This window comes from Salvelinus alpinus, chromosome 4 (assembly GCF_045679555.1).
Source record: "Salvelinus alpinus chromosome 4, SLU_Salpinus.1, whole genome shotgun sequence".
NCBI lineage: Eukaryota > Metazoa > Chordata > Actinopteri > Salmoniformes > Salmonidae > Salvelinus > Salvelinus alpinus.
The window spans coordinates 64939098-65010863 of NC_092089.1; the positions used below are offsets into that span (position 1 = coordinate 64939098).

Here is a 71766-nt window from a genome sequence, read left to right on the forward strand (position 1 = left end):
TGGTCTTCATAGTGCCTCTTGCTTAGGGGTGTTGCAGACTCTGGGGCCTTTCAGAACAGGTATATATATACTGAGATCATGTGACAGATCATGTGACACAGATTGCACACAGGTGGACTTTATTTAACTAATTATGCAACTTCTGGAGGTAATTGGTTGCACCAGATCTTATTTAGGGGATTCATAGCAAAGGGGGTGAATACATACGCAACCACCTCTTCTCAGTTTGACATTTTCTTGAATTTTTTGAGTCATTTTTAAAATTTCACTTCACCAATTTGGACTATTTTGTGTATGTCCATTACATGAAATTACAGGTTGTAATGCAACAAAGTAAGAAAAATGCCAAGGGAGTGAATACTTTTGCGAGGCACTGTAGTACTTTAGATGTCTTTACTATTATTCTACAATGTAGAAAATACAAAAAAAATTATGTAAAACCCTTGAACGAGTAGGTGTGTCCAAACTTTTGACCGGTACTATACATTATATGAGACTATATGGAGAGGCTGTTAGTGAGGTCATGTATTGGAATTATACAGAGACGCATAAAGCGTATGTGAGCGCAGTGCAGGGGGTTTGTGTGTGTATGTGCGAGGGGTAGGGGAAGAGGGAGGGGGAGAGAGAGAGAGGGAGAGAGAGAAAGCGAAAGCAAGTGTTAGATCTCAGTATGTGTGCGTTGCCCTGCATTGTTAGAAGCTGTCCACCGGTAGTGGTGCTGAAAGTGGAGTATGGAAGAAAGAGACAAGAAAGAGGACTAAACTAAAGCAGGATCATTTCTGGCACTCAGAGCACACTGGATTGTCTATACGGGTTTTCTTTTTGAAGTTTGCAGTCATTTGTAAGGTAACATATAACCAGATATATGATTTTCAAAAGTTGGATTCTGACATCAGACTTCTCTTACCAATCATGTCTGTTTCTTTCTGACTCTCATACTCTCTCCCTCTCTCTCATTCACTCTCTTTCTCTCAGAGACAGAGAATTGGAAAGATTCAGGGGGAAAGAGGAGGGGTGTGTGACGGAGGGAGGGACGGAGGGCGAGATCAGGAAACAGAGGGTGAGATCACTGTTTTTTTCAGCCCAGGAAGAGAGATTCAGAAGAGGTCCTCCTCTGAACTGCGTATCTTCTTGAATAAATATCTATAAACTCCTTCGACATCAAACATAGACTGTACCTCCTGCTGCAGACCACATTGGCACCCTTTGGCCATTCTTGGCCTGCTTTGGCCCAACTTGGAGTCAGAATGGCAGGCTGTGCTAAGCGCTGTAAACAGGGACTGGTGAAGTTTGTCCTGTCCCTGCACAAACTCATCACAGGGACTCTCAAAAAAGGTATGTCACTGGCCTGTGTGTGTGTGTGTGTGTGTGTGTGTGTGTGTGTGTGTGTGTGTGTGTGTGTGTGTGTGTGTGTGTGTGTGTGTGTGTGTGTGTGCAAGCATCCAAGGACAAGTTTGAGCATGGTCACATGAATATACTGTTTGTACAGTATGTGTGTGTATGGGAGTTTATAGGGTTTAAGTTGCTGTACCTGGTTTTGAGTGTCTGTTGTGGGGTTGTATGTACTGTATGTAAGTGCATGAGATTGTGCGGAAGTTTGTATACAGCTGAGTACAGTTTGTGTGTCAGTTTGTATAGAGTTTGTATGGCTTCTCTTGGATAGCTCCATCTATCCTATAGAGCAGGGATGGGCAACTCCAGTCCTAGGGGGCCTGACTGGTGTCACACTTTTGCCCAAGGGCCAGCTAACACACCTGACTCCAATAATCAGGATCTTCAGTTTAGAATGCAATTAGTCTAATCAGCTGAGATGGGGAAAAAGTCTGACACCACTCTGGCCCCCGAGGACTGAAGTTGCCCATAGAGCCATCGATATATCTCCCTTTCCCCGACTCAATTTATCCATTTCTCTTTATTCGTGTCACTATCTTACTCTATCACTCTCTCTTTCACCCTTTCCTTCTCTCCCTCGCTCCCTCTCTCCTCCCCCTATCTCTGTCAGAATGATGTTCATTCTTGTATAAACAAGCGGTGGAGGGAGTGCTAATGGAGGAGTGATAAACGTGATAGAGAGCAACGTGTGTGTGTGTGTGTGCGTGTGTGATGAATGTGTGTAATAACATGTCAGCGTGGCAACGCAAGAGCGGGGCAGGGGGAACACAGTGATGCTCTCACTATAGGATGAAAAGGAAGGGGTTTATTGTTGTGATTCACTGTATTATTGTGTGCGTGTTCATGTTATTGTGATTCATTATCTCATTCCACTGCCTCTATTGTTGAAGGAAAGCAGCGCAAGAGGAAGAACAAAGAGCTCAATCTCAAATACAGTACTGTACAGTACATTATGAGCCTGGAGGATATACAGCACAAGCATACCCACACACACACACACACACACACACACACACACACACACACACACACACACATGCACACCAACCTGGACTCAGAGGTATGATATTTTACAAATGCCAATTTGTTGTGGCTAACGTTAGCTAGGTGGCTAACGTTAGCTAGGTTAGGGGTTAAGGTTAGTGTTAGGGGATAGGTTAGCTAACATGCTAATTAGTTGTAAGTAGTATCAAAGTTGCTAATGAGCTGAAAGGCTAATGTTGTCCGTGATGAGTTTCAAGCAAAAAACCCTCAGGGTTGCTAGACGTTCGCCTTATACGCCTACCCAAACACCCTACATTCCAAATGTGACATATCATACTAATTTGAGTGTCCCTGATTTACATTTGCTATGTTACGTCCAGTCTATGAGACCAGGCTGTGCGCACACATGCACAGGCATGCTGCAATTTACTTTGTGCTTGGAGGGTGCAACAGACTTGACAGCACACACTGGTGGTAAAGCTGGCTCTGTACTCTGAGAGAGCGGGTAAAACTGGCCTCCAGGTCACACTGAGATGATGTCATTAGAGGGCTCTGCAGAGGTTATGTTGTGTAACAAATGGCTCCTTAAAAGCTGAAAGCACACACGCACACACATACAAACGCATGCACACAAAGACACACACACACACAAGCACGGCATGCACAAGCGCGCACACTCACACACAGTGATTAGGAAAAGAAAGAGACCAGGGTCTGCATAACGTCAAATACACACACTATCTCACTGGGCTGTCTCTGCACAATCTCAGTGCTCCACAGGGAACAAGAGCTATAGCTGTATCTATGAACATTGGATTACACAATGGTCATAAAGGCAATGGGTGAGACAAAACACCACCAACATTTTGTCTTTGGTAGGTATTTCGATTTTTCTTTTGTGCACATTGTTTATCAATTGCTTCTAATTTCAGTTCAAACGGAGGACAAAAAGCAGTTGCAAACCGTTGCAATTTGCAAATAAAACTAGAGTTTATATTGGACAAATTCATGTAGGTCCTTCCCCGTTCGTTCAGTTTGCGTCTGTTTAAGAAACGTTTTGAAAAAGATTCGGCTTAATGAATAAGGCCCCAGGTCTGTTTGGGCTTTGGCTCACTGAGCAGTCACTGACAGAGTAACACTGACCTCTGCTGGTAGCTGTGTAGCTCTGCTATGATATGTCAGTTCCTTTCATGACAACTAGAGGTCCTGCTTCTCTCATTGGTTTACTATTGTGATGAGGTGCAGACTGCACGCTCATCATTGCTTACAATCATTGTCTCAAAAGACAAGTTAACAATTAAAAGATATGTAGATCACATAAATGCACTCAGTCACACACTAATAGCCTACTGTAAGTCAATTTAAAATCCAAGATGGCGTAGCAGTCAGGCATCTTTGTCTTCGTCTTGTCGTGTCCTGTGTATATATCTAGATTTTTTCTTCGCATATATTTTTATATTTTTCTTAACCCCAACTTCAACATACTCTCCTGCATTCCGCCTCACCCAATGTGGTATGGATCTGCTATTTTCTTTACTTTAGAACCGGAACCCCCAACAGAAGCTAACCAGCTAGTAGTCAGCTAGCCACTGCTAGCGGTCATCAGCTAACCTTTAGCCCGGACAACTCCTGCCAGTCTGCACAGCGCGATTCAACCCAGAGCTTATCGGACTTCTTTTTCTCCATATCTCCGGATTCCTACCGCAAGCTCTGAACCACTTCACCTGGATCATCGCAGCTAGCTAGCTGCTATCTCCTGGCTAACGTCTCTGTCCTGAAGCAAGCACCAATTAGCCTGGCGCTAGCCTATGCTAGGCCCATCTCCCGGCTAGCTGAAGAGGTCCATCAGCCACTCCTTCGCCTACAATACCTATTTTGCCAATTAGCCTGGACCCCTTTTATTGCCGATACGGAGCCCCACCGATCCATCACGACTGGACTACCGACATAATCCGCCCGAGGGTTTTTTTCAACAGGCTCCTCCGACGCGACGTCCCCTGAATGCCCATCTGCTAGTCTGCTAGCTGTGGCCCGCTAGCTGTCTAGAGCATACCGGACTGTTAGCTGAAGAGGTACTTCAGCCAATTTCTTGGGCTACTGTAGCTATTTTGACAATTGGCCTGGACCTTGTTACTACACGGACCCCTGCTGATCCATCACGACTGGTCTGCCGACGTAACCACACGAGGGGGCTACAACAGACTTCTTCCGTTGCGACGTCCCTCTAAGGTCTTTCTGCTAGCCTGCTATCCCCGGCCCGCTAGCTGTCTGAATCGCCGTATCTCCAGCCCGCCCGGCTACTCACTGGACCCTATAATCACTCGGCTACGCATGCCTCTCCCTAATGTCAATATGCCTTGTCCATTGCTGTTTTGGTTAGTGATTATTGTCTTATTTCACTGTAGAGCCTCCAGCCCTGCTCAATATGCCTCAGCTAACCCTCTTGTCCCACCTTCCACACATGCGGTGACCTCACCTGGCTTAATTGATGTCTCTAGGGACAATACCTCTCTCATCGTCACTCAATGCCTAGGTTTACCTCCACTGTATTCACATCCTACCATACCTTTGTCTGTACATTGTGCATTGAATCTATTCCACCATGCCCAGAAACCTGCTCCTTTTACTCTCTGTTCCGAACGTACTAGACGACCAGTTCTCATAGCCTTTAGCCATACCCTTATCCTACTCCTCTGCTCCTCTGGTGATGTAGAGGTTAATCCAGGCCCTGCAGTGCCTAGCTCCGCTCCCATTCCCAGGCACTCATTTGTTGACTCCTGTAACCGTAAAGCCTTGGTTTCATGTATGTTAACATTAGAAGCCTCCTCCCTAAGTTTGTTTTATTCACTGCTTTAGCACACTCTGCCAATCCGGATGTACTAGCCGTGTCTGAATCCTTCGGAAGGCCACCAAAAACCCTGACATTTCCATCCCTAACTATAATATTTTCCGACAAGATAGAACTGCCAAAGGGGACGGAGTTGCAATCTACTGCAGAGATAGCCTGCAGAGTTCTGTCTTACTATCCAGGTCTGTGCCCAAACAATTTGAGCTTCTACTTTTAAAAATCCACCTGTCCAGAAACAAGTCTCTCACCGTTGCCGCTTGCTATAGACCATCTTCTGCCCCCAGCTGTGCCCTGGACACCATATGTGAATTGATTGCCCCCCATCTATCTTCAGAGCTCGTGCTGTTAGGTGACCTAAACTGGGACATGCTTAACACCCCGGCCATCCTGCAATCTTAGCTTGATGCCCTCATTCAATTTGTGTGATGCCCTCACACAAATAATCAATGAACCTACCAGGTACAACCCCAAATCCATAAACACAGGCACCCTCATAGATATCATCCTACCCAAACCTGCCCTCCAAAATACACCTCTTCTGTCTTCAACCAGGATCTCAGCGATCACTGCCTCATTGCTTGCGTCCGTAATGGGTCTGCGGTCAAACGACCACCCCTCATCACTTTTAAATGCTCCCTAAAACACTTCAGCGAGCAGGCCTTTCTAATCGACTTGGCCCGGGTATCCTGGAAGGATATTGACCTCATCCCGTCAGTAGAAGATGCCTGGTTATTCTTTAAAAGTGCTTTCCTCACAATCTTAAATAAGCATGCCCCATTCAAAAACATTTAGAACCAGGAACAGATATAGCCCGTGGTTCACTCCAGACCTGACTGCCCTTGACCAGCACAAAAACATCCTGTGGCGTTCTGCATTAGCATCGAGTAGCTCCCCACGATATGCAACTTTTCAGGGAAGTTAGGAACCAATATACACAGGCAGTTTGTAAAAGCTAGCCTTTGCTTTCCTAACAGAAATTTGCATCCTGCAGCACAAACTCCAAAAAGTCCATGGAGAATAAAAGCACCTCCTCCCAGCTGCCCACTGCACTGAGGCTAGGAAACCCTGTCACCACCGATAAATCCACAATAATTGAGAATTTCAATAAGCATTTTTCTACGGCTGGCCATGCTTTCCACATTGCCACCCCTACCCTGGTCAACAGCCCTGCACCCCACACAGCAACTTGCCCAAGCCTCCCACATTTCTCCTTCACCCAAATCCAGATAGCTGATGTTCTGAAAGAGCTGCAAAATCTGGACCCCGACAAACAATATCTTAACCTCCATCGATAAGAGACAATACTGTGCAGCTATATTCATAGACTTGGCCAAGGCTTTCGACTCTGTCAATCATCACATTCTTATCGGCAGACTCAACAGCCTTGGTTTCTCAAATGACTGCCTCGCCTGGTTCACCAACTACTTCTCAGACAGAGTTCAGTGTGTCAAATTGGAGGGCCTGTTGTCCGGACCTCTGGCAGTCTCTATGGGGGTGCCACAGGGTTCAATTCTCGGGCTGACTCTTTTCTCTGTATACATCAATGATGTCACTCTTGCTGCTGGTGATTCTCTGATCCACCTCTACGCAGACGATACCATTCTGTATTCCTCTGGCCCTTCTTTGGACACTGTGTTAACTAACCTCCAGACGAGCTTCAATGCCATACAAACTCGCCTTCCGTGGCCTCCAACTGCTCTTAATTGCAAGTAAAACTAAATGCATGCTCTTCAACCGATCGCTACCAGCACCTGCCCACCCGTCCAACATCACTACTCTGGACGATTCTGACTTAGAATATGTGGACATCTACAGATACCTAGGTGTCTGGTTAGACTGTAAACTCTCCCTCGAGACTAACATTAAGCATCTCCAATCCAAAATTAAATCTAGAATCGGCTTCCTATTTTGCAACAAAGCATCCTTCACTCATGCTGCCAAACATACCCTCGTAAAACTGACTATCCTACCGATCCTCGACTTCGGCGATGTCATTTACAAAATAGCCTCCAACATTCTACTCAGACTGCATCCAATTTGCTATCACAGTGCCATCCGTTTTGTCACCAAAGCCCCATATACTACCCACCATTGCGACCTGTATGCTCTCGTTGGCTGGCCCTTGCTTCATATTTGTCGCCAAACCCACTGGCTCCAGGTCATCTATAAGTCTTTGCTAGGTAAAGCCCCGCCTTATCTCAGCTCACTGGTCAGCATAGCAGAGCCCACCCATAGCAAGCGCTCCAGCAGGTATATTTCACTGGTCACCCCCAAAGCCAATTCCTCCTTTGGCCGCCTTTCCTTCCAGTTTTCTGCTGCCAATGACTGGAACGAATTGCAAAAATCACTGAAGCTGGAGACTCATATCTCCCTCACTAACTTTAAGAACCAGCTGTCAGAGCATGTCCCAGATCACTGCACCTGTAGATAGCCCATCCAACTACCTCATCCCCATACTGTTATTTATTTTTTGCTCCTTTGCACCCCAGCATCTATACTTGCACATTCATCTTCTGCACATCTATCACTCCAGTGTTTAATTGCTAAATTGTATTTATTTCGCCTTTATGGCCTATTTATTGCATTAGCCCCCTTATCTTACCTCATTTGCACACACTGTATATAGACTTTTTTTTCTATTGTGTTATTGACTGTACGTTTGTTTATTCCATGTGTAACTCTGTGTTGTTGTTTGTGTCGCACTGCTTTGCTTTATCTTGGCCAGGTCGCAGTTGTAAATGAGAACTTGTTCTCAACTGGCCTATCTGTTTAAAAAAAAGGTGAAATTGAAAAAAATGGATAAAAACATCTGCAAAGTGACATATTTCTTTATTAATAGTATAGAAGAAGAGACGTTACTTATTGGCCATTTCCTCTTTTTCATTTTGTAGGAGACATTTTGTTGGAAAAGAAAATGTGTTGAATTGTGTATGTAATATCATTTTGAAAATAAATATGTTGATGTTTATAGAAACCTCATTTTGTTTTGGTTATGATGACACCTGCTGGACATTTAGGGTTTCACCATTTAGAGCAGCATTTAATGGCACATGGCGCCAGTCAGAGGGTGGGAAGATGGCAGAAACGAATGTTCTGTTTGAAACGGATGGCGAGTCGGCTGAAGATGAGAGCACAGTGAGAATGAGTGGACTACAGCCACTAAAAAAAGGAAACAAAAGAAGTCAAGTTGTGTTTTTAGTCGGAGTGAGGGTTTAGATCAATGTTACCTGGGAGATCCAGATGAAGTCTCTCCCTTCTCATGTAAAGCTAGGCTTTATAAGATACCCTGTAAGTGCTTGGTGCACAAGCCCCTTCAGTTGTATAAATGCAAAAGATTTGGACATGTGTCACGTGTATGCAGGTGGGAAGAATATCGTAGGCCAGCTGAGGTTACAATGCCTTCGGAAAGTATTCAGAACCTTTGACTTTTTACATTTTTTAAAAACTTTACAGCCTTCTTCTATGAAATTAAATTTTTTAAAACTATTTCCTCAGCAATCTAATACCCCATAATGGCAAAGCGATAACAGCTTTTTAGAATTTCTTTCAAAAATAATAAAAACAAAAAACAGAACTACTTTAAGTATTCAGACAATTTGCTATGAAACTCGAAATTGAGCTCCGGTGCGTCCTGTTTCCATTGATAAATCCTTGAGATGTTTCCACAACTTGATGGGAGTCCACCTGTGGTAAATTCAATTGATTGGACATGATTTGGAAAGGCACACTCCTGTCTATCTATATAAGGTCCCACAGCTGACAGTGCATGTCAGAGCAAAAACCAAGCGTGAGGTCGAAGGAATTGTCCATTGAGCTCCGAGACAGGATTATGTCGAGGCACAGATCTGGCGAAGGGTGCCAAAAAATGTCTGCAGCATTGAAGGTCCCCAAGAACACAGTGGCCTTCATCATTCCTAAATGGAAGAAGTTTGGAACCACTAAGACTCTTCCTAGAGCTGGCCGCCCGACCAAGAAGCCGAAAGTCACTCTCACAGTGCTCCAGAGGTCCTCTGTGGAGATGGGAGAACCTTCCAGAAGGATAACCATCTCTGCAGTACTCCACCAATCAGGCCAGATGGAAGCCACTCCTCAGTAAAAGGCACATAACATCCCGCTTGGAGTTTGCCAAAAGGCAACTAAAGGACTCTCAGACTTTGAGAAACAAGATTCTCTGGTCTGATGAAACCAAGATTGAACTTTGGCCTGCCAAGCGTCACATCTGGAGGAAACCTGGCACCATTCCTACGGTGAAGCATGGTGGTGGCAGCATCATGCTGTGGGGATGTTTTTGAGCGGCAGGGACTGGGAGACCAGTCGGGATCGAGGGGAAAATGAGCGGAGCAAAGTAATGGTTGGGAGCTGTGCAGTTGAATGCTTTGCTAACATGTTTCATATGTAAAGGAATAAGGTGATAGAATACCCCCCCCCCCATACACACACACTCACACAAGGTGCTTGGCAGGTGGACCCCTGAGGTAGGGTAATGGTGTGTGTAAAATATTCATATGGCATATGGAAAAGAAAATATTTAATCCCAGTCTGTCTGCAAGGTGGCTCTCTGTCTATTTTGATTCCAGGACTAGGCTGTGACATTCAGTGGAACTATGTGACAGTACCTCCAAACTCAACAGAAGCGTGGAGAATTCTGTGTCTTTAACTCTGTTCATCAGTACCAGAGACACAGTATTCCATAGAGGAATACCAAAGAAGAGATTTTTTATGTGTTGGGTTGTTTACTCTGTCTATTTCAGGAAGTAACAAAGAGATCAACAAAACCAACACCAGCTGGCTAGCACTGCTTTATCTTTCCACTTCAGTATGTTACAAGCTCAGTGTTGTGGCTGGTGCTGCATGGCTGCCTGAATGTTGCTGCTCTGCCTGACTCGTTTGATCAGACACACTGTTTTATATTCCTTGCAACCCTCCTGTGCATTCCAGGGAGATGGAGAGAGAGAGAGAGAAGAGAGAGAGAGAAAGAGAGTGTGTGTGCTTCTCCTCTATGTGAGGGTGGATCTAAAGTGCTGTCATATCACTTTCACTGAGCGGGAGAGACAGGGGGCAGAGGGAATGGGAAGGAACGACAGGGGGTGGTGGATGACTCTTGCCTATCCCAAAAACGTCACATCATTACCTTCCTGTTTCTATCTTCACCTCCTTCCTCCCCTCCCAGCTCCTTTGCCTCTCTCTCTCTCTCTCTCTCTGTCTCTGTCTCTGTCTCTGTCTCTGTCTCTGTCTCTCTCTCTCTCTCTCTCTCTCTCTCTCTCTCTCTCTCTCTCTGTCTCTGTCTCTGTCTCTGTCTCTGTCTCTGTCTCTCTGTCTCTCTGTCTCTCTGTCTCTCTGTCTCTCTGTCTCTCTGTCTCTCTGTCTCTCTGTCTCTCTGTCTCTCTGTCTCTCTGTCTCTCTGTCTCTCTGTCTCTCTGTCTCTCTGTCTCTCTGTCTCTCTGTCTCTCTGTCTCTGTCTCTGTCTCTGTCTCTGTCTCTGTCTCTCTCTCTCTCTCATATTCATATATATATAATTTTAATAAATGCTTTAATTATTGGCTTGGAGCAATAATAGCATATATATCAACAGAAACAGTTATACATGGCAAATAATACACACAAGTAAACAATAGCAACAACGGAGAAATTCAATCTACAAGGGCTCGTGTGTATGACACGGTGGGAGATATTGTCTCTCTTATATTGTGACATGCCAGGACATCATCTGCAGCAAGATCTACTGTCTCAACGTTTTCTGCTAACCAAATGCAGATTTTCTCCTCAACAAGGCAGTTCAAGATATCCTACAATTCTTTGTTTCAATTTCACACACGCAACCACATTAGAACACTGGCCTGAAATGCCTCTGATTGAGTCGGTTTTTCAGCCATAGAGTAGGAAGTGCTGCTCATTCTCTAGTTCACCCGACCCACGGTGCTTACATAGTCTTTCTTCTCTGACCTTCCATGTTTCTCCCTCTCTTACTCTCGCTCTCCCTCAATGTCCTTTCATGCTCTGGTCCTTTGTCAACCTTGCTGTTCTTGTTTGTATCATCCTAGAGACTTCTACACATTTTACGATGAGGAAGAGGAGCAGCCGTTTAGAAATATTTTTGGAATGATTCCACTGTGTGGAAACACTGAATATGTAAGGCCCCACCACACTAACCTAGAGTGGCTTAGTGTTTCACTGTGCTAAACTGCTTCATACTGAATTGAATTGTACTTTATTTCTCCCCAAGTACGAATACAAACGCAGATACACCGCTTTCAACATTTTCATGTACACACTTAGAAAAATAAGTGCTATCTAGAACTTAAAAGGGTTCTTTGGCTGTGCTCATAGGAGAACCATTTGAAGAACCCTTTTTGGTTTCTGGTAAAAACTCTTTTGGGTTCCATGTAGAACCCTATCCACAGAGGGTTTTACCTGGAACCAAAAAGGGTTCTCATATGGGGACAGCCGAAGAACACTTTTGGAACCCTTTTTTCTAAGAGTTTACACCGAATAGCAGAGGAAGAAGATCGTTTTAATGTGTCTGGCTGTCTAGTCTGCCTATTTCAGGAAGTAACAAAGAGATAAAAAAAACCAACACAAGCTGGCTAGCACTGCTTTATCTTTCCACTTCAGTATGTTACAAGCTCAGTGTTGTGGCCCTGTTGTCGTGTGCTAGAGTAGCTGGTGCTGAATGGCCGCCTGAATGTTGCTGCCCTGCCTGACATGTCTGATCAGACACACTGTTTTGTATTCCTTGCAACCCTCTTGTGCATTCCAGGGAGAGGGAGAGGGAGAGAGAAGAGAGAGAGAAAGAGACACTCTCTTTGTGCTTCTCCTCTATGTGAGGGTGGATCTAAAATGCTGTCATATCACTTTCACAGAGCGGGAGAGACAGGGGGCAGAGGGAATGGGAAGGAACGACAGGGGGTGGTGGATGACTCTTGCATATCCTGAAAATGTCACTTATCATTACCTTCCTGTTTCTATCTCCACCTCCTTCCTCCCCTCCTCTCGCTCTCTCTCGCTCTCTCTCGCTCTCTCTTGCTCTCTCTCCTCTCCTGTTCTGATTGATTACCGTTGCTGAGGGAGCAGTGTGTTTAATGAGAGTGCTGCCCTAATGACTGTTATTGGCATTTATGCTTGGCCTTAGAGAAGTCCTCGCTGCTGTAAATAGTTTTCTTTAGTAAAGTCATGCCGGGAATTTCAATGAGCTCTAGTCGATACACAGGGCTCCATACCGTAGCAGTACAGGACAGGAAGTCTACTAGGGATCACAGAGGTGTGTATGCTATGATGCTAATGGTCCTTTGTGATTTCAGGTCATTTTGTGTGGTTTCACTTCCTGATTTCTGTCGCTCATTTGGTAGGGCATGGCGCTTGCAACGCCAGGATAGTGTGTTTGATTCCTGGGAACACCTGTACATAAATGTATACAGGTATCACTGAGTCGCTTTACATAAAAGACGGATGCTAAATGAAATATATTTGGATTATATTATTACAATGCCAAAGTAGTGGCATCGGTGTGTCTGTACTAGTGATCCCATGGGGTCTCCTGTAAATCAGAATGCACTCCTGGTCTAATATCCATTTCTGTGTGTGAGAGCACTCACTGGTGGTCCCATGTGGTTTGGTGTGTGTGTGATAACACAGGAGGTTTATTGTGGTCCCAGGCAGTCCTTTGTGTATCAGGTCAGTGGTGACAGAACGATGAGCACCACTCCAGACATGTATGGCTCCGTGTATCGGTACATGTATCAGCACTCTGCACACACACGATAGCACATACCCACTTGAAATACGAATACACAGACACTCTGCACATGTATGCGCACACTGCATACGCACAGACACAGGCAACACACACAAGCGCGCGCCAAGCCAGTCATGTGTGAGATAATCCCAAAACCACTCACAACAGGCAGACACCGTGTCTGTGGAATAGCAAAAGGGACTGAGAAGGGCCCCCCCCCCTCTTTCTCACTTCATATCTCTCTTTCTGTCTTTCTCTGTCTTCGTTTCTCACTCAGCTGCTTTCTGCATTGCCTAGAGTCAAATTCTCAAATGATCTTTTCATCAAACTGAATATTTATCTTTCTTTCCTCCATTCCTTCTGCACCCCTCTTCCCGGGCTTTCATCTTTCCCCTGTGAGGTGGAGGGAGACTGTGTCTGGCTTCGGGTTCCTCTGCAAGCAACAGTGTGTTCATCATCTCCCCACGAGACAGACAAAGAGGGGATGAGACGGAGAGGGAAAAAAGAGGGGGAGTAACAGGCGTATGTAAAGAAAAAATGGGGAGAGTGTGAAAGGAATTGATAGAATGACAGGAAGCCAGTGACAGAGAGAGTAAGAGAGAGATCGAGGGGGATAGTGTGTGAGAGAAAGAAAGAGAGAGCGAGAAAGAGAGAGACAGATGGCTGTAAACCCAGGGGTGTCAGTGTTGCCATACAGACAAAGGTAGCTCCGTAGTGCATTTGCTCTCTCTCTCTCATTCACACACACACACACTTACACACACAGGCATTACAACTGCGTAGGTGTCAGACGGAAGAGGAATGACACTGGCTTGCACACAGAGTAGCCTCATGTTCATATCTTAACGGAATCAGTTGTACCACACACACACACACACACACACACTCAATCAATCGCACACACAAACCCTGTGTGCGGCCGTAAACATGGGGCTCGTCATGGGGACCTTTTCCATGCAATCCAACAAGCAGGATCGGACCTATCGGAAAGGTAAGACCTCCGCTGTTTATTCTCAGAGTTGTAAGCTGATCCAGTTCACTGTGGGTGTGAGAGACTTGGTTGTAGGTGTATGTACTCCACTTACGTGAGTGTGTGTGTGGGCTACATTATGCACGTGAGTTTGCCTGCATATGGATGCATATGTCCTAGGATCCATTAGTGTCTGTATCCATTCATGATAGGTTGTTTATGCATATGTCCTTACATGTACATTGTGTGAGTGAATATGCAAATACATATTGGACACCGGAGGAGAGCAAAGTTACAGTGAGGAAAACCAACTTAGTTCTCAAGTGCTAGCACTTGCTTGTGTGCGTATGTACATGCGTGCATGTGTGTGTGCTTGTGTGTGTGTGTGTGTGTACACAGCACTCTGCTAAGGTAAATAGAGGGTCCTGATGTCTATAAAAGGTGATGGTATTCACTAGCCTCCACGTCTCTCCTTCTGTTCATTGAAACAGCACCTGTGTACTGTCTGACACTGTCTGACAAGGACAGGAAACTGTGTTTGTGAGCGCACACACGCGTGTCTGTCTGTGTGTCTGTCTGTGTGCTTTAGTGCGTATTTGTCTGTCTGTTTGTCTTTAGGTTATCGGGGTGTCTTTCTAGTCCTCAGAGGGGGCCAGACAAGAAGAATCATTTGAGATGTTGTGTTGAGGAAATCCCTGTAATCTGTCAGCCATTGCCTGTGGTGTGTCTACTGATCTCCAGACTGACTCTGTCACACACCAGTGGACCCAGACCTAAAGAGCATAGAACTCCCAGACGTAGAGCTATAAAATACTAGATCAACAGGGACAAGGTCTACAAGAGCGTTATCCATTACAATAAAGACACTGTCCATGATCTATTCCTCTATTTAACACAGCTGAAACGGTACAGTTGCTACAGAGTTGGACCTGCAGTCCAGAGCTACAAGCTCTTGAGAAACAGAACATGTGATAACAGGCTTACAGAACCTCCGCTTCAACTTCCAGGACATAGCTTCAGAGTGTGTGTCCCAAAAGGCAGGAGAGATAGAGGTGAACAGAGGTTTGTAATGAGAGGGGGATAGAAAGAGAGAGTAGAGTAAGAGGAGGTGACAGAGAATAGGTAAAAGAGGGAAGAAGAGTGATTAAGATGGAGAGAGTTAAAGAAAGGAAAGAGGTTAACAGAGGTAGATAGAGGTGGAGAAAGAGAGATGGTTAGCATGGGTAGATAGAGAAAGAGAGGAGATTAACATGGGTAGATAGAGGTGGAGAAAGAGAGGTGTTTGGCATGGGTGGAGAAAGAGAGATGGTTAGGGTGGTTAGCATGGGTAGATAGAGAAAGAGAGGAGATTAACATGGGTAGATAGAGGTGGAGAAAGAGAGGTGGTTAGCATGGGTAGATAGAGGTGGAGAAAGATAGGTGGTTATCATGGGTAGATAGAGAGAGGTGGAGAAAGAGAGGTGGTTAGCATGGGTAAATAGAGATGGAGAAAGATAGGTGGTTAGCATGGGTAGATAGAAAGAGGTGGAGAAAGAGAGGTGGTTAGCATGGGTAGATAGAGAGAGGTGGAGAAAGAGAGTTGGTTAGCATGGGTAGATAGAGGTGGAGAAAGATAGGTGTTTAGCATGGGTAGATAGAGAGGTGGTTAGCATGGGTAGATAGAGAGAGGTGGAGAAAGAGAGGTGGTTAGCATGGGTAGATAGAGAGAGGTGGAGAAAGAGAGGTGGTTAGCATGGGTAGATAGAGAGAGGTGGAGAAAGAGAGGTGGTTAGCATGGGTAGATAGAGAGAGGTGGAGAAAGAGAGGTGTTTAGCATGGGTAGATAGAGAGGTGGTTAGCATGGGTAGATAGAGAGAGGTGGAGAAAGAGAGGTGGTTAGCATGGGTAGATAGAGAGTAGGTTAGCATGGGTAGATAGAGAGAGGTGGAGAAAGAGAGGTGGTTAGCATGGGTAGATAGAGGTGGAGAAAGAGAGCTGGTTAGCATGGGTAGATAGTGGAGAAAGAATGGTGGTTAGGGTGGTTAGCATGGGTAGATAGAGAGAGGTGGAGAGAGGTGGTTAGCATGGGTAGATAGAGAGAGGTGGAACAAGAGAGGTGGTTAGCATGGGTAGATAGAGAGGTGGTTAGCATGGGTAGATAGAGAGGTGGAGAAAGAGAGATGGTTAGCATGGGTAGATAGAGGTGGAGAAAGAGAGGTGGTTAGCATGGGTAGATAGAGAGAGAGGTGGAGAAAGAGAGATGTCAATCCAATTGAGCATCTGTGGGATGAGACGGAACGAGCTATTCGGAGTAGAGCTCCACTACCAGCCAACTTGACACAACTGTGGGAAGCTTTGGAGTCAACATGGGTCAATACTGTGAAATGAAACTGTGAAAATGTAAGAGCTGTTTGAAAAGACTGCCTGAGGTATCAGCCTGTTTTGGTGGGATGGAGTTTTGGCCTGCGATAGACCAATAAGAAAGAGAGTTCTAAACCTCTCTGCCAATAACGGCTAGATTTCAGTTTTCCCCTCCCACTCAGACGACTCCCAGACAGTCGTAGCAAAATTCTATCTTGAGAAATTGCTCTTTGCCAAGAAGCAATTTCTTTTGTGTGGGGGGATTTTTTGTTGTTGTTGAAAATGATCATGAGATAAAAACAGCTGCATTGAACCTTTAACATAGGTAGGTAGAGAGAGAGAGAGAGGTGGAGAAAGAGGAGATTAGCAAAGGTCTGCTGAGAGATGAAGAGACGTTATTCAGTACAGCAGGAGATCATAGCTCTGCCGTTGCTTCTGTGGAGCCTCAGGGAACGATGATCCTTTATCTTCTGTCACCTCACAACACACTACTTCCAATAAGAATGATTTCCCCAGAGAAGTTAATAACAAAAATCCATAACATCAGCTAGGTTTCCATCCAGTTGGTGACAGATTTCTATGCGAATATTCAAAAATACCGGAGTGGGCACACTATATTTCTTGTGAGAAAACCATCAGTTGATGGAACCCCATTTAAATTAACTTGTATTTTTTATTCGACACATGGGAATTCAATCACAAAAGGTATTTTTACGTGCGCTCCATCATCACGGACAGCCTTTCATCTGCAAGTCAACTTGATGGAAATACATCTCTGGTGGGAAAATGTGTATATTGTAAGTATAAGGCTTTTGGAATATTCACATGAACATTTTCCCCCAATTGGATGGAAACCTAGCTATAAAGAAAATATTCCACCCGTCCAACCCTCTTACTCTATCAAAAATGTCCTCATCCCCCTTCTCTCTTTCTCTCTCTCACCCCATCTTACTCTGTATTCAATCTCTCTCTCTCTCCGCCCTTCTCTCTGCCTCGCTCTGTCTTTATGAGGTCTGATAGGGACGTCCGTGCTGCGTGCTCCCCTAAAGCTGATCTCAGGCTTTGAACCGTTTGAAGTGTTGGGCTATTCAGGTAGAGTGAATGTGTGTCTATCTAGGGTAGAGTTTGTGCGTGTGCTTGTAGTGGGTGTGTCTTTGGGTTAATATCTCCCTCAGACACAGACTAAAGAGGCTACAGCAGCAGTACTAGAGGAGCAGCACATCTCTCTGCTTCTAGAGCTTAATCAGTCCCCCCCCCCACATCAAAAGACACCCACCAAAAGGAGCAATTAGAACTGCCAAATAGCTTTACTAGACACATGGCTCTATCCAGGGGTGATAATCCATTGCCCACAGCACTGTGCCTGTGTGTGTGTCTTTGTGTGTGTGGGTGTGTGTATTTGTGTGAGTGTGTGCGTGTGTGCGTGTGTGTGTGTATTTGCCGGTGTCTGTGCTTAATTAAGTTTTTCGTATTTAATTAGCTTGATGTGCGATTGTTTGAGTGGTTGCCAAGTTTAAATTCACTCTCTTCCGCGATATTTGCCACGGTTTACGTTTTCAGTTTCCTTTTATATCCAATCCCAGAGGAGCCTGAGTGCCCAGAGTCTGAGATAGAGCCAGGCTTGTTCAATGATGTAAGAAGCACCCTGATTTAAAGCTGGTGTGCTGAAACGTGTTGGGGTTTAATGATAAAGAAACACTTTCTATTCAAATGTCATTATAGATATCACTTGTGGTGTTCCACAAGGTTTGATTTTGGTTCCGGTACGGTTCAGTTTCTATATGTTACCCCTTGGGCCGTTATCGGAAAGCACGGCATTGATTTTCACTGCTACGTCGACGATACACAACTTTGCATTTCTGTGTCACCAGAGGATTTTAGCTCCATGGATAAATTATTAGACTGTGTTAGTAATTTATATACTTGGATGGCTCACAACTTCCTCCAGCTAAATCAAGACAAGACGGAAGTAATTATTGTTGGAGCCAAAGCACAGAGAAAGAATCTGGCCGCACATTTTAATTCACGGTAAATAAAGATAAAACACCAGGTAAAAAACCTAGGTGGTATCATTTTAGATTCTGAGCTCAATTTCGAATCACACATCAGGAATGTGACCAAAATAGCTTTTTACCACCTGAGTTTCTCTCTCAGGCCGTTTCTCTCTCAGGCTGATACAGAGAGACTCATCCATGCTTTTATTACAGGCAGGCTTGACTACTGTAATGCTCTCATGGCTGGTCTACCCAAGAAAGCCATTGGTCAACTGCAAAACATACACAATGCTGCAGCACGGGTACTGACCAAGACCAGATGGAGAGTACACAGTACACTGGTTTTAAGGTCTCTGCACTGGCTGCCTGTGAGTTTTAGAATTAATTTTAAGAATCTTTGATTGGTTTTTAAATTAATGCGTGATTGTGCACCCCAATACCTATCAGACATGCTTTTGAGTTATGCACCTAGTAGGTCCCTCTGACACTGGCCTTTTAACTATCCCAAAGCCCAGGACCAAGAGGCATGGAGAGGCAGCCTTTAGTTTTTATGCCCCCTGCCTCTGGATTAGCCTGCCAGAGAACCTGAGGGGGGGGGGCAAAACTGTGGACATGTTTAAAATAATTCTTAAAACACATCTTTTTAGCTTTGCTTTTCCTTAGGCTACTTTTTTAGTCTTTCAATTTGTATTATTATTCTTCTGTTTTCCATCTTCTTATGTTTGTTTTTGTGTTTTTATTTTCATCGTTTTTTTATTTCAGTTTTTTCCCTGTGAAGCGCATTGCGTCGCATTCATGGCTGAAATGTGCTACGTAAATAAAGCTTAATTTGATTCGGTTGTCCCCGGGGGAGAGTGGCTAAACAGAGTATCTCTGACATGCCCCGGTGAAGACGACCGGCAGACATTTTAGATTTGAAAAATTACGCTGACTTGCTTTATAATAAGAGATTAGGGACATCTGAATTATTCAAACACCCTAAATTTCAAGACCGAACTTCTAAGAGCGACGTCCCAGCCCAGTGTTATGTGTGCTATAATATAGGTGTGATGATTGATAGATGGCTTCATTGAAATGACAGAAGTGATACATGACGTAGCTGCACTGTATGGTTCTGACACATACCATAAGACTCATATTAACACTTCATGATTTAAAACATGCCTGTGGTGTTTTTTCCCCCCATTGTGCCGCTATAAGTTTATCTTGTATGTGTTTCTGTATGCTTGAGTGATTATAGCTGTGTGTTTTAGTAGCTGGGGGGGGATATATGACGTTATCTGACGTGTCACTGTAAATGGGTGTGGCCATGACGATTATGTGACTGCCCTGCTTATGTGACTACCCTAAACAGCAGGAGGTCAATGAGTCATGGTGTAGCTCAAACTGAGTTTTGCCCGTCAACTGAACTGTGTGTGTGTGTGTGTGTGTGTGTGTGTGCCGCCTTATCCAATATGTGTGTGTGCAAGCTTGTGTGCTGTCATCTCTAAGTTGTGTGTGTGTGTGGTATCTCTTCATATGTGCCCTTATCCCCAACAGACCCCATAGATTGACTGTCAGAATTGCTTTCCTCCCTGCTCCCACTCCCAACCCCACAAACAAATGAGCGAGCAAATCCGAATGGGAGGAGATGCTGTTCTGAAACCGAGTCCCCAGTCTGTCACAGCACCGGGAGCAGTGAAATCACATCAGCCCCAGTTAGCCGAGAATAAAAAACAAAGCGTGTCAAGAGTATGGTGGCTCCATTTCTCTCTGTCTCCCTCTCTGTCTTTCTCAGGGCATTGGTGACAGATACATGGGACTGGGATTCTTAATCAACCTGTGTTCAGCTACCTCTGCGTTGCTTGCTCGTCGGGGTTTCAGTCTGCGTATCTGTAAAGCAACTACTGATGTTAAAAAGGGATTTGTAAAATACATTTGATTGATTGACTGAATGAGATTTGAGTCGGTAAGGAAGGTTGATCCTCTCTATGCTGGTAGAGACAAAGCTAGGTCTGAGACTCTGAGAGATACAGCTATCTCTGTCTGAGCAGCAAGACTCATCTTTTGGACTTGTGAGTCAAAGGAACAGATATCGATGTGAAATTGGTATTCTGAAGATAATGTTCATGTCTGAAGGGCTCATGACGTCTGTGCTGGGAGAGATATAAAAAAAAAAAGAGGGTTGGAAAGGAATGCATAACATGAAATTGATATTCTGAAGAGATATGTTCATGACTGAAAGCTTGTGAAGTATATCCTGCTAAATATATACCGTATGTCCTAAATACATTTTTGAAGACGGTGAAGGAAATGAATTGATATTGATGCAGAATAGATTTTCTGAGGATATAATATACGATATCAACCCAGATGGAGATACATATCTGAGGACTGATATCTACCCAGATGGAGATACATATCTGAGGACTGATATCTACCCAGATGGAGATACATATCTGAGGGCTGATATCTACCCAGATGGAGATACATATCTGAGGACTGATATTTACCCAGATGGATATATATATCTGAGGACTGATATCTACCCAGATGGAGATACATATCTGAGGACTGATATCTACCCAGATGGAGATACATATCTGAGGGCTGATATCTACCCAGATGGAGATACATATCTGAGGACTGATATCTACCCAGATGGAGATACATATCTGAGGGCTGATATCTACCCAGATGGAGATACATATCTGAGGGCTGATATCTACCCAGATGGAGATACATATCTGAGGACTGATATCTACCCAGATGGATATATATATCTGAGGGCTGATATCTACCCAGATGGAGATACATATCTGAGGACTGATATCTACCCAGATGGAGATACATATCTGAGGATGATATCTACCCGAAAGGAATGGATATTCATTTGAAATTTTTTTTTGTTTGTGAAGAGATACAGTATGTTTGTCTCAAGGCTCACAAAATATATCTTGATAAAGGGGAGAGATGCATGTAGATGTGAAATCATTGGTCTTTAGGGGAAATTAGTGTTTCTGGAGTTTGAGGGATGAGTTTGAGTTGCTTTTCAAAGCCTCTGGTTTGACTGACTTCATCTTCATTGAGGTCGGTATGTATGTCCCCTACTGTCGCCATTTCCAGTTTCTCTATCCTCTCCTAAATTCACGTGTTTCCATACGTCCTCTGCCGCTCTGTCTTCTTTCTTTCTCATCTCCTGTTCTAACCGATTCTTCTTCCTCGCTCTCACTCTCATTCGCTCTCACTCTCGTTCGCTCTCTCTCTCGTTCGCTCTCTCTCTTGCTCTTTCTGCTTCCTCAGTCTTTTTCTTTCATCTCGACAGGGACCTTAATAAACAGTGTAGCTGTTTCTCAATCTGCCCGCAGGGATTCAACGTGCTTTTCAGAGGCACACACAATAAGACACACACACACACACACACACACACAATACAACACACACACATTACAACACACACACACATAGTACAACACACACACATACCCTTTCTGGTTCTTCCTCCACCTTTCAGTAAAATGGTTACTAGCAAGAAAAACTATTATGGGTACCTCAGGGAAATGACTTTCCCTGTCATTGTTGAGTTAGAGAGATGGAGCAGGAGATAACAACTTGCCCAGGAGTGTTAAGTTAGGCTACACCTTGAGGAAGTAGTGTGGAGTGGGAGCTACTGTAGAGTGAGAGACTTCTAGATAAAGGAATATAATGAAAGATAGAGGTGGAGACGGTTTCCTTGGAGGGATGAGGTGAGAGAGAGAGAGAACGGTAGAGAGAAAGAGAGACTGTTGAAAGAGAAGAGCAGAGCCCACTAAAGTATTTGTGTTTTATCGGCATCACAAACCTGGCGCTGTACCTCTGTCTATTTTCTGAGCATGATGAGTGGTAGCTAGCTACAGTGGACATGGGTCATGATACATACAGTAGATGTAGTCGCAGAGGACACATGCTGCCGTACTCCTCAGAGACATGGCTGCACTGTGATCATACATTCGTCTCTGTTCACACCTGGCGACAGAACATACAGTACAGAACGTGTAGAACACACACGTGTGTGACACCGCACAGGATATCACACAATAAATCACACGTTACAGTTTTTTGCAACCCATAGGACCCATTTCTCAATACTTCGGTCACTTTTTCAAAACTCTTCTCACAGTGAGCACAACAGCATTCTATGTGGGCTAAACTGTGGATCCTTTTTCATTGCTTTGGCACAAAATGCATTCAATGGCTACATCTTTCAATTTTCATGAAATATTTTCTCACTCAGACACAACGACCACCAAAACTCTATGTACCTACAGGCCAATTTGCACATGTTTACGTACTCTTTTCAAAACTGTTGAACTTAAGTTCAAAATCTAACATAACACAAAATTGAATAAGACAGCAATTTGCTACATTTCTACAGTAATACCGTACTGAAATATATTCCAAATCTAAAAAATGAAATGCTATCAAAACAATTAGACCAACCACAGCTGATTCCCATTGTAGCTGAACACCTGCCCAGGTGTTAGTCTTTCACTTTCATTACCATCTATACAAAATGGGACATCTTAGGAATAATGCTGTACTGTAATGTAAACATGGACTCAGCCAGAGATAGAGAAGTGGCTGACAGAGGAAGAAGAGTGGCTGAGAGCGGGAGAGGGAGAGGAGTACGTATGCGTGGTGGAAGAAGACTGAGAGGAAGATTATGAGCTGTAGTCTCAGATGAGATTAGGGCTACTATAATTGATCACGTAATAAATCACGGTCTATCAATGAGAGAGGCTGATCCGAGAGTGCAGCCAAATCTGCAACGCTCAACAGTGGCATCTATTGTGAGAAATTTCTGGCAAAACAACAGGTAAGATGTGCATTCTGCAAGGGCATCTGACTGAACTGCACATTACAGAAGTCAATTGAGCAAAGCCTCCAAACCCACTTGTGTGTAATTGTTTTTGTATTTCTGCTTAGGAGCCAACGGTTACCTCCCACAGGCGGGAGAGGTAGGATTTTCACTGCTGTGCAGGAAACTGCAATCGTTGATATGGTCATCAGAAACAATGGCATAGAACTCAGAGATTCGGGACAGAGTGTTGGCAGACAACATTACATATGGAAATATTCACAATGTAAGTATAACAACTATTTCTAGAGTCCTGAAACAACATCAAGTCAGGATGAAGGAGTTGTACACTGTCCCCTTTGAGAGGAACTCTGAACGAGTCAAGCAACTCAGGAACCAATACGTCCAGGTAAGATGACTATAAAATACAGAATTGGTTTTGAACAAAACCAAACAGGGCAGAGACACACAATGGCATGTTTTTAGGTATAATGTAAACTACCGTAATAGCCTAACTCTTATGTTGCCATGTGGATTTATTTTAGAGAGTCATGGAGATTGAAGCCAGGCAAACACCCCACGTATTCATCTTTGTGGATGAGGCTGGTTTCAACTTGGCCAAAACACGGCGGCAAGGAAGGAATGTGATTGGGAAAAGAGCCGCAGTGGATGTCCCGGGCCAGAGGGATGCCAACATCACAATGTGTGCAGCAATATCCTCTGATGGATTGCTGTTACACAAACCGCTAATTGGGCCATACAAATCCGAGCGTCTCGTTTCATTCCTGGATGACCTCTATGGAAGGGTTGTGCCAGGTGAGGAAAGGGTTGCAGTGAGGCGAAATCGGCCAACGTTTGTAATTGTATGGGACAATGTGGCATTTCACCACTCCCGTGCAGTCACAGAGTGGTTTGCAGCCCATCCCAGGATGGTGTCACCTTTCCTCCCACCTTACTCTCCATTCCTCAACCCAATAGAGGAATTATTTTCCTCAAGGAGGTGGAAGGTTTATGACCACCATCCACATGATCAAATGTCCCTCCTGGACGCAATGAATGCTGGATGCCTGGACATATCTGCAGAAGATTGCCAGGGATGGACCAGGCATGCCAATAGACTAGTTCCTTGGTGTATTGCCAAAGATGACATAAGATGTGATGTGGATGAGAACCTGTGGCCAAATGCAGAAGACAGGGTTGACTAGCATTGCTACTGTATCTGTATCGGTAGATGGTGTATATACAAATTCTTGTCTTTTGGAATCACTCAATGCCAAAAAATGACATAAAACATATTGAAGCATATTGCATTATGTCTGATTCATTCCTGTAACATATACTGCCGTGATTTCTAAACAGTAGAGAGGTGTCATTCTGGTTTTGTAAAGACATTTTACAAAAGAAAACATTGTGTAATGCCAACTGTGTTTTTTTAGGTCATTGTTTAGGTCATTGTTTTGTGAGTGACAAAGTGTGCTTGTTGGGTGACAACCTTTGCTAGTGTTATGGAAGAATGAGTTGATTTGAGACGTGTATGAAGTGTTTTGGTCGTTTTAGTGCATTTTGGATGTGAAATTAACTGCTGTGCCAAGCTGAAAGTTGGTTAGGAGAACTGTGTGAAGAGTGTGGAAAAAGTGACATACAGTAAGTATTGAGAAATGGGTCCTAGCGATGATAAAAAAACTGTAACATATCATGATCCCCCCACTTCTCTCCACCTCGCTCCCTACCACCTGTCTATTACATCTTTCTCTCTCTACATCCTCTCTCTCCCCTTCCCTTCCTGTTTCTCTTCCCTTTTTTAAAAAAGTCCATCACCTCCTCATCCTCCTCCTTTTCCTCTCCCACCCTTTCCTCACACTCCTTCTCCCCCCTCCACCTCCCTTCCTCTCTCTCTCTCCTCCTTTCTGTCTCACTCTGCTCTCTCCTAGTGTGCGTTTTATAGATTCATGTATGTACTGGGGGATGTAATGATGCATGGACTGGGTGACAAGTGAGATGGTTGATGGATTGGAGGGCTGTGTGTGCTTCATGTACAAGCTATGAGGGCTGTGTGTGTGAGGGGTGGGGGGGAAAGAGGCAGGAGAAGATGTGACACACAGGTCTCTGTCCTCTTGAGAATTATTTGTGTGTCTGTGAAGGTGTTTGTGTGACAGTATGATTATGTATGAAATCAATTTCGTTAACGTAAATAATTGGTTTGTGGAGGGGGTGTGTGTGTGTGTGTGTGGTGTAATTATATCTGTGTGTTTGAGTGTCATGTTTATACTTAAGGGGGGTGGAATGGTTTAACAGTAGTGAAATCATGATCTATGATTCAATGAATCAACCTCTTACTGATTCACGGATTTACTGATTAAATGATTCACTGATTAGCTGATTCACTGATTCACTGATTTACGGATTGTTTGCTAGGGGATGGGGGAAAAGTGTGACACCAATCAGGCCCCCGAGGACTGGAATTGCCCAGGCCTGCTCTAGAGTATTTTGGGGGTAGGAGCACAGCAGCAACTACTAATGTGTAACAGGTGAGAGAGAGAAGGAGAGGGAGGGAGAGGAGCTAAGCGCCACCACAGAGATTGAGAGAGTAGAAGACCGGAAGAGGGGGTCGGTTCATGAGCGGCATGAGTGGAGAGAGGGAAGGAGTGGGAGTGCAAACTGTCAGACATGTGACGAAACCTCTTCGGACAGACAGAGCGTAGACAAGGCTGTTACCATGACGACAACATGGGCGCTGTGGTGGGCACGTTAACCATGGGGGAGAGAACCAAGGGGGAGAGGAGGGGAGGCCGTCCAGAGGAGAGACACATGCGCATGTACGTGCACACACGCACACACACAACTTAAAAAAGAGTGTTAGCACTCACATACACACATTTATGAAAACAACACAACCTACACCTAGCAATAACACACGCAACCAATATAAAGTCAAACACACACACACACACACACACTAATAATCAGGTAACTCTGTCACTACACCATGGAAGCATCTGTTGAATGTTTGTGTGAGAGAGAGACTGAGGTAACAGGTGTGTAAAAACTAAAGAGCGAGAGAGAGTTTCATCAGGAAAGAGAGAATGTATAGCTAGTGTTCATGTCTATGTGCATGCCAGGGTGGTGTCTGTGTGTTTGCATGTCAATGTGTTGGAGGTGGAAGGAAGTGACGTGTGTGTGTGTGTCTGAAGAAGAGAGAAGAGTATGTGAGCAGAGTGATAAATACCTTGCATGTGTGTGTGTCGCCCTTCCACTGCTGTGCGCACACACACACGCACGCACGCACACACACACACACACACATGCACAAGGTATTTATCACTCTGCTCACACACTCTTTTCTTGCCTGTTACCTTGGAAGCACGGTCGTCATGGCAACAAAAGATGTCCGTTTTGGGAGGGACAGGTCAGCGCGGTGTTATAGGACATGTGGGTCCAAAGTTAACCAAGGCCATATAGGGCATGTACTCACAGGTTACGAGAGAGAGATGGAGAGAGAAAGAAATAGAGGGGTGGGGGGGGGGTTATGGAAAGGGAGAGGGGAGAGAAGGGGGTATTGAGGATCTGTTGCTCTCCATGTTAGCCAGAAGAAAATGTGCTTATTGCTCATTTGCATTCTTTTGCATATTACTTATTGCTAATTTGCATACTTTTTCATATTACTCTGTCATTCTAGGATATTTCCATATGGGCTATTGCCATATTGTAACATAACATTCAACTGAACACAAATATATAAGCACCATGTAAAGTGTTGGTCCCATTTTCATGAGCTGAAATAAAAGATCAAAGTTCCATGTGCAGAAAATGCTTATTTGCAAATTTTGTGCACAAATTTGTTAACATCCCTGTTAGTGAGCATTTCTCCTTTGCCAAGATAACAATGTTTTGGAGAATTTGGCAGTACGTCCAAGCGACCTCACAAACGCAGACCACGTGTAACCACGCCAGCCCAGGACCTTCACATCCGGCTTCTTCACCTGCAGGATCGTATGAGGCCAGCCACCCGGACAGCTGATGAAACTGAAGTATTTCTGCACAAACTGTCAGAAACCGTCTCAGGGAAGCTCATGTGCGTGCTCTTCGTCCTCACCAGGGTCTTGACCTGACTGCAGTTCGGCATCATTACCGACTTCAGTGGGCAAATACTCACCTTCGATGGCCACTGGCAGGCTGGAGAAGTGTTCTCTTCGCGGATGAATCCCGGTTTCAACTGTACCTGGCAGATGGAAGACAGCGTGTATGGAGTCGTGTGGGCGAGCAGTTTGCTGATGTCAACTTTGAGAACAGAGTGCCCCATGGTGGCGGTGGTCTTCAAGTATGGGCCGGCATAAGCTATGAACAACGAACACAATTGCCTTTTATCGATGGCAATTTGAATGTACAGAGAAAACCTGACGAGATCCTGAGGCCCATTGTCGTGCCATTTGTCCGCCTCCATCACCTCATGTTTCACCGATTGAGCATGTTTGGGATGCTCTGGATCGACGTGTACGAAAGCGTGTTCCAGTTCCCGCCAATATCCAGCAACTTTGCACAGCCATTGAAGAGGAGTGGGACAAAATTCCAAAATTGCATGAGGCAAATGGTGATCACACCAGATACTGACTGGCTTTCTGATCCACACCCCTACCTTTTTTGTTAAATGTATCTGTGACCAACAGATTCATATCTGTATTCACAGTCCTGAGAAATCTAAAGAATTTATTTCCATTGACTGATTTCATTATATGAACTGTAAATTGTTGTTTAAAAATAAAATGTTGTTCAGTGTAAATCCCATTGGCTAACATATCATATGTTTTATATTATGAAATACTGACATACTGTATATGAACACGTACATGATTAAATATAGTTTAGTGCATTATATGTCTTGTTCCCAGTTCCCTCCATATACTCTGTGTTCAATACGAGGCCGTGAGAACGTCAGATTACAGTCAGATATCCCTTGTGACATGTTACAGATAATATGTGATATGTATAAGGTGATTATAGTCCTATTCTAGTAATGCATTGTCATGTCATCGCTTTATCATAATAAAGCTGTGCTCTGGACGTGTGTTATCCTGTTCTGTTTCTATCTCCCTGATGTTCTCTGCTGCTTGTTGTCTCTGTGACAGTGCCTGTGTGTGTCTCTTCTGTGACAGTCAGTCTGACTGAGTCTCAACAGAGGCTTTTTGATGGCTTTTTCCCTCTGGTGAATTGTTCATTCCTTCTCTTCCGCCTCCATCGTTAACTCCCTCACCTGGCCCCCTGAAGCAATGTTGTCTTCATCTTCTCTCTCCCTGCCACTCTCGCTCTCATATTTTCTGTCCCTTTGTGTCTTTTCTGCCATCTCTCTCTCTCTTTGCTTTCCTTTCCTCGTCATCTCTCTCCATATCTCTTCCTCCCTCGCTCTCTCTTTCGCTCTATCTGTCAACCTCATCTTTTTGTTGTCCCCAATCTGTCTCCTTCCTCCCTCTCTGTTGTGCTCTCGTATCCTCCTTTCCTGCTCATTCCACTCTTCTGTTTCTCTTTATCTCTTTCTTTCTGTCTCTCTCTCTCCCACACACTTCAGATTGTATCATCTGCATCTTTCTCCTCGCTCTCCTCGCTCTCATCCCAACCTTTCCACATCCCTCTTTTTTCTCTCTCATCCACCCTCTTTTTTCTCTCTCATCCACCTCTCCCATTCAATCCCCTTTCCCTCCCTCCCGTTCCGTCTCTCACCCACACTGTGGTGTAGACTTTGTATTACAGGGTGTGAGAGTGCTTATTAACCAAGACATCCTGTGACGACAGCCTCAGTTGACTATCTAGTAGCATGTGTGTGTCTTCATCTGCGGACACCATGTATGCAGAAGCCTCTCTTCTTGTCCATGGGGATGAGCGGATGGATGAACTCTAATGCCTTTCACACTGACTGTCTCGTGGTCATTAGCGTAATAATTATTGCAGCGGTGTGTGTGTGTGTTTGCTGAATCTTTGTCGGTCAGTTTCTGCCTGTTTTGCCTGGGTGTGTTGCTTTTTCACTCTCTAGGAATATGTGGAGATGCCACTCTGTGTGTCTGTTTTGGACATAGCGAGCCATTCAAAAAGGCTGGTGATCACGTACATTGGCAGTAGGGCTGCCTCAAATTTGACAGTGATGTATTGCCGTGTGAAGGGTGAACCTTGTTGTTGAGGTATGCCAATTTGCCACCCTGAAGTCGATACAGTTGCTTTAGTCAAATGGGATTTAGAAATTAGCGTCTTCTTTCCACTGGTTGTGAGTGTATGAGGTAAGGCTGTGGTACTCCATTTGTGTGTGTAAAAGTGTGTAATATGTCTATGTTAGTGATCCATATGTAGTGCGTTCAGAAAGTATTCATGCCCCTTGACTTTTGCGCACATTTTTTTTTTTACAAAGTTGGATTACAATGGACTTATTGTTATTTTTGTCAACGATCTACACAAAATACTCCCATGTCAAAGTGGAAGAAAAACTCGATCATTCTGTGTAAGTCTTAGGGCCCGATCCTGACTTAGGCATTTGTGGCGACTTAGGATTTTCTGCCCTTCCTACACACGCCTTTCCTACGCACTTCTCAGTATTTGGTATTCAGACTTGCCTTATCGAGTTGCCAACAGATATTCTCGTGGAGTTTTCATTCAATGGGGTTTAAAGTACATTTATCTTAAGCCATCCCTTTAAATAAGGTGCACCTTTAATTAGAATTTGGTCGACAGACTCATTAGAATACATTGAGAGAACAGGGTCAGAATATAGGGCGCCAGGAAAGAAAGCCATCTATGCATAGTCCTCTCTGTTTCAGCACCAACTGGTAGATACATTCTTGTAGATTATGCAGTCAAATTTTAGGGTTAGGAAAGTACAAAAAATGAACCTTTGCACACAAAATATAACGATGATTAAAAAGTACAGTGGTTTGATCCACCCTGAAAGTTTCCATATTCAAGTTCAATCCGCAAAATATTGGAAGGTGGAAAAAAAGCGTACAGTAGGGGTTGAACAACAGTCCTATAAATCTACCCTAATCCTCACTGATCATGGAACTGTACGACAACGATCCAGTCATTATGAACCGTGTGCCAGGTTTAACCTGCTATGTGTGGTCTGAGTTCCATAATGATTCAACTAGGCTACATGTCCCAAACGATTGTACAACGTTAGCCTAATATGATCCACTAATGCCAGTGACCCTCAGGAACAATTTACAACGATGTGTCAGAGGGAAGAAAGGTAAACGGAATGGAATGATGCAAAAATACATGTATGTGGGTATTACTGACGGTGGCTCCCGATAGTGGCTAATATTTAACATGTTACAAACTGTCAAATAAAATGGAGAAAAGCCCGGTCACATACTCAAAACTAAGTGCACAGATCAACTCATCAGCCCTACTGATGTCTATAGCATTAGTCTCCACATTTCATCCGTGCAATTCAAATTCAGAATAACGGCAAAACTATTTATTTCCAATTTGACTGTGGAAAAGGGGCCGCAATACATGTCATGTTGATATGACTTTCAGTTTGTACGGCTAGTTTCACATTAATCCCCAGGGATCATAAGGAAAAATCATCTAAAACAATCACTATTTGTATTTACAATCCCCTTCTACAAACAGATTCCTCATTTACCTAGCTCTTATCAATATCACGTACCAATTTGTAAATAACTGTGCACGGAGAATTCTGTTATTTCCATCAGGGGGGAAAAAAGTGGATGCTTTTTCCACTTGGAACCGGCAGGTTCGCTAGACCTTACTCATGGTATCCTCACGTGTAAAGGTGGTGGAATTATGGGGGAATGAAGTCAAGGTCAGAATAAGGTGTATCTGTAGACACACCTCCTCCACACCTTCATTTATTCCATCTCCACCCAAAACGAATAGTGGTTGAATAGCATGCTCTTCTAATCCTACGTTCCCTTCACACGCTCTTAACTCGGGTCGGAATTGGGGCCTAAGAGCTTTGCACACCTGGATTGTACAATATTTGCCCATTTATTCTTTCAAAAAGTCTTCCAAGCTCTGTCAAATTGGTTGTTGATCATTTCTAAAAACATAATTCCACTTTGACATAATGGGGTATTGTGTGTGGATCAGTGACACAAAATCTAAATGTTATCCATTTCAAATTCAGGCTGTAACACAACAAAATGTGGATAAGGGGTGCGAATTCTTTCTGAAGGCACTGTACCTGCTCAGTGTGGTGATGTCAGAGTAGTGGTTATGCTTCTTAGAGAGTGCTCCTCGCTGTTAAATGGCCAATGAGAAGCAGCTGTAGCTCTTGCCTGATTCAGATTTATGCAAACGAGCATCTCATACAGAAGGATTACCGGGATCAGTTTGAATAGAACGGCAGAAGAGAAGAATAGGGATGCATACACTTATTTACATCACACGCTTATCCAGCGAGACTTACGGAAGCAATTAGGATTAAGTGCTTACACATTGACAACGACAAAAAATCACCTAGTCAGTTTGGAGATTCAAACCAGAGACCTTTTGGTTACTGGCCCATCTCGCTTAACTGCTAGGCTACCTGCCGCCCACTCCATTGTAAGGAAACCCTGACAAGACATGTTCAAACTGCTGAACAGGTTCTGGAAATAATACCATTAGACCAATATGAAAGGAGGAAGTGGACAATGACAGTCAAGGATCTAATCTTGCAAGAGTGTCTGCCTCCCTCTACTGGTAAATTTTAATTACTGCAAGTTGATTTTACTTTATTAATTTCTATTTTTGATTTTTATTTAACCTTTATTTAACTATGAAAGTCGGTTAAGAACAATGACGGCCTACACATACAGTGGAATGTAATTTCTAGGTAAAAATAAAAGCTCTTGGCGTCACTGGTTGGTTTACATGGGGGACAATAACTTGTGTTTATTGTAATTGTGTGTCATTTAAAGGATATAACGTCAATTTAGCAGTTACCTTCAAGCAAGTTAAGCACAGCTCTGTGACGTACAGTACAAACACACACACAGCTGGCAGGTTGAAGGTGAGTGTATCATTGTCCTGGTAGGTTCAGTGGGTCATCTCTCGCCCTGGAGGTGGGGTCCATCCTGAGAGTGAAGGACATTCTATTACTAAACAGAGAGAAAGGGGGAGGGAATGAGAGAGAGTGAAAGCGGAAAACTGGGGATAGGGGGAGTGAGGGTCACAGGCATGGTGCGAAGGTAAGAGGGAGAGATGCCCGAGGGAGGACGAGGGGGATAAGGAGGGGAGAGGTGGAGAGAGAGCGAGGCAGGTATAATGACAGTGGTTGCAGTCAGTGAGAGGAGACAGAAGTAGAGATAGAGGGGAAGGGGAGAGAGGGGTGGGATACGTCCTGTAGAAAGTTTAGATACGTACCGCCAGAGCAGGGGAAGATAGGAGACCAGGAAGAAAGGGAAAAAACAGCTGTAGACCTGATACATATAGAGATAGATACAAGAGAGATGGATAATGAGGGAGAACATGAGGCGAGCAGTCTCCATATCATAGCTATTATGCTTCTGATCTGCGGGGCGGTTAAACTACTGCACCTTGTGGGGGTCATCCATGTTGAGGGTGAGTAGTTACCACTGGCACCACTACTATGCTGAATATCAACCCGGATAGTCTGTGTCTCTTGACCGTGTTAGCCTGCTGGGCAAATAGAGTTAAAAGGCTGTAAATGTGTACTGTGCAAAACTCTGATATTACTTCCATATGAATGGAAGATAGCTATGAGTATTGATGTCTATGACTATTGCTGTAGTATTATGGGGTGTGAAGGTACAGGGGGGGGACAGGGCTAATAGTTGGGGGGGGAAGAGAACTACTGTTACCTGTGTGTAGGGTTGCAAAGGGAGGGTATATTGCTAGACATTTTCTATGTAAACTACCGAATATGTTTTGTATCTTTGAATGATCTAATGTCATCTATAAGAAGACATCTAGTGGCCCTTTTGGGGACTTCAGATTATCATGGGTGTCTGTAATTATCTCTGGCCCTCTCACTGGCCTTGTCAATATATATGAAATGATGAAAATATAATGACAAAGCTGTAAAACATTATCCTAAATATAAACCATCAACTTAGTGAACACCGTTGGTGTTTAATATGAAGGTTTCATCATGAAATGTATTGTTTTTACACACTTCTATTTATTTTACTATGCAAATACCCTTTGCCTTGATGACAGCTTTGCACACTCTTGGCATTCTCTCAACCAGCTTCATGAGGAATGCTTTTCCAACAGTCTTGAAGGAGTTCCCACATATGCTGAGCACTTGTTGGCTGCTTTTCCTTCACTCTGTGGTCCAACTCATCCCAAACCATCTCAATTGGGTTGAGGTCTGGTGATTTTGTGGGCCAGGTCATCTGATGCAGCACCATCACTCTCCTTCTTGGTCAAATAGCCTTTACACAACCTGGAGGTGTGTTTTGTGTCATTGTCCTGTTGAAAAACAAATTATAGTCCCACTAAGTGCAAACCAGATGGGATGGCGTATCGCTGCAGAATGCTGTGGTAGCCATGCTGGTTAAGTGTGCCTTGAATTCTAAATAAATAATTGACAGTTTCACCAGCAAAGCACCATCACACCTCCTCTTCCATGCTTTACGGTGGGAACTACACATGCGGAGATCATCTGTTTACCTACTCTGCGTCTCACAAAGACGCGGCGTTTGGAAGCAAAAATCTCAAATTTGGACTCATCAGACCAAAGGACAGATTTCCACCGGTCTAATGTCCATTGTGCGTGTTTCTTGGCCCAAGCAAGTCTCTTCTTATTATTGGTGTCCTTTAGTGGTGGTTTCTTTGTAGAAATTCAACCATGAAGGCCTGATTCACGCTGTCTCCTCTGAACAGTTGATGTTGAGATGTGTCTGTTACCTGAACTCTGTGAAGCATTTATTTGGGCTGCAATCTGAGGTGTGGTTAACTAATGAAATGATCCTGTGCAGCATAGGTAACGCTCGGTCTTCCTTTCCTGCGGCTATCCTCATGAGAGCCAGTTTCACCATAGGACTTTTTTTGCGACTGCACTTAATGACACTTTCAAAGTTCTTGAAATGTTCCGTATTGACTGACCTTCATGTCTTAAAGTAGTGATGGACTGTCGTTTCTCTTTGTTTATTTGAGCTGTTCTTGCCATAATATGGACTTGGTCTTTTACCAAATAGGGCTGTATACCACCCCTACCTTGTCACAACACAACTGATTGGCTCAAACACATTAAGAAGGAAAGAAATTCCATAAATTAACAAGGCAGACCTGTTAATTGAAATGCATTCCAGGTGACTACCTAATGAAGCTGGTTGAGAGAATGTCAAGAGTGTGCAAAGCTGTCATCAAGGCAAAGGGTGGCTACTTTGAAGAATCTCAAATATAAATATATATTTTGATTTGTTTAACACTTTTTTGGTTACTACATGATTCCATATGTGTTATAGTAGCTGTGTCCACACTTTTGACTGGTACTGTACACAAATGCTTTATATCATATGGTGCTGTAATTACTATAAAGTCAGACCCATTTGGTCATTATTAACATACACATAAATGTATTATATATGACGCTGTACTTCCTATAAGGTCAGACACCTTTGGTCGTTAATAACACATACATAAAGGCTTAATGATGTAAACACAAATGTATTAACACTTAGGAAATGATCACTAACAGCTAAAACAGTTTCATAAAGTCCAGCAATGCAATTACGTTGAACATTACACAGGGCTGTGAATAGTGTAGCTTCTTTAAGCTGGCAAATGGTTATTGTCTTTCTTCCTGCTGGAGGTACTGCATGTTGGTTCCAACCTTAAAAGTAACAACAAAGAAAGTTAGCAGGTTTGTTAGGAAATGCCTTTGTCCCACCATCTGGATAAGGGCATTTCTGTGCTGCGCCAGAAACTCAGAATGGGAAACTCCATTCAATTCGTATTATTATATTTCTCTTTAATTTACAAATGTCATAACGTGACTATGAGACATGGCTGTATCTAGGGTGAATTGTATTTAGCTGAGCCTGCTAGCAAGCTACATTTCGGTGAGGTCACCGAAATTATTTTAAATAACAATTGAGGTAGCTACTGTATGTAATCTAACTCAACACCTAACTACTACAAAATCATTTAGATTATAATACATAAGGCTTAATTTACTTGTTTTTTTTACTGTTCGGTGGCAGTTGATGTTCAAACTCATCACATGTTCAGCGTCTCGTCAGCAACACTAAAAAAGTACTTCCGGATCTCGGATTTTACGAAATGTTCTCAATAAAAGTCTCCCACGTAATAGTATAAAAGATTCGATACCCATTCATGATATATGAACAATTATTGTTGAGACATTAAAATGATTCATATTTGTTCATGTTTAAGTGACATTTGCATTACAGTTTGGTTTTAAATAAATAAATGCCGCCAATGCGAATCACTGTATATGGAATACATATTGGCTTTCAGTAATAACTATTGTGATTGCCGCAGTAAATGTATGTTAGGGATTACTCAGTAGGGTCTGTAGAATGTATACTGTATATGGTGTCCTTTCGTGGGGCTCTGAATAATACGGAGTGTTTCTGGCCTTTTACGCGAAGCACAGCCACAATGCGTAATATTTGACCGTGAACACTGCAGCAGAAGCGAACTCCTTCCTCCCGCTAGTCTTTCCTCCACGTGAGGCTCCAGCAAGTAGAGTATTCATTGGCATCCGAATCATATCACATGTGCGCGTAACGCACTGTAGAAAACCCGCTAACAGTGCAGGGCATGCTCACTGAATTAAAGGGAAATTACACTAAAAACAAATCTACGTTTCAACCCCTGATGTGGTTTAAGCATTGTTGTGAAGACAGAAAATCAAAAGTTGTAGTTTTTTTCCATTAAAGAAACGTGAAAAAAATCGGTTAAACCAGAAAAACTGGGGGAAATCCGAAACCTGTGAAAACAAAACCAAGAAAACAGAATTTGGGCAAAAAAATAAGTAGGCAAAAAAATGTAATGTATGCCCTACCAATGATTTTTGATGCGCGTGACTGCACTTTAGAGTGTGTGTCATCCTGCAGCTCAGCATTTTGGGGGAAATTGAGGTCAGGTCCAATATTGACTATGCACCGAAGAGGGAAAGAGGTTGGGCCATCCTAAAAATGTTTTAGTGAAATATAATATAACATTTTGCAGGCACTTTTATCCAAAGCGACCTACAGTCATGCGTGAATACATTTTTACGTATGGGTGGTCCCGAGAATCGAACCCAATACCTTGGCGTTGCAATGCTCTACCAAGATGCATGACAGGGATAGAACTGCTTTGTGAAGCCTCAATTTAATATGATTTATAAGGCCTTTATTAAGTGGTGCTTATGTCAACCTTTATAAAGCACAGGTTTATGTCATATTTGACATAGTGGGTTATGTCCCACAGTTATGCCACATTTATGAACACTTTATAAAGCATGACATACGGTTATAGATGATTTGCCACACATTTAAGTAGTGTTTATGAAGGCTTTTTGAAGCCGTTATAAGCCGCACATCATTTAAAGCGGGCCCAAAAAAGGAATTCTGTACATTAATAAATGTCTTAAGTTAACATAAAGTAGTGTAGTTAGTATAAATGATAAAAGTTACGATAGATTGCCATAGATTTGCTGTTAATTACCAAAATTACTGCAGATACCAATAGCTTTGGTAAAATACCAGTAGCTTTGCAACCCTAGCTCTGTGTGAGGCTGGCTTTGTGTGTCAGTGCATGTGTGACTGTACAGTATCATTGAACAGTGCATCTGTCAGAGCAGCTGTAACGTAAGTGTCACTTGGCTTCCCAGGTGAGTTGTGTCTGAATTACCTCACCTCGGGCTAGAGTCAGCACTCTCCACCTCTCACTAATGAGACACTGACAGAGACAGCTCTGCCACCAGGATGAAACCAAATGGCCTGGAGGAGTGTGTGTGCCCGTGTGTCCGTCTGTCCGTCCTCTGGTCCCCTCCCCTCTGGCAGAGGCAGTAATGAATTGTTAATGATCAGGTCACTGAGGTCACTCTCTCTACCCTCCTGTGTCTCTTTTTCTCTCTGCTCCATCTCTCCCACTGTCCTATTGTGCCCTCTCTTACCTGAACCGTTCTTTACTTTCCCTTTCTATCTCTCTCTCTCTATCTCTCTCGCTCTCTACCTACGTATTTCTATTTTCCATAGCTGATTAAAATGCAACCTTTTGTGAAAATCTCCTATCTACAGTATATATGTCTCTCTCTCTAGATAAAATTGATGATGATTTTGAGCTGAGCGTTGTGTGTCATCGGCCAGAAGGGCTGGATAAACTGGAGGCTCAGAGCAACTTCAACAAGAGAGAGCTACAAGTCCTTTACCGTGGCTTCAAAAACGTATGTAGTCAGTCTATACTTGTCATTCCATTTCTCCATCACTTCATCACTTAGTGTCCGTCACCGATGTCTCTCTGGGGCTGATCTCTCTCTCTCCTTTTGTCTCTCCGTCTTTCTTTCTCTCTTTCTATTTCCACCGTAGGAGTGCCCTAGTGGGGTGGTGAACGAGGACACCTTCAAACAGATCTACGCCCAGTTCTTTCCCCATGGAGGTAAGAAATGAGTTTGTGTATGTGTCTCCATAACATGTAAAGGTGTTGAGTTGTGTAGTGGGTATGTTGCGTAAGCACACAAAGAGTGACATGTATCTATCTTCTCTCCAATGCTCTGCAGATGCCAGTTCCTACGCACACTACCTGTTCGACGCCTTTGACTCAGCACACAGCGGATCCATCAAGTTTGAGGTCAACATTCCTCTACCGCGTCTCAAATTCCCCCCTCTCTTTCTCTCTCCCTCTTTCTCTCCCCCCCTCCCTCTCTCTCACGATCCTCTGATCACTTACCCTTCGTGGATTCCATGCTGGATCACTCTTCCTCTTGTTCTCCCCGTGACAGTGTCTCATTCTCTCCCTCCTCCAGGACTTTGTCATGGCTCTGTCCATCTTACTGAGGGGATCAGTAAGGGAGAAGTTGACATGGACTTTCAACCTGTATGACATAAACAGAGATGGCTACATCAGCAAGGAGGTGTGTGTGTGTGCGCGTGCGTGTGTGCGCGTGTGTGAGGTGCACATGTAAGTGGGTACAGCATACAGTTTACGACTGGCTTTCTTGATGTCTATAGTTTTCTCTCTGGTATGCAATCTGGTTTCCGCTCAGGTTATAGATGTGTCACTGCAACCTTAAAGGTCCTCAGTGATGTCACCATTGCCCTTGATTCTAAGCAATGTTGTGCTGCTATTTTTATTGACTTGGCCTAAGCTTTTGATACGGTCGACCATTCCCTTCTTGTGGGCCGGCTAAGGAGTATTGGTGTCTCTGAGGGGTCTTTGGCCTGGTTTGCTAACTACCTTTCTCAAAGAGTGTAGTGTTCAAAGTCAGAAAATCTGCTGTCTCAGCCACTGCCTGTCTCCAAGGGAGTACATAGCTCAGGCAGTAGGAAGCTCTCTCATCCATTTGTATGCAGATGATACAGTCTTATACTCAGCTGGAGGTAGTCACATCATACAAGTACTTGGGAGTATGGCTAGACGGTACACTGTCCTTCTCTCAGCACATATCAAAGCTTCAGGCTAAAGTTAAATCTAGACTTTGTTTCCTCTATCGTAATCGCTCCTCTTTCACCCCAGCTGCCAAACTAACCCTGATTCAGATGACCATCCTACCCATGCTAGATTACGGAGACATAATTTATAGATCGGCAGGTAAGGGTGCTCTCGAGCGGCTAGATGTTTTTTACCATTCGGCCATCAGATTTGCCACCAATGCTCCTTATGGGACACATCACTGCATTCTATACTCCTCTGTAAACTGGTCATCTCTGTATACCCGCCGCAAGACCCACTGGTTGATGCTTATTTATAAAACTCTCTTAGGTCTCACTCCCCCCAAAACTGAGATATCTACTGCAGTGCTCATCCTCCACATATAACACCCGTTCTGCCAGTCACATTCTGTTAAAGGTCCCCAAAGAACACACATCCCATATTTTCAGTTCGCTGCAGCTAGCGACTGGAACGAGCTGCAACAAACACTCAAACTGGACAGTTTTATCTCAATCTCTTCATTCAAAGACTCAATCATGGACACTCTTACTGACAGTTGTGGCTGCTTTACGTTATGTATTGTTGTCTCTACCTTCTTGCCCTTGGTGCTGTTGTCTGTGCCCAATAATGTTTGTACTATGTTTTGTGCTGCTACCATGTTGTGTTGTTACCATGTTGTTGTCATGTTATGTTGCTACCATGCTGTGTTGTCATGTGTTGCTGCCTTGCTATGTTGTTGTCTTAGGTCTCTCATTATGTAATGTTGTGTTGTCTGTCTCGTCGTGATGTGTGTTTTGTCCTATATTTATATATTTTTATTTTAAATCCCAATCCCCGTCCCCGCAGAAGGCCTTTTTGTAGGCCGTCATTGTAAATAACAATTTGTTCTTAACTGACTTGCCTAGTTAAATAAAGGTTAAATAAAATAAATTAAATACGTGTGTAGTGTAGTAGTACATTTCTAAATAATTGTGTGTTTTGTTTCACATTCGACATCCACTGACAGACAAACTGTGCTTTTGTGTGTGTTACAGGAGATGACAGACATAGTCAGAGCGATATATGACATGATGGGGAAGTACACATACCCTGCCCTGAAGACGGACACTCCCAAACAACATGTGGATGCTTTCTTCCAGAAGATGGACAAGAACAGAGATGGAGTAGTCACTCTGGATGAGTTCATTCTGTCTTGCCAGGAGGTAAACTGGAGTTCTCTGGACTTCTATGATTATCACTGGCTCTATATATATACATACACATACATACACATATATATGTATATATATATATATACACACACACACACACACACACACACACACACACACACACACACACACACACACACACACACACACACACACACACACACACACACACACACACACGTATGCTGCTGCTACTCTGTTTATCATCTATCCTGATTGCCTAGTCACTTTTACCAAATACAATTTTATTTGATCATTAAACATCCCTCCCACTTACTCTTGTATAATACTATTGTAGTTTGAGGGTTTTAGATGGTGGGTTGATCATTCTCTATGTAGACGAACATTGGATGGAGACTGACTACTCTTATGCAAATGTGATGATCAACTGACCATTTTCACGGCCATTAGGCCAGCACTCTTCAACTCAGCTATTTCCTGTACTCTTCTAACCATCAACAAACATCTGACCAATCAGAATAGAGCAAGTTAGTCGATAATCAATTATCATTACAATTCCAAACACTTTTGTGCAGTTAGTTATTTTAGAACTACACAACAGTGACTTAGAAAATAATATAACTTATAAAATAATCCTACACTATAATTTCCCCCTTCTGTTGGTCTTTACTCTTTACCAGAGACAGCTGAGAAAGCGAGACACCCCATTCCCTCGTTTTTTCGGGTCGGGCGGGGCGGGTGGAGAGAGCGGGGAGGGGACAATTAGTAGACCAGAGCCATTGGTCTCACACCACTGCCATAATGCAGTTTCTCTGGATCCCTGCAAGGTTGGATCCCCCCTAAAAAAATGTTTAAAGCAACTCACAAGTATAGACTACCGATCACTGTCCATGGTGCTGAAATCGCTACATGTCTGTGCAGCTGCCTATTGAATCGATGACATGCTTTCTCTAGTGCCTGGGCATGTAGCCTATAGCGGTGCTTTAGCTAATGGATAAATGTTTATTGGTAGGCCTATTTGGTTGTAATTTTCTCATGTTAAGCCTAACATTTCATAAAAGCTGTACATGGTGTCGAAATGCTGCCATTTACACTAGACTGCTGGCTGGTGGCAATAATGTAATTGCTTGTTCAGTAATTAAAGTTGGACATTTTAACATTGCAGATTGTAAAATAAATGTTTGATGCGACAGCTACCAATTGATTTTTTAAATCAATTGTTCTGTATAGCCTGCCGGAACCTGCATGACACGAGCCATCCTCGGGCTCTCACCCAGCTTGGAGAGCAAGTTGTTATGCTTGAAGCCAGTCTTTTAATTCCAAATAATACAGTCAGTCCACCCTCAAAACACTAGCTTACTAGGGATGCTTTCATTATGCAGTGTACTATCTATAGCTATATACCGCATTTAGTTGCTATTTATACACTTTTAATCAAAATTACACATCAAACAGCCTTACAATTAAGAAAAAGGTACTTGGCTTGAGGATAAATTCAGCCACTGTTTGGTTTGTTGAGCTCAGCGGGTTCTGTCTGGCTAATAGCCTGCACAAATGGGCTGCGGTATTCAAGGTCAATTAAATTGAATCAAATTAAATTAAATTATAGCCAATTTGAGAGACTCCCCTGGTCTGCTGAAGTCCTCCTTGCTTTCTTTCTCTGTGTCTTTCTTTTTCTCTTTCTTTCTCATAGAATAAAGTCTATTTGTGTCTGTGCTTGTCTCTCTTTTTTATGTAGAGGCCTACAGTAGCTACAGCATGGGACTGCGTTGCCTTGCATTTTTGTGAGCAAATGTATTCACCACGGCCTGTATTGCCAACCCAGACAGCCTTTCCTGAGACATTGTGCATTGTATGCTCATGGCGCTGCACACAATCTGAACGTATTCTTGAATAATGCATGCCAAGATATACCAGTGATAAGGGACTGTTGTATTTGAAGCACAACTCCCTTCAACCCAGTTTTCCTGATGTTATGGTATTCAAGCAGTTTTTTACCATCACTATAACTGTTGCTTCTGCGGAGAGGATATTTTCTAAACTAAAACTCATAAAGAACTACCTAAGAAGCATTAGGCTCTCGGTCTGATATGCTCTTTGGAACATCTGAGTAAGCCCCACTCATTGCACTATTTTTCAAGACCTGGGGGGCACTTTTTCAGTCACTTGCCCGAAGCCCAAGAAACAAACATTTAGCTTCCTAGAACATATGTCAGTTAAAAAAAAGGTTTATGAATTAATTTTTGGAGGGTTTCTGTCAAAATTATTTATTCAATGAAAATATAAACATTGATGTCAGGCGCACGGGCCCCTACAGCCCATCGTGGCATTTGTCGTTTTTTTAAAATGATTGCCACATTAGCAGCTAATTAGCGTTTCATTTTTGGGGGGTAAATACAGGCCATTGTGTCGATAGAAGTTACCTTGTCCTAAAGAAATGTACACGGTTATCAAAACGTCACACCAGGGTGAGCCTACACGAAACCCAGCCTTTATTTTAAGTGTTTCTAAAATCGCATATGGGAAAAAAATGAGTGTCGCAAATATTATTGGAACCATTTCCTTGTTTGTCCGCTAGGCTTTTGGGGTGATGTGGTACTCTATTTTAAACTGCCTGAGTAAGACATTTTAATTTATAACCTCTTCTCAGTCTTCGTTGCCACCTAGTGGTACTTATGTGATACAGTCAGAGTACTACACTGAGCACTGTACAGCATGTGCAGTAGTGTAAAGATACTTTAAAGTACTACTTAAGTAAAGTACAGATAGCACAAAAAACAACTAACTATTTATATTTTTGACTACTTTTACTTTTACTTTTAAATATTGTACTTTTTACTCGATACATTTTCCTTGACACCCAAAAGTACTCATTACATTTTGAATGCTTAGCAGGACAGGAAAAGAGTCAAATTCAAGCAGTTATCAACCGAACATCCCTGGTCATCCCTACTGCCTCTGATCTGGTGGACTCACTAAACACACATGCTTCGCTTGTAAATGATGTCTGAATGTTAAAGTATGCCCGTGGCTTTCCCTAAATTAAAAAACAAGAAATTGGTGCCATCAGGTTTGTTTAATATAAGGAATTTGAAATGATTTATACTTTTACTTTTGATACTTAAGAATATTTTAAAACGAATGCTTTTAGACTTTTACTGGGTGACTTTTACTTTTACTTGAGTCATTTTCTATTAAGATATTTTACATTTTTCTCTAGTAGGACAGTTGGGTACTTGTTCCACCACTGTGTATGTGCAAGTTCAGAGATGTTACTGTTTTTTTCCTCATGATCAGCTTTCTCCTTTTTTTCATACTTTCTTCCCCAGGATGAAAACATCATGAGGTCCCTGCAGCTTTTCGAAAACGTGATATAAATGAAACAGACAAAAGAGACACAGTGGGAAAATGAAAGAGGGATAGGAAAGACCTTTGAACTGTGAGAAGAAAGAGCAGCCCACCATTTAATGGCGAAAAGGGACACGCATAAACTTTGCTGTCAGCATGGTTATGAGAGGTACTCAACACTGGCCGCCCAGCAACATCTATATGCATCTGCCGTGTGGCACAGTGTCTCACCATCACGTTACAATGGCAGTGACCAATCAACAGGCTGGGTAATGACCCCTCCCACTGACCTCTGACCCCTTGTACCTGTTTTTGATCTTCCTGTGACCCTGTAATCTTTCACCCTTGGTCCGAACTCTCTCAGTCTTGTTCTGTTGATGTTGTCGTCGTTGTTATGGTTACTGTTCTCTCAGAGAGTGTATATAACACCTGTTAATTGACATACTGACATTATAGAGACATACACACACATATTAAGACATACACACATACCTACACCGTGTCAGGCCGGGATTCAATCCGAGGCGCGCTATAGAGCGATCTCTTTGAACGTCGGGGAAGTTGCCCTTAAAAGTCGCATTGTCGGCAGTCAGTGCGCCGCTCTATAACACTCCTTGGATTGAAGACTGGCCTCAATTTCACCACAAATACAGTTTACAAATACAAATTGAGGACATTTCCTGTACATTTTCATTTGTAGAAGTCATGTGATCTGTATTTGACCGCAACATATTAAGAAATATACATTTAAAACAAGTCAGTCCTAACGCCGCTATATACAGCACTCCTACTGTATGTGTGTTAGTGTTAGTCAATGTTTTTCGTGTTGTGGTGCCTTGTGTCATTGGGTTTTTGGCTTCTATCTTTCTGTCTGCACTGAGCTCCGTTGATCTGTCTCTTTGTCTGTCAACCTGGCCAGATGATATTCCAACCCAGAGAGCCTGGATTGAATGTTCTGTGGCCTATGCCAATTTTGAAGTAGTGCTGAGCGAATAACCGAAATGTTGGTTTATTTTCAGTTTGTAAATAACTAATTGACTGACATTGGTTCCATTATTTGAATTCCATTTAGTTGTGCACCATTTGTGCCATTTCTCTAGAGAGATTTCTCTCTGGGACATGTTGTCCAACTCATCAGAGTTAAGCGCCGAAAACGTGGTAGTGAACTACATTTACCAGAATCCATTGCCTACAGCTAGCTGCCTCCTGTTCTCATTGGTTCTTTGCCGGGCAAGCCTGTGTGGCCGACAGACACAGAGGAAGAGTGATAGAGAGATAGGAGAGAATGTATCTAATTGATTGATGTATCTAATTGATTGATAGTTGTTAGTAGCCTAGTGGTTAGAGCGTTGGACTAGTAACCGAAAGTTTGCAAGCTCAAATCCCCGAGCTGACAAGGTATAAATCTGTCGTTCTGCCCCTGAACAAGGCAGTTAACCCACTGTTCCTAGGCCGTCATTGAAAATTAGAATTTGTTCTTAACTGACTTGCCTAGTTAAATAAAGGTAAAATAAAAAATACAACAATCAAATAAATTTAGCAGTGTTAAAAGTATGCTTTATCTACTTTAAAGAACTACTTAAAATGGGATTTCATCGGACAGCAGGCAGCTAGCCAGCTATGTAAGTCTGCTATCCTGAAGGATGACTCTGGGAGAACAGAGATAGATGGCTGGCTGGCTGCTACAGCCTGAGCAGAGATGAGATGATGACTTGGAATAAACTATTAAGTCATCAGATGAAATTAAAAAAATATACACAACAACTGAAATATTTTATTAAAGTAATGTGAATAAGTGATAAGTTTGTTAATAAGGGATATGCAGTAATTGCATATCTTAGTATCACCATACTAAAAACAAATATGTAATATACACAACCAAAATATTGAATTTACTGTAAGTAAAGTAATGTGAAAAAATTATGTTTTAGAGCCTAATAACTGATAGTAATAGGCTGTCACTCACTACCATCAATTGTTTTATTCATTGTTGTTACAGCATTGAACACATAATGCATTTATTGTAAAATAGAAAAAAATAAGAAAACCGTGATTATTTTTCAAAAACCAAACCTGAACCGACCTCAAAAAGCGCTAATCGCCCAGCACTATTTTGAAGTGTGTTCTTATGCTTGTTTTGTGCCAATATGGGTGTGTGCATGGTATCCTGTGGGACATTACAACTGTACAGTAACAACTCTCAAGACAATACCCAACATCAGAGAGAGAGAGAGAGAGAATTATACCTTGTCACTGAGAATACAGGAATGAAAGCCATGACATGGGTGATGATGACAATAGCCTAATCAATGTGATGACTTACTGACAACAGAACACAGAATCCCTTATTTCACAGTCCCCTATTACCTTACCTTCACCTATACTTTTATACAATATCAAGATTCATGATCAGCAAAGCGCAGAAAGGTGAGACTAACAGACAGAGAATGACAGACAGAAAAAAATTGAATCACATCAGTGTATATCGAAATGTTGTACAAAATGATATTTAACAATAAACTTTTCAGAGAAAGTAGTGACCTTTGAAGTGTCTTCTTTAGCAAGGGAGAGAGGCTGTGAGTAATTAAAGCTTTCCATTCATGTCTCTGTGTCACAAAAAAAACATAAGCAAAGTGATCTCAAGTGAAGAGTTTATATCGTTATTTACATATGTATACATCCCAAGTACAAATTATGAAACATTTACATCCTCATAGGAAATTTGTCACAAATACAAATGAAACATTTGAGGATGTTTTAGTTTCATTAACAACATGACATGCATCCTTCTGCAACCCCTGTCCAATTCCTCCCTCTCTCTCCCCCTCTTCCTCCCTCTCTCCTACACCTCTATCCATCCCTCTACCTTACACACACTCCTCCTATCCTTCCCTGTCAATTTTAGTCTACAACCTCAGTCTTTAGCCATAGAGTCACAGGGTGGAATGCAACATAAGGCCAGATAGGGGTAAAAACACTTGTGGAAACTGGTAACGGTGCTTGTGTAATGTCGACAGTGCAGTCATTCATTCAGGTTGAGGGTGTGGTCCTATCAGACGCCTAGTCTCTACACAGTCTCAAAGGGGCATCGCACTGTCCATACCCTCCATTTTGGCACCAACAAATAATCTAGGATCAGATCAGATCACCCCAATTGGACGGATGAGTAAATGTGTGACCCTGGAACAGCGGTTGGGGGAGACTTCCTCCTACTCCCTCTCCTCGGCCCAGGGCTGCATGTTCTGCAGGGCGTACAGGGAGGAGTTATGTGAGCACAGTGGGTCGGAGCCTGCTGATTCGCCGAGGGACTTGTGGAGGGCGTCGGCCTGCAGTTGCAGGATCAGCCGATTGGCCTGTTGACGCTCAGCCTCCCTTTCCTCCGCTGTCTGTCTCCTGAGAGAGCAAAAAGAGAGAGAGATTAATTGCATAAAATTGAGTTATGAACAAAGAATATTTATACGTTGACATTCAGCGACGGTCAAATTTAGGTAGCCTATAGTGGACATTTATATACCCCCTCAACTTTCCATATGCATCTACAGCTTATTTTGTCTTATAACACAAGTGTAAAAAAATTGGCTTCACAGTACATAGATCATGGCGACCCGCATGAACAAGCCCATAATAAGCACACTAGGCAGCTGGTAGATCCCAAATGTTTCTTCGCCGAAAAACGATGGGAATATCCTGTAGGCCTACCACCAGCAGAACCAGGAATAGAAATGAGTGCCAGGAAAAAACATGATGGTAAGAACAGCCTGCGTCTGTTTGCCTTTAGTTTAAAATCCTCTGCAATTATACACTCACACAACCCAAAAATGATTAGTCCCCCATTAAGGCCAAGCTAAAGCTAACCTCCTCCCCAGACTAATTGCACATGAGCGGAAGTGACTGGTGAATGAGATTTGAAAACATGTAAAATGAAGAGGTAAACCATAGACTTAGATAGACATCACATCGTTGCACCTGTCCTATTCATGGTGTCTGTGAGAGCATGGGCAGCGCCATTGAGGCCATGTCTATTTTGAAGTAGGCAGTTTTCATCTTCTACTACTTCTATGATTTGGCAAAGAAACTGAAAGGGTGCATACTGTCAGCTGTAGTGTGCTGTTTGAAAAGGTATAAAGTCAAGTTTGGCGATTTAGTGCCATCTGCAGTTATGGAATGTTTGCTCACTAGTATAATTAATTGGCTGATCCCTCCTGATAAACCGCATGGAATCAATCATGCGATCATTCCCTAACCCATAGGAAGTCCCACCCAGTTGACTACTTCAAAACGGTGAAAGTCATCAATGGCCTGCCCATGCTAAAACGGGCTTTTGGGCACTAGAGCCCTGTATCCATCTCCATGGGCACAACTTTCACTGGTGTCGGGCGACATTGCATTTTTTGGTCCCCTAGTTTTATGTGTGATACAAAACAGGGCAACGGTGTGTTTTAGGACCATGCGGATGCCTCCGAGCGGTCGGGCAGGCTGTTTGGAGTGTTTATCCAACTGAATTAAAAAATATATAATAATAATAATTATGTCCCCCCCCACTTCTGAAACCAAAGTTGCGCCTCTGTCCCTCTATATGAGGTCAACTCAAGGTTTGAGTAAACAGTTAAGCTCATGGATCAACTGACCTCCATTTGGTCCGTCGGTTCTGGAACCAGGTCTTGACTTGCGCGTCCGTCATCTTCAGGCTCTTGGCAAGGGTGGCCCGCTCGGCGCTCGCGAGGTACTTCTGCCGGTGGAAGCGCTTCTCCAATTCACAAATCTGCACACGGGAGAACGATGTCCGAGGCTTTTTCCGTTTGGGCGGCGTGCGGTTCTGGTATGGATGACCTATTCGCCGGGTCACCGTGAATGGCACGAGAGCTGACGGAGAGAGCAGAAAGACAGACAGACTGGAGGTTGAGTTTACGCAGTGGAAAAGTGAGGTGAGCCTCCAACTTTGTTGTACAGTTGACAAGGTTTGGTAGTAGGCCTACTTGTAGGGCCTACATAATCCTCACCCGAAAACAAAGGTTAGGCTATAAATGTTTTTTGAGAAAGAAAGTTGAAGAACAGAAGAATATTTATTCTATTGGTTAATTTGGCGTCTGAATAAAACCGAGCAGTTCTGTTTTATCCGGTTATTTTCTGTGGATAAAGATATCATTCCTGTCTGGCTATTGAAGTTAGGCTTGCCTCCTCTAGCGTGAACAAACAATCACATGAAATAGCGTAGTAAATACAGGGAGTGAATAATTTTGGCTTCAGTTCTGGGTGCCGAATTTGAACATAAAAAATGTAAATAAATCAATAGTATTATGGCCTAACATTCAAACTATGGGAGACCACTTTAGGCGAGATTGTTTTCGAGTTCTTCATATATCTTTGGCTAAACTGTTGGGTGTGAATTATGGCGAAAAAAAATCGTTGTGGAAAATAATGCCTCCCAACATAATTGCTACAATGCTATTGTTTATTATGTTTTCTTATTTCACGTGGTATGTTAATAACTTTTTAATTGGTAGCCTATAATTGATTGAAATTGCACTGTAAGAATCCACCAAAATTGTATATTTATATTTTATTTTATCTCTCTGTAAATGCCTCCATTTTCATTGATTTAGGCTTAGGGTCTTCTAGCACCAAATTATTTGTTTGAGATTTTTTTCACTCATTTCGTTTTGAAAGGCCATCTTTTTATAGACCAATTCAATATTTGTGTGATTTTCGTTGCTATAGTATAGGCTAAGTATTGTAATATTCACATTGGCTAAATGATTAAGAGAAATATTGAAACAGGCTACAATTTCAGTAAAATTGCATGGGTCGAGTCTGCTAAATGACTGCATTTAAAAAAAAAATGTAAGCCTACATTTTCTTATTTTTTGTATGCATAAAAGGTTGAAGATTGAATTAATTTGCCTTGTTATTTTATTGATCACATCATCCTTATTATTTAAATGTTTATTGCTGTATCGTTATCGTTGTTATTAGTCTTTTCAATTTTTCTAAGCTTATTGCACGCTTATTGTAAACTAAGCTGTTTTGAACACATTGAAAGTAAAATTGCCATTACGGGAAACATAGATAACCTAAATCACTGCGCATGAAATTGTGTATTTTTTCCAATAACATTATTTGATGCTACGGGTTCTATCGGAAAGTTACCTGATAACCTTTCCTTGGCGAACCTATTTCCGACCCACGGGTAACACAGGCCTCCATACCCGGGTACAGCGCTCATCAAGTGCGGCGGCCCCGATGTAGTCAACGGTCTGTGAGCAGGCACCCGGATCACTCCTCTGCTGCCCAGGCTACAGTTCACTCCGTACAAACCAGGATCCTCTAACTGTGGTACCATGCCGGAGAGGGAGATGGACAGCGCAGTGTAGGAGGCAGCGTTCCCTACTGTTGGGCTTCCCAAACGGTAACCGTCTCCACTGCTTGTATCCGAACCGTATCTGCTGCTAGTCCGGCCGGTCTCTGAGTCAGCACCGCTACTGAGTATCTGGTCGATACCGAAGCTGATGGGTTCGTGCTGGGCCGCTTTGGGAGGAGGACTTGGGGCGCTGGGTGCGCGCTCCATCCTCACCTTTCAATAGACCGTGGGATGGCTGGACTGGATGGAAATTAAATTACGAGGTTAAACGGCCGGTTTGTGCCAAAGAGAAGATGCCGTTGGCTCCAATGTCATCTTCCTTTCAAAATCCGACCGTCTGCAACTTCGGAAAGGCCTCCTTCAGATCATCCTCGGGAGCGCCAGTGAAAGTTTGATGTGCGTTTGGAGACGTCTATGACGCTCTACTCCCTGCGTCAAAACATCTTGGTCTTGCTGTTTCCCCCCCAAAAGCCCCATTCCCGTGCTTCTATTGGTTGATGCTGTCAACGCCTTGACTGTTCATTGGTTGTCATTTGACTGATTGAAGCATGGTGGGTATCACTTGGCATCATGCTCCTTCCTAGCTCTCAGAGTTGGTCAATTTAGAGCATCGATTTCCAAACCTTTTAATTTGACCTGTTTGGACAATCCCTCACTTGACGTTGTGGGTTTACAGGTTTTCAAAAGGTGATCCGAGTCCATGTTTTCTAATCTCTATTTTGTAACCATTGTCCCGGTCTCCATGGAAATGCAGCATGCTGTAATCTAATATTCCCATTGAACTGAAATAACAGACAAGAGTAGCAACACTTAGGCCTACCTACATTTATATTTCCTATTGCCTTTCCTATTAGTATAATATTCAGTTTTGATCGTTGATTATCTCAATAGCCCTTGTCTCTTTATTGTTTATGCCTCTGTTTTTTCTCTGTGGTATATCTGTGATAGGCAAAACAGTCCATAACGCTACGTGTGTTGTGGACTGTGCGTCTCTCTCCGGACCAGTATGGAGTAGTGGAGATTAATGCAGGCACTTCAGTCGTATTATAGATTTTATTTCTATGAGAAACACGAGAGGGCCTTTATTAACACAAGAGTTTCTCTCTATTCGTCGTGGATTGAAGTGGTCCTTAGTTAGGACCATTGGTTTGAGGTATAGAATAAGCGAGGCATCACCTCTCAGTTGTGATTACGGGCATCTGTTTACAGCTACAGTTCACTCCTCCTCTGTAAGTAAACCAGTGGGTTATGTCATACACACGCCAGGATGAATAATTATAATAGGAATAATGCTTTATGTCCTTATGAGGCCTAAACTATACCACCGCTGTGCCACATCAAATGTTAATAAAAAAGGGAATTGTGTGACGAGGCCACGGGCTAGTACAGATGAAGTGGAGGGTCGGCATTGGTCGCTGGAACCTGCTGCCCATCAGACGCAATGAAAAGACGGACACAATTAACTGTTTCTCGACCCCCTGGCTAGAGCCTTGCTGAAATGGGTTCCTGTCCTCATCTCTAGTGCTGATATAGGCCTAGTCTTTCACCTATTAAACATGTTCATTTAATTTATTTACAATAGCCAAGATTTTCAACACAGGTTTCCCTTTTTATTTTATTTTTTACTATTAGCCTATAATTGAACCCTATATTTTGGGTTGCAATACGTTTTAATTTTGACACGCATAGATAACTGTAACTATAATGAATAAGACTGTTTTCATGATTCATTTGATGAATCAATATGAGATAGGCAGCCTACCGCCCACAAATATCAACTCGATCAAATTTGTTCCACGAGTAAATTGAGTTTATCTTGTTTTTTGTTTCTTTACCAATGCACATTAGGCTATTCTGTTCCATCGCAACATTAAACGTTTTTTTTTCCTTAGCAAAAGTGCGTTAATGTTTTCAGATTCACCCTGTGGAAATTTCTCTATGAATAATAATGATTTCGTCGTAATTCTTTTGAAGTAGTTTACAATACCTGTGTTATCTGTAAACGAATAAACGAGGTATCAAAAAACTCAAACTTGAGGTGGTTATTTAGCAATACGGACTGGCAGAATTGGCTAGTTTTCCCCGCCATATGTGACCCCGCTGGTGGTCATATTTCCATGGGGAAGAATTGGACTGTTGGACTGCTCTCATTTCACCGCACACATTTAGGCTACTGCCTAAACAGTTATCAGGCTATGTCATATTAAAATCATACACACTTTTCATTGTGTATGTTGTTCATAGGTTTATAAAATGATATGTTTGATATATATTTATTTTTTAGATTGCATACATTCGATTTAGATTTATATGACAATCTGTACGCATATACCGTTGTTTTTTTTCTATATGTTTTTAGTATTTTTTGCTACACTGTGGATTTTGGAACGCGGCGGAGACCGTGCCATAGGCTAGGCGCCACTGGAAATGGAATGAGCGGACTGGGACCGGGAAGCGTTGGTCCAGGGGTCGTGGGTGTAAATGAGTTTGTGTAATCCTCAGATTTTCCGAGATTATGTCACCATTAGCCCCGATGTACCTCAGAAAACCACCCATGATGTCACTAATTGCGGAGAAAGCTTTTGGTATTTGGTATTTTATTAGGATCCCAATTAGCTGTTGCAAAAGCAGCAGCTACTCTTCCTGGGGTCCAAAACAACATGAAACATAATACAGAATGACATAATACAGCACATCAATAGACAAGAACAGCTCAAAGACAGAACTACATACAAGCAACTACATATAAGCATCATAGGCCCACTGTATGGATTATAAAATCATAATTAGGTTTATAAAATAACAATAGCTGTAGTAAATCATAAAAATACTAGAAATAAATAAATACGCAAATGGATACAAAACATATTAACTTTATAAAAAAGAGTGTGCTTGATTGACAATGACGCCAATGGACTTGGCAAGAGCACAAACAGATCAGGAAACAAGACTCCCTGTAGATATGCCTACTTTCGAACAAAAATGTTAAAGCCTTTAACAACAATTATATAATAGTGGTTACAAAAAAACAACTATGCCAATACTATAGTAGGCTAAAATAATTGTAACGCTTATAATTATTAGTCGAGTAATTGGCGTAACACTTGACTTTGGCGAGCTCTCTTCATCTAAATGACCCTCTGCTAGAACGTCAATTCTCGTGCGAAATTGCAAAGCCAATATATTCAGCTGGCATTCTTTCTCTGGAGAGATTTGCTCCAGTCCAAAGAAAATGGAACAAAAGACTGAAAGCGTGCGATTTGTTTGAGAAATTACCACTTGATCTGCATAATCGAGGTTCGGGTTCGTGGCACCCGCGGGCTCCATTTTTATTGCACGAGTCTCCACTGTTATCAATTTCACGAGCGGGCTTCTGTCTCTCTTAGGGACGTGATCGTCCTCTTTTGAATAATGAATGACGCGTTTTTCTGTCGTCACTAAAGTGCCCGTGATGTTAGAATATGAAAAGGCAGCCGTAAGTAATAGTGCATTTAAAGAGGATCTACAAATGTTTTATTATGATATGTAGAAAGAGAGGGAAAACGGGGAGATGAGTGTGGGATAGGAAGGAGAGAGGGACTAGAGAGATGTGTTTTATTGCAATAGAAGCGACAGTGGTAGAGGACGAGATTGCCTCGCAGCCAAATGGAGTTGCTAATGAAACTTTACCGCTCCTAACGATTCTTTTCCTGCCGTCCTCATGAAATATTTAAAGTGTTTAATATACATATTAAGCTCCAAGACATTGGTGCGGGCTATTGGGCAACACGCAGCTATAGCAATCAATGAAGCTTGAGTCATACAACATTTATTGGGGCTATTTCACATTAGCCTACAATGCTTGACAGAATAAATCTCTGTTTACAATGAAAGAGAAAGATAATGTTTTCTCTTTTCCGTGCTCAGTGTATGGCGTTCCCAGTGTGTGTTGCATGCTGAAATGCTCAGTGGGATGATTCAATAGGGTCGGAGATGGGTGGAACGGGATTTCCAGTCTCTTTGGGGACGAGGATAACCCTGCCGGTGACTTACACTGTGTTAGAGCATGAAACACAGGACTACGGGGTGGAAGGGCTTTGCCCTTGTGGGTACAGGGCATGCACAAAGTCCTTAGTCGGCTACTATTGGCTAAACTAGTTTTGGAAGACAAAGCCCAATCACAGAAAATGTTTGTTTTATTGTATATATTTTGAGCGTTTATTTTGAGATATTTGTTGAGTATTGTGTTCTTGGTTTGTAAAAACAAAGGGAAGGATTGGGGTTTGGCTGGGATCAAGTGTGTGTGTGTGTGTGTGTGTGTGTGTGTGTGTGTGTGTGTGTGTGTGTGTGTGTGTGTGTGTGTGTGTGTGTGTGTGTGTGTGTGTGTGTGTGTGTGTGTGTGTGTGTGTGTGGAACATTTGTTCTGATGGTTGAATGCACTCTGCCTCTTCATGCTGGTTAGACAGAGACAGCGAGAAAGAAAGAGAAAGGGGGAGGGAGAGGAGGAGGGGGGCAGGAAGGTAACCACACAATCTTGAATTAAAGGGATGGATGGAGAGGAAAAGGATGGACCAGATTGAGATGTAAGAGAATCGGCATTAACACATTAATGAGTATCACATGGCTTTGGTTAGTGTCTGTCTGTCTGTCTGTCTGTCTGTCTGTCTGTCTGTCTGTCTGTCTGTCTGTCTGTCTGTCTGTATTGCTACATGTCTACCTGACTGCCTCTCTGTCCGCATGACTGTCTGTCTCTCTGCATCCCTGCATGTCTGCCTGTCTATCTGTCAAACAATCTTCCTGTCTGTCTGTCTGTCTGTCTGTCTGTCTGTCTGTCTGTCTGTCTGTCTGTCTGTCTGTCTGTCTGTCTGTCTGTCTGTCTGTCTGTCATAGTTTTTAGACCCAGACACCCCAATGTTTCAAAAAGCATCACATTTCAAAACATGTTTGGCTGTCCTTGACAAATGACTAATGAAATTAATTAGTGAGCACGTTAGCGAGTGTGTAGATGTGTCAGACTTGATTTGTGTGTGTGTGTGTGTGTGTTTGTGTGTGAGCAGCTGAGGCGACCTGCAGGCCCCTTGGTCCTGTGTTAATGTGTTAATTCATTAGTGTTCATCTCAGTATCATTGTGTCAGAGCAGCGCTTACCAGCCCTCTCTGTTCTCTGCGCTTCATAAAAGCCGATTATCCTGCGTGTCGCCGTTCTGCCCATTCTTCTGCCTTTTGACCTACTCACCCCTCCTGTTGCCTACCCGCGGGGTGCTGGTGGAGGGGAGAAGGGAGGGGGGGGAAGGGACCAGCTGCCACCAGCCGTAGTGCTCCCCTCCCTGATAGAGGAGATACTCCAGTCCCCTGCTTCGCCTGGCCTGCACTGCCACCAGTCCCACCTGTCCTGCCCCAGGCTGCAGTCTGACACACACACACACACACACACACACACACACACACACACACACACACACACACACACACACACACACACACACACACACACACACACACACACACACACATACACACACACACACACACACACACACATATTTCCCTGCACACACGTGCTGGTCTGAGGTGTGACTGAGTGAGTGAAAGGTAGTGTGTTAGCGAGTGAGAGAGAGGTAGTATGTTAGCGAGAGAGCGGTAGTATGTAAGTGAGTGAGTGAGAGGTAGTATGTTAGTGAGCGTGAGGTAGTATGTTTGTGAGCGAGAGGTAGTATATAAGTGAGTGAGTGAGAGAGAGGTAGTATGTTAGCGAGAGAGATCGTATGTTAGTGAGTGAGAGAGAGGTAGCATGTTAGCGAGAGAGATCGTATGTTAGTGAGTGAGAGAGAGGTAGTATATAAGTGAGTGAGTGAGAGAGAGGTAGTATGTTAGCGAGAGAGATCGTATGTTAGTGAGTGAGAGAGAGGTAGCATGTTAGCGAGAGAGATAGTATGTTAGTGAGTGAGAGAGAGGTAGCATGTTAGCGAGCATGGAGCTCTGTTTCTCTATTGATTTCCCATTATTTATCAGAGGTAGTCCCTGGTGCGTCATTAGTGTGTATCAGAGAGAGAAGGAGAAACTAATACCAGTCACTCACACCAGCACAGGGCTATCAGCTTACCCTCCCTCAGGGCAGGGAGGAGGAGAGTGTGTGTGTGTGTATCTGTGTAGAATGGGTTAACAGATGGGTCTGGATACTGTCGGTAGTGGAGCGGTGGAGAGAATCAGTTTTCTGTTGAACCACACACTTTTCTCCTCTTTTTACTTCTCATTCCATTCTAGTTCTTTGCCATCTGCCTTTTTAACCATGTAAAGAGAGAGGGAGAGGGAGAGAGAGAGAGAGAGAGAGAGAGAGAGAGAGAGAGAGAGAGAGAGAGGGAGAGAGAGAAAGAGAGAGAGAGAGAGAGAGAGAGAGGGAGAGAGAGAGAAAGAGAGAGAGAGAGAGAGAGAGAAAGAGGGAGAGAGAGAGAGAGAGAGAGAGAGAGGGAGAAAGAGAGAGAGAAAGAGGGAGAGAGAGAGAGAGGAGAGAGAGAGAGAGAGAGAGAGAGAGAGAGAAAGAGGGAGAGAGAAAGAGAGAGGGAGAGAGAGAGAGAGAGAAGAGAGAGGGAGAGAGAGAGAGAAAGAGGGAGAGAGAGAGAGAGAGAGAGAAAGGGAGAGAAAGAGAGAAAGAGGGAGAAAGAGAGAGAGAAAGAGGGAGAGAGAGAAAGAGAGAAAGAGAGAGAGAAAGAGGGCGAGAGAGAGAGAGAAAGAGAGAGAGAGAGAGAGAAAGAGGGAGAGAGAGAGAGAGAGAGAGAGAGAGAGAGAGAGAGAGAGAGAGAGAGAGAGAGAGAGAGAGAGAGAGAGAGAGAGAGAGAGAGAGAGAGAGAGAGAGAGAGAGAGAGAGAGAGAGAGAGAGAGAGAGAGAGAGAGAGAGAGAGAATGAGGGAGAAAGAAAGGGAGAGGTAAGTAGGTTTCCTAGTCTCACCTGGACCAGTGGGATTTCCCTTCTCTCTCCCTGTGGATTCAAAAGGATGGCTGTATAAGTTAATTTGGAGTGAACATCATTTATCATATTCATTTTACACCCATGTGATTATAGTACCCCCTCTCTCTCCACACACACACACACACACACACACGGATGGGGTTGACCCAGGCCTGCCTCCCCTGCTGACCCCCAATCTGTTCCCCAACCTCTCACCACCAGAGACCGGGGCACACCAGGAGAGTGAGATACACACACACACACACACACACACACACACACACACACACACACACACACACACACACACACACACACACACACACACACACACACACACACACACACACACACACACACACACACACGCTTATGAGCATGTGTAATTCTGTGTGTGTGTGTGTGCATGGTTTTTGGCATACAACACGTGTGTGCGTTCTGATGGATATTTTCTCGGACAGGACCATGTGTGTGGACAGAGTGTGTGTGTGGACGGGGAGTCTGTGTGTGTGTGTGTGTCCGTACCCTCTGCCCCCTCCCACTGGTGTTAATTGATTCTCAGTGCACTCTGCTGATTGGTGTGAGGACCCCTAGGGGTGGGGAGAGTATCCAGCTGCCCCCTCCCCATCTCTGTGACCCCCCCCCCCCCCCCACACACACACACCACACACCCTCAACCATTGATACTGTACACACATTGAAACACAGTCTTCAATGGGGATCTTCCACTGCAGTGACAAGGATGTTGGCTGACACAGTTCAGCAGATTGTGCTACAAACTGAGAGAGAGAGAGAGAGAGAGAGAGAGAGAGAGAGAGAGAGAGAGAGAGAGAGAGAGAGAGAGAGAGAGAGAGAGAGAGAGAGAGAGAGAGAGAGAGAGAGAGAGAGAGAGAGAGAGAGAGAGAGAGAGAGAGAGAGAGAGAGAGATTGTATTGCACCATTCAGGTTACCAGAGATGTGTGTGCTCTCACCTGTGTTTGTGTGTGTGTGTGTTTGTGAAGATGCATGTGTGGTTATTAATTTCCAGCAGTGCCCTCTGGGTGAGATGTTATTATAAGTCTGATTACCACTAATCTCTTATTAATTGCCATCAGCTATTACACAATGGCCATATATCCGGCTGATTTGTGTAATGAATTTAGCAATGTGCATTTTTTTAATCGCTGCAGGTGGCTCATCAGTCTGTATGCTAATGCAAAAGTTTTGTGTTTGTGTGTCTGTGTGTCTGTGTGTGTGTCTGTTAGGCTTGGGCGGTATACTGTATATACCGTATACCAGGGTATTTGGAAATAGTTTTTCAATACCGTCAATACTGTTGAAACTATTATTTTTTTATATAAATGTGAATATTTGTAGCCACTTTTTAAGTAAACACCTGCAGTCCACTTGTGCAATGCTGTATTCCTCATTTCACCTGTCACATCATTTTGAATAATGAAGCTTACTAGTTGTCCCCAGTCATGTGGTGTTTGTTTACAAGCACACAACGACAGGAGACCGGAGCCTTGTGAGTCACTCACTGTTGTGCAGCGGTCGCCAGGTGATCTAGTTACAGTATGGAATTCAGAACTAAATGTTTGCCAGCTAGATATTTTATAACTATTTAGTTAACTGTCTAAAATGTGCTAAATGCTCTGCAGTTGTGCATTTGGTCTGCTAATTTAGTATCTAGTTAGCTACCTAGCTAGTGGTTAGCTTCTTTCAAAATCATGCTTCGCTTGGTATCAGCAGAGAATCCCCTCCTGGATCAAGAGCCTTGCTGTCTAATATTTGTTTTGTGCGTGCAGCAAACTGTTAGTAGCATTTTTGAGTAAATTGTATAACTTTATGAGCTGGGATGTCTGTCCTGCAAATAGTTTAGGTCAGAGACAGTATAACATGTTCACAATGCACTTGATAGCATTTAGTTAGCATTCCCTATGGGATTTTATATGTACTTTTTAGCATTGCTAACCTTTGGATTACAGAGGCTCAGTGGGGTTTGAAAATAGTGCCCCTTGTGTTCAGGGTCTGTATTACTGAAAATCCCGGGATGGCACAAGGTCAGTATGACAATCTGGGTACCACCCAAGCCTAGTCTCTGTGTGTGTGTGTGTGTTTGTGTTTGTTTGTATGTGTGAGTGTGTGTAGCCTACGTGTGTGAGAGGAAGGGGACATTAAAGAACAAGTATAAAGACACTAAACTTGTTTTCTTTGTTTTTTAAAGTCTTGACTTTAAACATGGTTGAAATGACCAGTGTTGCTGGATAATGCAGAATCCCAATCTCCGACACAGAGAAGCCCTCTGGACAGTGATAGCTCATCGTTCCAGTGATTTAATCACATGCTGGAATGTATGAGTAGAATAAAGACAAAGAGAGAAAAAGAGAGAGAGGGAGAGAGAACGAGAGAACGAGAGAGAGAGGAATGTGCAGAGAGATAGTTGTGTGAGAGAGAGAGAGAGAGAGAGAGAGAGAGAGAGAGAATGTGCAGAGAGATAGTTGTGAGAGAGAGAACGGGAGGGAAGAAGAGAGAACACGAGAAAGATGGATAAGTAGAGAGATAGAGTGTGAGAGAGAGAGAATGGGAGAGAGATAGTGAGAGAGGAAGATATAGGCTTGGCTTTGCTGTGATAAATAGCCCAGGCTCTCTCTATTGCATTAGCCCGGCTAACCGATAGATTGCAGTCCGAATGGGCAGAGACACATACAATAGGTTTCTCATATAAAGTTGCATATTAAATTCCTTCACAGGACTGCACCCTGTAAGCATGTTTCAGGGAAAAAGGGAAAGAGAGACAGATAATAGTGGAAAAAGAGGGGGAGAGGGAAAATGAGAGAGGAAAAAAGAAAGGAAGAGAGACTGAGATAGAGAAGCACAGGGTGGGAGGGTGAGGGGAGAAAATATTCTGTCTGTAACTTTCTTTCTTTCTACATCTTGTACATACCGGTATGTGTGTTTGTGTTCTCTATAAACACCTATGTGTGTTCCGAGCTGTTCTGTGTTATTGCTAACAACCTCTTAATTGCTTTCTAACTCATTAAGATGCTGATGTTTTAATAGTAATTAATCCATCATTTGTCCGTATGCAAATATGGACCATGGAGAGTTCTTCTCCAAACAGCATCTCTCCCATAATCCAGTGTTAATGCAGAACCCTAGTGGAAGGAGACAATGTGAAGCTGCTTCACTGTTAATTGCTTACTAACTACATTTAATTACAAGGCTATGACTGTGGGAGTTGGCTCATCAGAAAATAGCTTCTTGAAGTTGACTGGAGTTAAACTAAACAAACCATCCTTCTAAATCTTTCAAGGGAATCCATCCGAAATGTTCTGGAAGATATCTTGGTGTTTGTAAATGTTCAACAAATGATGGAGGCAAGTGTGAACTGTGCCACATAACTCCACTTTCTGATCTCTGCCTATGTCCCAATCTATCTTTTTGTCTGGTCTCCTTTCTTTCTCTCTCTCCCCCCGTCCTCCCATGCTCTCCACCCCTCCTCTCTCCAGATCTTATTAACTCATTAACTTTTTTCATTATTTTTAATAAAAGATGAGTTATGACTCCAGCCTCTCTGGGGCGCCGTATCCTTCCTCGTTCGCTGTCTTTCACTTCTCCTGCTCTCCTCCTCTCGTCCCACTCTTCTCCTGCTCTCCTCCCCTCTTCCCACTCTTCTCCTGGTCTCATCTGCTTCTTCCTCTAAGGCCTAGATTCAATCAGATCAAGCATTAACCGGCGATTGCAGACACCCGTATAGTGGATGTTTTTGGCGGTGTCAGAGGTGGAATTGCGTTGGAGTCGTCAAATCGGTGAGCAGTTGCTCTTGGGCCATTACCACAGCCACAAAGTCATAAACCCCGCCTATTTCCACAATTTCTCTTTTTTATAGGGGAACTGCACCCACTGATTTGGCCTTTTTTGTTGTTGTGTTTCTCCTCATGAAATGCTGACGGCCATGACAGAAGCCAAACTAGAGTTGGTACAGCCAAGAGGCACCCATCTGTTATAACGTTGCCCTCAGCTGTTCCCCCCCCCCACTCAATCACAACAAACAATCACAACAAACAAGTTCAATAACTACAGGCAGATGTATGGCGATGTGCTGGCGGAAGCTTTCAACGGGTCAGTATCCTACAGAGTAATATGAGAAGAATGCAATTGCTGAATTTATGTAGGTATTCTAAACTACGTGATTCGATAGTTTTCAAATGTAGTAACAGGTCCATGTAGGATAAACAACCCTTTACATAATACCATGGAAGCAGGGTTGTGCTAATAGAACTAATGTGCACCTTTCCCATTTCATTGACATTCCCAGCTAGCTAGTTAGGTAGTTAGCTAGCTAGTTAGGTAATGTCAGCTATGCTAGCAATGATAGTGATAATGATGATGAAAATATACAAAACCAGACACTTAATCAGCAGTCTATGGTCTAGCTACCAGTATACTCACCACCATTAGGGACCAACGGATTCCAACCACCTATTCCGTACGCATGGTAGGGTACTAGGGTCCTTCCGCAGGGCATGCAAACCAGAGTTGGCTGTGGTCAAGCCCTATAGGGCTTTTCAGTCTCAAGCGGCCGTGATCCTTTGGGGGCAGATGAAACAAAGGAGCCCCAATCATGAGGCGAAGCAAAGGGGCCTGAGGTGCGATTTGCACATGGAGGTTGGCAAAAGGAGGTATGAATTGTTGACATAATTGTAATCCCAACCTTAATTTACTCATTACTCCAAACTTCAGACGAGACTGACTTAATGACCAAAAATGATCCTATTTACACTTTGTAGTCAATTTTGGCATTAGAAAAAATGTTTCTGACTCATATCGATGCCACATAGGGTGTTTTTAAAGGGATTAGTTGGATTTTAGGGTCAGTCGCTCTTTAGAAATCAGGTTTTAAACCGATCCCTAACCTTAACCCTAACGTTAACCACACTGCTAACCTTATGCCGAACCCTAATCTTTAAAAAAATAAACATAGCATTTTTACGATTATAGTCAATTTTGACTTTGTGGCTGTGGTAACTAGTGACATCCCTCTGGAGATCATTGTCACAGAAGCCACACCCGCTCCACTCTCGTTAGAAGTTCAGAACAACAAAGTGTAGGCTATATAGAAATGATTAGGCAGTGAATGTTATTTACAGTATTATAAGGGTTACATGGAGAATATCGGACCTCTCTGAAATGAAAATGGATGACCCTCCCGTATACCCCAAATAATAATTAAAACATAAAGTGGATAGCAGAGAACATGTCTACTGTTTACCCTCACTTCTTGGACAGACCAGGGCCTAGGATATGCCATTTTAGAAACTGTTCTTCGTCCTGTAAGCATTTCATGACAATGCAGGAATCTTTATAGCACTCGTGGCTGCGGGCTAGAAGGTTGTGGGTTTGCAGACCACCGTGGACAAGAGTAGGGTTGGAAATATCTCCTTTATAGTAAAAGCATTGCATGAATCTATCATTGTATTTGCAGGTCCGAGAAAAAAAAGGCTTTTCATTAACATTCTATGTCATTTTACGTATTAGCGGAATCTTTTTTAATACCACACAAATGACTGAAATCACAGAGAGATAGGCCTATGTGTTCATCTATTCATGTTTCTCCGATGCCAAATCTGTGTGTCTTGTTTGCAACGAAACTGTCCCTGTTTGCAAATAACAAAATCTGAGACATCATTAGGAATCTGAGCGTGGTCATTTCAAAAGTTAGGCCTACCTTTCCACCTCAGACAGAGTAAGCCTACCAACGCAGAAAAACGTAAGCTTTAATTATCTACTGGCTACTCTTCTTCAGTGGTTTAACCCAACGAGAGAAGGTCACACGTGTTTCCCTAAAAGCTGTCTGGGTTTAGACATCTTCTACTGTACAGAAAGTGAATAGCTTAATCAATTGACAGTGAGAGAATTAGATTACTTCCCAAGCAAAGTCATGTTTTTGTCTCCTCGGCTATTGAACGTTGTAGCTCAGCCTCTGAATGCCAAAGAAATTAAACAGTGATATTCCCATATGCACTGGAGTCAAAACAGCTTGTTTTTAGCATAAAGCATCGCGGACCGAAGCGCTGTTATAAATCACTTTATATTTTCGGATCCGTTTTATTTTCTTTAAAAAATTAAGCCGACAAGGGGTAGGTAGGTCTGTACAGGTCTATGGCATACCCTCTCATACTCCAACAATTCCAGTCTTGGTTTTCACTTAATAACAGCCCTTCACGGAGGTAGGCTATTTAAAGAGTGCATGGTGGGTAGAGGAATTGACCGGCAAATCTATGGATATAGCAGCCTATAGCCTAATTTCGTCTGTCAAACAGGTTATGTTCTTCCTTATGTTCTTAAATAGGAAGAAATAGGCTCCAACACAAAGCCCTCCTGTTGTTCGTAAAGTCTAAAATAAAGACGGTTGAAATGCCTTCTCAGCACCATGAGGTGTCCATTTCCGATTGAAGTTTCAGCACCACAATGTAAATTACTCAAATCTGACTTTTTGGGAGGTCAATAACTCTGATAAATAATCCCACATCATGGGAAAGAATCACACATCGATATATAGCCTTATAAGCAACTCCTTCTAAAACACTGAGACATATTAACATTTCATCAATTACAAATGACATGACCCTCCCCTGGACTAGATAAAATACTAAACCCTCCTCTTTAACACTCCTGAGTGGCGCAGCGGACCCTGGTTTGAATCCAGGCTGCATCACATCCGGCCGTGATTGGGAGTCCCATAGGGAGGCACCCAGCGTCGTCCGGGTTTGGCCGGTGAGGCCGTCATTGTAAATAAGAATTTGTTCTTAACTGACTTGCCTAGTTAAATAAAGGTTCCATTAAAAAAAACATCTAAATTGACTGAAATTGAAAAATCATGACCCTCCCCGATTTTCCTCCGGGTACCCATTATGTACATTTCAATCCATCTCTTACTCAAATCCTAATGAGGTGTACATTACAACTCAAGTTCCGGTGTTGAAACTTGTAAACAAGGCTGCATGGGATTTCTGTTAATGCAACTCCGTGCAGACGTTGGCAATGTTCACTTTAGGGGTAATGTCGGGAGCCACTTGTGGATTTGACAGCTCTAAAGCAGTTCCACCTTTGACACACCAAAACAACTGCTATGCGGGTGTTGGCTAAAGCGGATCTGATTGAATAAAGCTCTAAGACCCAAACTGACCTCCATATTGTAGGTGAGAACAGGCACTCGTATCTGCCCATTCTCCTCACTTGCCTCTATATCAGTAAGCATTCTTTAGATAGGATTAATGTGCTTTGTTGACTCGATGGATGGATTGTGGAAATGGAGAACACTGATTGTAGCCTGCTGTGGTTAGAAAGGAGATGACACATATCAGATTCCAAGACAGTTTCTGCCTCATCAGAACGCTTGTAAACACATCTCACTCACAAGTCTCCTCCTTGGGACGGTCATTAAGGTTGATCGAGTGCTCGGTTTCTTTCCTTGAGTTTTGTAGGCCTAACATTGATTTTAGTTTCAGTTATCGTATATTTCTACAGACTGGGCGAGAGGGGGGGGGGTAATTTAGGTAGAATTTTCAATATAACTTAGTTTATTCTAATCAAGAATGGTCTATTTAATTTTTTGGTAAATGATATTTGCTATGTAAAATTATCCTTACTGTATAGCTGTCTCTGTAGACCTAGCTATGAGGTTAGCACTAGCCTACTAGCATACCCGCTAATTCTTAAACAGTGTATTTCTTAAAGGTATTTCAGTGCCAGCTCAATGTTGTTTCTGTAAGCGACGGGAGGTTAATGTGTGCAGACCGGTGTGGCGGTAGGCTACGGATGGTTTCTTGGAACTGATGGCTTTTATGGTTGTCTGTAGATGGAGTACAACTCCATCGAGTTGTCGCGTTGGGGACAACTGTAGCATTTGAGCTTTTCCTAACCTTATTCCAATTCTCCTAACCTGGTATTTTAAATTTCCTAACCTGCTGCGTTAGTTCTCATAACCTGCTGCGTAAAGTCACTTCCATCTAACCACAACCGTATAAGCCATCAGTTGTGAGAAACCATTAGTACCACCACACACACACGCAGGTGGGCCTAAGCGACTGGCTGTTGATGTGTGCAGACCAGCAATATGCTACATTTCTTTACAAACTAAAAACCTCTGTTAATTTGTCCTAAATAACAAGTTATGTCCTTTTTTTTCAAGAACTTTACTTTTATTTTTCATCATTTTTGTACAAAGTTCTGATTAGGCTACCATGACAGAGCTCCTGAAGCAAATACATGCTATACTATTATTAGAATCCTTGACTACTGGTAAATACCATTTATTGCACCGCTCCACCACCGGCATTCAGTACCATCCCTGGATGTAGGGGGCATACCTTCACAACCTTACAAGAACAGAGTGGTTAGAAATGACAAATATTGGATTCCAAGACCTTCTGAGGCATGTTTTAGTCCAGTTACATGTACACATACAATACATCTATAACAACATCACAGAGGACCCATATACAGTAGCTGCACAATCAAGCAATTCCTCATAAAGATCAAACACTGTCAAAGATAGTTTTTATTTTTCTCTCAGAAGACTGATTATTTTGATATAAATTAAATAATTGCTAAGCGTCTAGTCTCCTTGTCAGATTGTGGTATCATATTCCATTGCTTGGGGGCAAAGTATCTGCTACATTGGAAGGTTACACTCAGGTTCATATGAATAACACCAGTGGTTAGAGTCCACTACCAGTCTGGGAAGAGAGTTTTAGTCTTTCTGTCTCTCTGTCCATCCCGTGATATTTCTTTCCAGGTATCAGTGTTCGAGAACAAAGTGACTCGTGTCTTTCCCCAGTCACTGCTCATTGGTTGAAGGGATAAATGTTTTTTTGGTTGAAAGTCCTCTGTATCCTTGTTCTGGATTGCCTGTGATATTTTGGATGAGTTCCTTCACATCCGTAGACTGCTCTCCTTTCTGGAGATGGCCAAATAGTCCCTGTGTCCTGGAGGAGAACATAAAGTAGTGGTTCGTTTTTTATGAACATTTTATTGGAAAGGAAAAAGGCGCCACGTTTTCTCACCGTAATAAAACATCTTATGTTATTTGTGTAACTATTACAAGATTGAAGTTTTGGCTTTCATCAATGGCCTTCTTAGGAACTCATGAAAAACTTCAGGGTGTGTCTTACTTGTCAGCGATGTGATTGACCCCTGGGCTAGGTGTGTGGGTCAGGCTGGCTGGGCTCAGCGTTCATGACTGGTGGGACACTGAATCCTCCTCACAGTTAGACGCAGGGTCAGCAGGATCTGACACACAGGACACATAATGGTATAAGGTATCAACTGTGTTATAATACAGATTATTATACAGATCATTTGGTACTTTTTTTTTTTTTAGCTCAGTAGTGATCTCTCATTACCTGTCGTTGCCGTTGGCGACAGCGGCCCCGTTGCTGTGCTGAGGAGACAGCGTGGCCGTTCCTCTGCTGACTTCCTGTAGCGTCATACCTGTCTCACTTGGCTCCGCCCTGCAGGAAGAGGTGTGTCCACACAGCAGATCCACCTCCCCTCCACATACTTTCCTCCCACCTGAGAGGGATACAAGACCAGAAGACAAGAATTGTATATTCTGTCCACACAGTCTCACCATTGACCGAGTCTGTAATAAATGAAATTGATTTTTATTTGGATTTCATCTAATGGACATACACAAAATAGTCCAAATTGGTGAAAATAATTACTTGTTTCAAAAAATTTGAAAAAAATTTAAACGGAAAAGTGGTGCGCCCATATGTATTCACCCCCTTTGCTATGAAGCCCCTAAATAAGATCTGGTGCAACCAATTACCTTCAGAAGTCACATAATTAGTTAAATAAAGTCCACCTGTGTGCAATCTAAGTGTCACATGATCTCAGTATATATACATCTGTTCTGAAAGGCCCCAGAGTCTGCAACACCCCTAAGCAAGGGTCACCAACAAGCAAGGGGCACCATGAAGACCAAGGATCTCTCCAAACAGGTCAGGGACAAAGTTGTGGAGAAGTATAGATCAGGATTGGGTTATACATTTTTTTCTTAAATTTTGAACATCCCACGGAACACCATTAAATCCATTATTAAAAAATTGAAAGAACATTGCACCACAGCAAACCTGCCAAGAGATGGCTGCCCAGCAAAACTCATGGAGCAGGCAAGGAGGGCATTAATCAGAGAGGCAAGAAAGAGACCAAAGATAACCCTGAAGGAGCTGCAAAACTCCACAGCGGAGATTGGAGTATCTGTCCATAGGACCACTTTAAGCCATACACTCCACAGAGCTGGGCTTTACGGAAGAGTGGCCAGAAAAAAGCCATTGCTTAAAGAAAAGAATAAGCAAACACGTTTGGTGTTCACCAAAAGGCATGTGGGAGACTCCCCAAACATATGGAAGAAGGTACTCTGGTCAGATAAGACTAAAATGGAGCTTTATGGTCATCAAGGAAAACGCTGTCTGGTGCAAACCCAACACGTCTCATCACCCCGAGAACACCATCCCCACAGTGAAGATTGGTGGTGGCAGCATCATTCTGTGGGGATGTTTTTCATCGGCAGGGACTGTGAAATTGGTCAGAGTTGAAGGAATGATGGATGGCGCTAAATACAGGGAAATTCTTTGGGGAAACCTGTTTCAGTCTTCCAGAGATTTGAGACTGGGACGGAGGTTCACCTTCCAGCAGGACAATGACCCTAAGCATATTGCTAAAGCAACACTCGAGTGGTTTAAGGGGAAACACTTACATGTCTTGGAATGGCCTAGTCAAAGCCGAGACCTCAATCCAATTGAAAATCTGTGGTATGACTTAAAGATTGCTGTATACCAGCGGAACCCATCCAACTTGAAGGAGCTGGAGCAGTTTTGGCTTGAGGAATGGGCAAAAATCCCAGTGGCTAGATGTGCCAAGCTTATAGAGACATACCCCAAGAAACTTGCAGCTGGAATTGCTGCTTAAGGTGGCTCTACAAAGTATTGACTTTGGGGGGGTGAATAGTTATGCACGCTCAAGTTTTCTGTTCTTGTTTGTGTCACAATAAAAAATATTTTGCATCTTCAAAGTGGTAGGCATGTTGTGTAAATTAAATGATACAAACCCCCCAAAAATCTATTTTAATTTCAGGTTGTAAGGCAACAAAATAGGAAAAATGCCAAGGGAGGTGAATACTTTTGCAAGCCACTGTAGCACTCTCGTCGGTAGTCATGAACTTCTTTGAAAGGCTGGTCATGGCTCACATCAACACCATCATCCCGGAAACCCTAGACCCACTCCAATTCATGTACCGCCCCAACAGATCTACAGATGACGCAATCTGAAATACACTCCACACCGTCCTATCCCAACTGGACAAAAGGAACACCTATGTGAGAATGCTGTTCATTGACTACAGCTCATCGTTCAACACCATAGTGACCACGAAGCTCATCACTAAGCTGGGACTAAACACCCCCCCTCTGCAACTAGATCCTGGACTTCCTAACAGACCGCCCCCAGGTGGTAAGGGTAGATAACAACACGTCTGCCATGCTGATCCTCAACACTGGGGCCCCTCAGGGGTGTGTAATTAGTCTCCTCCTGTACTCCCTGTTCACCCATGACTGCGTGGCCAAACAAGACTCCAAAACCATCATTAAGTTTGCTGACGACACCGGAGTGGTAGGCCTGATCACCGACAACGATGAGAAAGCCTATAGGGAGGAGGTTAGATACCTGGCAGTGTGGTGCCAGGACAACAACCTCTCCGTCAATGTGAGCAAGACAAAGCAGCTGATCGTGGACTTCAGGAAAAGGAGGGCTGAAAAAGCCCCCATTAACACCGACGGGGCTGAAGTGGAGCGGGTAGAGAGTTTCAAGCTTCTTGGTGTCCACATCACCAATGAACTATCATGGTCCAAACACACCAAGACAGTCATGAAGAGGGCACGACAAAACCTTTTCCCCCTCAGGAGATTGAAAAGATTTGGTATGGGCCGCCAGATCCTCAAAAAGTTCTACAGCTGCACCATCGAGAGCATCCTGACTGGTTGTTTCACCACCTGGTTTGGCAACTACTCGGCATCTGACCATAAGGTGCTAAAGAGGGTAGTGCATACTGCCCAGTACATCACTGGGGCCAAGCTTCCTGCCATCCAGGACCTATATAATAGGCGATGTCAGAGGAAAGCCCATAAAATTGTCAGAGACTCCAGTCACCTAAGTCATAGACTGTTCTCTCTGCTACCACACTGCAAACGGAACTGGAGCGCCAAGTCTGGGACCAAAAGGCTCCTTAACAGCTTCTAACCCCAAGACATAAGACTACTGAACAATTAATCAAATGGCCACCGGACTATTTACATTGACCTGAACCCCCCCCCCCCCCCCCCCCATTTGTTTTGTACACCATTTGTTTTGTACACTGTACCCCCGCACACTGACTCGGTACCGGTACCCCCTGTATATAGCCTCGTTATTGTTATTTTATTGTGTTACTTTTTATTATTATTTTTTACTTTAGTTTATTTAGTAAATATTTTCTTAACTCTTCTTGAACTGCACTGTTGGTTAAGGGCTTGTAAGTAAGCATTTCACGGTAAGGTCTGCACTTGTATTCGGCTCATGTGACAAATAAAGTTTGATGTGATTTGATTTGATTAGACACCAGAAACAAAAGGATTTTGGAGTTAAGAGTTATTGTGTGTGTTCCTTCCCAGTGTATGTTGTCTTTTCCCTTGTTCATTTTACCTGTCATGAATGAGTTGGGGGATGGTGGCCGGCCCCTCCCCCTGCCGTATCCGTAGTAACCACAGCGCAGCAGGCGGGCGTAGGCGGACCTAAAGTCTCTGTTTAGGGCAGCGTAGAGCAAAGGGTTCAGAGCTGAGTTGATGTACCCCAGCCACTGCACCACGGGGTAGGCTGCTGGGTAGTTCTGCTTCTTCAGACCCATAATGGTAAACAGGGTGAAGTAGGGCAGCCAGCACACCACGAACACCCCGATCACTGCTGCTAGAGTCACTGTGGCTTTGTGTTCCCGTAGAGCAACCGCTGTTACTGAGGTCAGCTGACGAGGGGCTGACGAGGAGCTGTTGTTGTTGTTAAGTCTGGGGCGTGCGCGGATGATGCGCCTTGCCTGCGCCCGGGCGATGCGAAGAATACGGTGGTAGGTCCAGCACATGATCAGCAGGGGGAGGTAGAAGGTTAAGGAGGAGTCCACAACAGCGTACGATGGGTTCAGCTCAAAGTTACACTCTGTCATGTTGTCCCCCTGGCCGCGATTCTGGACGTTGCCGTCCACAGTGTTCCATCCCAGGTGGATTGGCAGGAATGACACCGCTAGCGACACCGCCCACACCAACGCCATAGCAAAGGCAACTCGCCTCGGCAACACCAGTGAGGAGTATCTAAGGGGCGCGGTCACGGCCAGGTAGCGGTCCAGGCTGATGGCCAATAGCGTGAGGATGGAGGCGGTGCATAACATAACATCCAATGAGATGTAGATGTTGCAGATGGTCGGCCCCAGAGGCCAATCGCTGAGCTGGAGGAGGGCGGAGAAAGGCAGGACAAGCATGCCAAGCAGCAGGTCAGTGATGGCGAGGGAGACAATGAAACAGTTGGTGAGGCAGCGGAGACGTCGTGTGGCGCAGACGGCCAGACAAACCAGGACGTTACCACACACTGTCAGCAGGATGAGCAGGGACAGGAAAACACCGAGTATCACCATAGACAGCATCCTCGCTGGAGTCCCAGTCCCAACCCTAACCCCTGTTCTACACCCAGCCCCGACACTTACCTCTGCCCTACACCACTGTGGAGTCCCAGTCACAACCCTAACCCCTGCCCTACAACAACTCAGTCCAGACTAGTGGATAAATCCCTTAGAGAAGATTCATCTTGGTGTGGCTGTATCCATACTGATGTAGGTGGATGGACATTCATCTGTGTGTTTGAGCTATTTTCCTTGGTATGTTTGTGTATATTTGATATATATATATATGTATATATCCGATTGTATTGGTTTCTGGATGGAGAGGTCAGTGTATCACAGGTCCTCTGAGAGAAGGGGCGATGAGGAGTCCGATGGTTGGTCCAGTATGTGGTGATGGGCTGTAGAACACCGCCCTCTGTTGGTGACTGGTCCACACTGCTCCATGTTATCCATATCACTCAGCTGGCTTTTGCATTCAGGTCACAACTTCATCTAAAAACACAGAGCAACAGAAAGTCAGACAGCCCCAAAAACAAAGTAACATGGCCTCTATATGGCAAGGAGATACTTTACCGAGCTACTTACAAGTGCAGGTACTTCCACTATCAGAAAACAGGGAGCAAATTAAAGCAAATGGCAGCAGACGAATATTGCTCACTTACTAAGCTATCAAGATTAGTGAGATGGAAAATGAGGGCAGCAGTTACACATGTCTAGTGGTGGAATATTCAATAAGAGAGACTGATAAGATAACCTGTGTGTGTGTGTGTGTGTGTGTGTGTGTGTGTGTGTGTGTGTGTGTGTGTGTGTGTGTGTGTGTGTGTGTGTGTGTGTGTGTGTGTGTGTGTGTGTGTGTGTGTGTGTGTGTGTGTGTGTGTGTGTGTGTGTGCGTGCGTGTGCGTGTCTGTGAATGTGCGTCAGTAAGTCGCAAGGGGTGTTTGCTCTCCCTCCCTCTTATGCTTTAATGGACATTTGGGACACGCTCCAGGTTTGGAATGTAGAAGTCTAATCACTCAAACAGTATATAATTTACCACCACATGGCGAGAGTGTTAGAGAGGGGGTGGGGGAGGAATAGAAATGGGTGGTGGAGAAAGATGGAGAGGGTAGAGAGGAGGGTGGAGCGAGAGAGAAAGGGGAGAGAGTAGAAAATAGGAAGAAAGACAAAAGTATATGCAGAGATTCTGTTTGCCTTGACTCTGACCACATATGGAAAGGCACCAAATTGAAGACTCATCTCTTCAGACAGACTTATTTCTCAGATCCCCCAAACACACACACACACACACACACACACACACACACACACACACACACACACACACACACACACACACACACACACACACACACACACACACACACACACACACTTTCTCGCTCTGATTCACCCACTTTATGTTTTACTGGAGGACTTTTGGCAAAGCTTCGTTCCCATAGTGTATGTCCATATCTGGGCAGCCCCCAATGTCTATTGCTGGCGTGACATACCCCCACTACAGTCTGCCTTCCCACAGACAAGTCACAAAGGGGTGTGTCTGTATGTCTGTTTGACTCACAGTCTGTGAGAACGCATACAGTGCCTTCGGAAAGTATTCAGAGTCCTTGAATTTTTCCACATTTTGTCACGTTACAGCCTTATTC

The 71766-nt window shown here is 43.4% G+C and overlaps 3 protein-coding genes and 1 long non-coding RNA gene across 8 annotated transcripts in view; 1 reads left to right on the plus strand and 3 right to left on the minus strand.

Moving 5' to 3' along the window:
- The first annotated feature begins 664 nt into the window (after positions 1-664).
- Positions 665-45690, plus strand: LOC139574159 (A-type potassium channel modulatory protein KCNIP1-like). Of its 5 annotated transcripts, none has more exons than XM_071398397.1 (9): positions 665-846; positions 976-1335; positions 23205-23362; positions 37305-37429; positions 37572-37641; positions 37763-37833; positions 38009-38116; positions 39669-39836; positions 43136-45690. In XM_071398397.1, the coding sequence occupies exons 3-9, from the start codon at positions 23278-23280 to the stop codon at positions 43181-43183; spliced, it is 675 nt and encodes a 224-aa protein (XP_071254498.1). In that variant the 5' UTR covers positions 665-846; positions 976-1335; positions 23205-23277; the 3' UTR covers positions 43184-45690. The 5 variants fall into 5 exon arrangements, with proteins under 5 accessions (XP_071254498.1, XP_071254497.1, XP_071254499.1 ...); XM_071398396.1 differs by lacking the exon at positions 23205-23362 and having other exon boundaries at positions 666-846; positions 976-1060; positions 1191-1335; XM_071398398.1 differs by lacking the exons at positions 665-846; positions 976-1335 and adding an exon at positions 13216-13947.
- LOC139574160 (uncharacterized) lies at positions 31927-35287 on the minus strand. Its single transcript, XR_011674732.1, has 4 exons — positions 35209-35287; positions 34766-34864; positions 32601-32700; positions 31927-32138 (listed from the first exon to the last, which is right to left on the minus strand). It is a non-coding gene; the product is annotated as an uncharacterized lncRNA (long non-coding RNA).
- LOC139574158 (T-cell leukemia homeobox protein 3-like) lies at positions 45116-49952 on the minus strand. Its single transcript, XM_071398394.1, has 3 exons — positions 49302-49952; positions 47783-48017; positions 45116-46547 (listed from the first exon to the last, which is right to left on the minus strand). Exons 1-3 carry the CDS (start codon positions 49717-49719, stop codon positions 46364-46366), a joined length of 837 nt encoding a protein of 278 aa, XP_071254495.1. The 5' UTR covers positions 49720-49952; the 3' UTR covers positions 45116-46363.
- A 14697-nt stretch (positions 49953-64649) lies between these two features.
- Positions 64650-71766, minus strand: part of LOC139574162 (histamine H2 receptor-like) — a 15082-nt gene continuing 7965 nt past the window's right edge. Inside the window, exons 2-5 of the mRNA XM_071398400.1 lie at positions 69163-70615; positions 65826-65994; positions 65595-65712; positions 64650-65408 (exon numbers count right to left, since the gene is read on the minus strand). Of these exons, the coding sequence (XP_071254501.1) occupies positions 65703-65712; positions 65826-65994; positions 69163-70147 (1164 nt within the window). The 5' untranslated portion in view covers positions 70148-70615 and the 3' untranslated portion in view covers positions 64650-65408; positions 65595-65702. The remainder of the gene's footprint in view (positions 65409-65594; positions 65713-65825; positions 65995-69162; positions 70616-71766) is intronic.

What these genes read in the sequence shown, in the direction of transcription:
- LOC139574159 (XM_071398395.1), top strand. Translation starts at nt 23,009, where the DNA reads ATGAGAGAGGCTGATCCGAGAGTGCAGCCAAATCTGCAACGCTCAACA. An exon ending in ATGGCTACATCAGCAAGGAG is followed by an intron (nt 38,117 to 39,668) that starts GTGTGTGTGTGT and finishes TGTGTGTTACAG; the next exon opens with GAGATGACAGACATAGTCAG. An exon ending in TCATTCTGTCTTGCCAGGAG is followed by an intron (nt 39,837 to 43,135) that starts GTAAACTGGAGT and finishes TTTCTTCCCCAG; the next exon opens with GATGAAAACATCATGAGGTC.
- LOC139574158 (XM_071398394.1), bottom strand. Translation starts at nt 49,719, where the DNA reads ATGGAGCGCGCACCCAGCGCCCCAAGTCCTCCTCCCAAAGCGGCCCAG. An exon ending in CGCCAAGGAAAGGTTATCAG is followed by an intron (nt 48,018 to 49,301) that starts GTAACTTTCCGA and finishes TCTCTCCGTCAG; the next exon opens with CTCTCGTGCCATTCACGGTG. An exon ending in AACCGACGGACCAAATGGAG is followed by an intron (nt 46,548 to 47,782) that starts GTCAGTTGATCC and finishes TTGCTCTCTCAG; the next exon opens with GAGACAGACAGCGGAGGAAA.